Consider the following 72,089-nt stretch of genomic DNA (forward strand, 5'->3'; position numbering starts at 1 on the left):
TTAAAGGTTTAGCCTGGATTGGTAACCTTACATGTATACATACCCTGACCAAGCTATTTTTCTATGTTGTCAATGGTTTAGCCAGGAGGGTAACCTAACACACGTATTTATGTACCTGACTAGCTCAAACGAGCATTAAATAATTTCACACTTGTGTATTGATTTCTTTTACAAAGTTCCATCGAAAAATTAAAAGATGTAAAGTATATTATTAACGTGAACAAAATACGAATTCTGACTATATGTATGATCGTTATTTAATGATCTAGTATTATTGAATTTTGTCATGATAGGTATATTAGTTTGAATGGTTATTTGCTATTATCTATTAAATGAATAAGGTAAGTTATTGAATTGAATTGTATAAGCTTACTAAGTATTGTAAATACTTACTCCTATTATTATGTTCTATAGATTTTGGATAATCGGGGCGTGTTGATCGGATCAACGAAGCTCACACCTACCATTTTCTAACATTGGTAGATTTTGAAGTCTTGAATTGTGGCTACTTGTGACATGTATATAGGATATTTACTTTGCAAATGTTGTACATGTTTTCGTACTTAATTTGTAAGTGTATGTATGTGTAAAGTTGGTATATGTATTGCATATTTGGTAACTTGGTAATGTGTAGATATAAGTTATGTTTGAATGGTATTTTTGGAAGATTATATGATAATAATTTTGGTGTATTTAATGATAGTTATAAGGCTAGAATGGATGAATTGATTGGTTGATAAATATTGTTTTATATGTGGTGCCAATGAGGGCATATTGGTTAGGCACCTAGGTTGGATGTTTTGGTATGTTTTAAGCTTGTTTAAGTGTGTTTTGAAGGAATGTGAATGGTTGATAATGGTTTGGCTTGGAACCTAAGGAATGTGTATTTTTTTGGCTCATTTTGGAAGTCATTTTAGGTGCAGATGGGTTATCACACGACCGTGTGCCATACATGGTCACACCACACGGCCATGTGGCCTATTTAATTTTGGTGTAGGTTTATTCCACACAATCTGCGACAAGACCGTGTGACCCTATTTCGATTTATACACGGTTCGACAACACAATCGTGTAACCCTATTTTCGAATTGTACACGGTTTGGTCACATGACCATGTCCTTGAGCCACAATGTCTAGGCTATGTTACACGGCCATGTGACCCTTGTTTTCAATTTTTCTACATTTTTTTATTTTAAATTAATCCTTGATTATTTCTAAACTGATTTTTAGGTTCTGTAAACTCGATATAAGGCATGTTATTGTATACATGCTATAAATGAGGATTGTCTATGAATATTTGATATTTAATTTAATAATTGGATGGTTTAATGTTGTTATTTGGTTCATTATGTGTCGTAACACTCTGTAACCTTAATCCAGCAACAGAGGTGGGTTAGAGAACCAACTCAATCGTTCGAATTTTTTGAAGTCGACTAGGTGTAGTAGCCATCTTATGTGTACCAAATTTTGAGATTTATCAAACATTAGAATAACCCCCGATTAACCTCAGGATGAATGCTCGAGTGTATTTTTCTTTGACAACGTCGATTGCGTCCTTAGGAAGTTCTTTGGAATTATTTTCCAAGCACTTCATATATATCTGACCACCTTGAAACTTGTTCAACACCTTCCCCAAAAATGTATCTCAAAGTCCTCTTTACTGGGAACAATAGTTGACCCCGTAACGATTGGCCCATCCACAAGTAAACCGAGTTGTAAAGCTACATCCTCGAGTGTGATTGTAGACTCATAGCATGGAAGATGAAATGTGTGTGTCTCGAGTTTTCATATTTCCACCAATGCCCTAATAAGTGTAGGATCCAATTTGTAGCTCTCGAGCATATGGGATGCATGTAAGAATCCTGCATCTTGTAAATAACCACGAATTTCAGTGTCTAAGCTCTTTGACAAATTATGTATGAACCCCTCAGAAACATGATCATCCGCTTATTTATATCTACAAAATAAAATATTTTAAAATATTTTAAAATTTTAAAAACTTAAAATTAACTTAACTGGAAACAACAAAATTTAAAATTTCTCCTTACCATTATCGCTTGAGCGGTAGAAATGTGTTTGTCGTCGAAACAAATCAGAGAGCTTTCCGTTCGTGAAAATTTAATCGAAATGAATAATATACAAAATAACAAAATAAAAATATAACTTTTTAAACAAGTGTTTTGGAAAATTTTAAACAAAATTTGAGAGAATTGAGAGAGTTGAGAGAGTTTAGAGAAAATAGAGAGTTGGATTTGAGTGAAAAGAATGAATGTCTGGTATTTATAAGAAAAAAAATTACTGTTGGCCCTTAAAAAATTTTACCGATAGCAACGTTTAAAAAGCCATTGGAAATTGACTGTTGAAGGAAAGCGTGTCCGGCTTGATGCGCTTTCATACTCTCCCTCTCCAAAAACGACCTATCTGGCCAATTAAAAAAAAGGCATATTTATCTAATTTAACCAGATAAAATTGTAAATATCTTAAACTTCTAATTAAAATATAATTTTTAACCCCCATTTCACTAAAAAGATAAGTGCCAACCATCCAACATATCATACAATTGCCAAGTTGCCATTTCAAACCTCAAACATTTCATAATTAACCCAATTACTAATAAAATCGATGAAATTCAACATTTACAGTTTCTACTATTTAATCCTTATACCTTAATTAGTCATTAAATCTTCGAAATTACTTATTCAAAATCTAATTCACTAATTCAATAACTCTGTAAATATTTTTAATAAATATTTATGAGATCAATTTATCGAAATGAGGTCCTGAAACCTCAATTTCCACAATTACTGACTTTTGAATTGATACACTTGTATCTTAACAAACTTTCCACATAACTAAAATTATTACACCAAAATTTAGTATAATACTATAATAACCTTGTAAATACTATTAAATAATATTTACTGACTCAATCATTGAAATATGGGATTCTGAAACTGTCGTTTCCGACACCAATAGCCTTTGGGCCATTATAGAAAACCTCAACGGCAGCAACTAGGGTTTTTAGGAGGAAAGGAGAAAGAAAGAAAAAGAAAAAAGAGAGAGAGAGAGAATGGGAAATAAATAAAAAAGGGTAAAAGGAAAATAAATTATTTTTATTTTTTTGCTAATATAACATGTTGACCTAGTAATGCACATCAACAACGATTGGATGACTAGAGTGTCGCTAATGACCACATTAGCAATTTCACTAGAAACGATCAAAGAGCCAATTTGATTAATTTTATTAGTTCAGTGGCCCATTTGAGTTGCAAAAGGTTTGCAATGACTCAGTTAATTTTTTTTGCAAAAGAGTTCAAGAACTTTATCATATACCAAAAAAACCAACCTTGAAAAATATAAAGAATTTATAAAAATATTATAATAAAATATGGTTTTAAGCAATATTATAATTTTCTATCACATAATATAATTATACGTAAAGGAAATACAATAATTTAACATGTCCCACTACTGTACTAATTAATCCTATATTTTATAAGCCGGCTTAAAATTTTTCTGTTATGTAAGGTGAATAGGTTTTTGGTGTCCCTCGCCCCATAATTATCGTAAAATTTATTTGTTTTTATAAATGAATATATTTAAAAGTTAATAATCCATAGAAATTTACTGAAATAAGTGACAATGTTTTACGAAGTTTAAAATTTTCATCATTAAAAAAAATCATGAATGTTATATACATTATTTATACAATTTATTAAGTCTTAATTGAGTTAGTGATTGAAAAGTATGGAATTAAAATTCGAAAGTATTTTAATTTTTTTATTTTAAAATATACATAATACGAAACCAACTCGATTATAATATAATTATAATAGAATTTGAACACACACCAATTAATTTATTAAAATTTTAATTTTATCACTCGACTAAAATTTTATTTTAATATACAATTTATTATCTACATTAACTATACAATTAATTTTAAACTATATATTTAATTATTTATTGTATGTTAAATACATGCGCCTATGACAAAATTTCATTTTAGGAAAAAAGGTGAATATGTTTTTGAAAACCAAATTGTTATTTGTGTTAGCCTGCTCTTTCGTGTTCAAAATGAATATTGTAATATTTAATCCAAATACTTTGGAATTTTTATTTTTAGTTTAATCTTATTATGAGCTTTATCCCAATAGGTTTGAAGTCAACTATAAAACTCAAACTTATCTTTTATCTAATCGAATGAATTAAGTTATTTGAAATTTATCTTCAATTAATTTTAAAAATAAAAAAATTTATCAAACTTGGAAATTTTGAATTAAATTCCAACTCTTTTTCTTTTTTACTACTATAACTAGTCTCATTTATGTTCAATCAGAGAGCTATTACTGTTTCATCATGTTTACCTTTCTTATTTTAACTAGAATATCGGTTACTTAATTATGTCTATTTAATTAAGAATATTATAATTTCATTATTAATGTGTTCACTCCACTTTTTTAATTGGTATAATAATAATTTTAGTTTTTAATTTTTATATATATTATCAATTTAACCCTAATTTTATGTAAAAATTACAAAAAAAAACTTAAAATTATTTTTTTACATAAAAATTGTTTAATATAAAAATTTAAGTTATTTCAAACACATATTTAACAAGCCATAAAATCATGAAGACAAATAAAAAATAAAACCCTATGAGTATTAAATTATATATTAAGTGTAGTATCATATTTTAATTCGAATTAAACCTTAAAAAATTACCTTTAAATATTTACTAAATGTATATATTAAATTAAAAAATACCATAAATATAATATTTAAAAAAGTGTTAAAATCGAATAACAAGACATTTAAATGGTTAGAAGTGAGTACAAATATTATAAATAAAATGCAATGCAATGTATAAATTATCAAGTACAAGAAGGAGAAGGGAAATTAAATTAAAAAACGTGGTTTTTATCAAACGGTAGTTAGGCCAACCATGTAACTCAAAACGACGTATCACCCGGGTGAAGTCAGGTCCCCTAATGTAAGCACCGGGGCGCACTTTAGCCTGAAGCGCTCCACCGAAGACTTAAAATTACGAGAAAACCCTCCAAAAATCTCATATACCCGAACGTTAAAACCGTGATTGGCATTCGCAAAGAAGGAACCAATCCTCAACGGGAAATCAAATGTATATATATATAAAAACTCTCTCCGTTGGGTTTTTGAAAGATTGAGCTTGGCCAGTGTGTTTTTTATGCGATCAATGGTGTGTTCTGGTGATAGAGACATGGCGATGGGAACCGACAGATCGTATCCTCTTCACAATTTCAATCTCCCATGTTTGAAGTGGGGGAATCAGAGGTATCTAAGGTGTATGAAACTTGGTGATGCTTCTGCCGCCGCCACCGCCACCGACGAATCTTCCTCCGCCTCCGTTGCTGATCGTCATCGTCGTCGTCGCTTTCAGAGACGCCGATCTCCCCCGTCGAAATTTGAGGGCTTGATGGTTGGTGGGATGAGGCGGCAAGAATCGGCGTCGTCTCCGACCAACGATTATGGGAGGGAGCAACGCTTGATGATTCCGAAGGGAGAGACCGCGGAGGGGATCGAGGCTGTTAGGGAGAAGATTATGAAGGATCTTAAAACGGCGGCGGATAAGATCAAAGATGCAATTTTTAGGGACAAAGTCTCCGACGGTGATGAGATGGTGGTCGATGAGAATGAATTCAAAGAGCCTAAACAGAAATGGAAAGACAAAGAAAAAGAGAAGGAAGAATCGCCGACGGTGGAGGTGGAGGTGGAGACGAGGTCGTGGAATCTCAGGACGAGGCGTGCGGCGTGCAAAGCTCCGATTGATGGTGGAGAAACGAACAGCAACCACAGTTCTCCGACGAAGAATGAGGTGATCAACTCATCCAGAGTAAGAGTAAGAGGACCGTCGGTAGCGTCGGCGACGGCGGCAGACGAGAACAAAAGAGCACGACCGAAATTCTCGGTGCCGCTGTCGAAGAAAGAGATCGAGGAGGATTTCATGGTGATGGTTGGGCGTCTTCCTCGAAAACGGCCAAAGAAACGCGCACGTTATGTTCAAAGGGAATTGGATGTAAGTTTTAATATTTCTCTTTCACTTGTATTTTTTTTCCGGTAATGATTACCCGATTGTTTTCGGTTTACTTCAATAACCACTGGTTTTTGCTTTATGGGTGCAGTCGTTGTTCCCGGGCTTACAACTGAGGGAGGTGAGGGTGGATTCTTACAAGGTTCCAGAGGTGATTGAAAACGGCAATGTAAGTTGAATTGAGATCTAAAAACTCTCACCTTATTTTACCTCTGGTTCCCACAATTTGTGTGCAACCAAAGAAATGAAATTTAATTGTGGTGCAGAGATGGTAAAGTGTGGGCATGGATTGTTTGTGTAAGCTGACATATGGTAAATTGCTGACCGTAACTAGTGTTAGAGTATCTCAAATGGGAATATTTCATATAAATGTTGAATTTCCCAGCAACATTGTGCTGTAGTTTCAGTTGTTCTTCTTCATTCATTTTTATCTTTTCTCAAAAGCTGTATAAAGAAATGTATTCACCAAGTTTCCATCTGTGATGCTTTGCTATTTGGAGAAGAAAAAAGATCGAATTTGGTGCGATTTTGTGGAATTAGAATCGAATGAGTTTAGACAAGTCGACCTTCAAAATCAAAGTTGAGCTTCAAATTTACCTTTACCTATTAAATTACGATTTGTTTTGTATTAACTTTAATAATCCTTAGTTGAGCTTCAAAGTTGAGCTTATCTGATTGAATTAGAAGTATTATTTTGATCAAAATAATTTAGAGAAATTATAAAAAATAATTTAGTTTTTTTTACTTTTTAAGTAAAAAAAAAAACTTGAGTAAGCTACATAAATAAATTTTAACTTTATTAATTAATTAAAAGTTTATTTTAATATAAACTCTTGATTAAGTTGGGAGAATGAGTTAATTAAGCATAACTCAATTAAGGAAATTGTAATGATAAAATTTGAAGTGAGTTAACTTTACTATATTATATACGTATATTATTTATTATATGTTCCTCTAGTGTTAACTCTTTTAAACTATTTTATATTTTCCTGGATAATATGGAAATGACTAGTAATATTTTCCTACTGATACTAAAGTCAAAATGTTACTTCAAAGCCTCATGAAAAGAGAAGGAAAGAAAACAATAAATGACTAAGGTCATTTTAAAGTAAATTCTGTATTTTATATTTTAATTTTTAGATAAAAAATTGCAACATATCTCAGTATTTTATTTACTTATATTTATTATCATTATCTTAATTTTGCTTGTACAGTCTAAAAGCTTTAATTATTTTCCCTTAGAATATATTATAGTTAGATTTATTTTTATCCTAAACTTCATAATATTATTAATTTCACTACTTATATCTTCAGATTAGATTCTAAATTAATTTTTATTTCGAAAGAGTTAATCGAATTTTAAAAGTATCATTATTTTATTAATCAAAATTTTCTATTAATTTAGTGTTGAATGTTAGGTTGAATCGATGCAACATACTAAAATATTTGGCCGAATTTTAAATACGTATCTCGAATAGTGTTAAAGAAAATCCTTCTAAATTTTAATGGAATTATTTAAAATTATTCATACAATAAATATACACATGTTTTAAAATGTTCCGAGTTTTAATATGGAAATTGATGTCATATTGATGAAAAAATTTAATTAAAATATTTTAAAGTTTATGAACTAATTTAAAATTTGAACTATAATTTTAGTTTGATATAAATCCTAATAAATATATATATTTTCTCCAATTCTACTACTTTTTATATTTAAAAAATTAAAACATTTTTATGATGACTTTTTTTTATTTCACTTTAAAATAATACTTTTATATTTGAATAACTCATTCTTTCTTTTAAGAAAAAACAATCTATACAGTTTATATAAAAACTATATATGCCACGCGTCAATGATATTTTTTTTCTACATTGTAAAAAATGATTAAATTATAGTTTAGGTCCTTCTATTATGTCTAAATCTAAAATTTAATCTTTATACTTTAATTTCTAAAATAATTTACCCCTATATTTTTATAATATTATTAATTATTCCAAATAGTTAACATAGTTAACTTTTCGATTATTTTTTATGCAATTATGTATAATTTGAATGCCCTAAGAATCTTAGAGACTGATACATGACTTCTTTTTAGGTTTGCGTTATGTTTTTTATATTATAATGCATGGTAAAAATTATCCCTTAATTATCATAAAAAATTATTTTAAATATTAAAATAAGTTTACAATTTATACTCCCACGTACAAAGTTGGATAATTTTGATCACTCCCTTTAAAATTTTAAACGAAAATTTGACGTGGAACGGAATTTTCTTAAATAAAAAATATTATTTTAAAAAGTACCCTAATAGTTTTGGTTTCTTTGTTTCATCACCATTTATTTGTCACAGGGTTAGGATTTTAGTCTGAAAAACCGCGCGATTTTAGGCGATTTCTTTGCTTCAAATTTGTCTGTGTCAACTTAACTTTCGAAATATGAGAATTCTCACAAAAATTCTCTAAGGCACCAAAATATAACAGAAACAACTCAAAGCGAATGAGTAACGAAAGAATTGAAAAACCACAAAAAAATAATGCACACAAAGTGTTTGAATAAACGTTCTCAAATATATTCTTTAACTAAGTGAAGTGATTGCAAATGAAGAGAGAGTGCTTTATTTATAATTGAGTTCCCCTAGATTAAACAATATATATTAAATTACATCACTAGCTAATTTTAGTTCTGATCTACAATAGAAGAGTTCTAAAGGATTCAAACTCTATACATCTTTATCTTTTAAGATTTACAATAGTAATCTTAATAAAAATACAAGTTACTGGAATGTTTACAATTTAATGAAGATACAAGTAAAGTTGAGTCTCTTCCAAGTAATAGGTCAATTCTGTTAAACTAAATAACCCCAATAAACAAGAAAAATCATCAAAGTATGCCTTAGTCCCAAGCTGCTTTGCGCAGGCCTTATCACCATCCTTCATCATCTCTTCAACCACCATATCACCCCATTTTTTTTTTGTTTAAAATTTGACAAATAGTCATCTTTGCAGAGTAAATTGGTTGTGGGACTTGAGGTTCTATGCTAGCCAAATGAGATTGGTGATTGAAACTTTAAAGGAATTGAAGGGGTTATTTCATATTTACCCACTTGCTTTTAATAAATTTAAAAATTTCATCTAAATTACAATTTAATTTCAACGCGTAAAAATTTTTTTATATTCATCTTTATTGACTACCTTGCTCTATGACAATATAGATCAAAATCAAATTGGGTTCCATCCAAAATCTATTTAATAAAAAAATTTGAAGGTATAAAATAGTTTAAACTCTAAAACGAAGCTTACAAAAATACTGGAGGAGAAGATTGAGCATGACAAATTGAATTGATTTGAGTCTCGTTTACATAGAAAACGAGGTTTATTATATCATACAAACAAGATCCACCTCGCCAAATCACCTACTTCCCTAAACTAGATTTGTTTAGACCAGTCTACAAGAATAGCAGTGCAGACTTCGCCCATTTGACCTGCTCACATCAATTCACTTTTCATTACACTTAAGCAAGATTCTTTCTCATAGCCCTAAGACCAGCCTTCTACCATAGGGTAATCATGTTAGGATTTGTGCTTTAGTACACTAATTTCGTAATTTTTGAACTAATTTAATAAATAAATTTTCATATAAGTAATTAATCATATTTTTTTATAGTTGTCTTTAATGATTTTTGCATAACAAGTAAAATGCATAATCAAATTATTCACTTATTGATTACTTAATATTTTAGTAAATATTAACTTGCATCAAAAGGAAATGATTATAATGAGAAAAAATAAATTATATTAATAGGTAATCTAAATTGTCTGTTGTCCAAAGGAATCAAACTAAATAAATGACTTTAGAGGACGATTATATTATCTATAAGTACAATTATGGAGATAGTTTATCTTGGCTATCGGAGCTATTGACTCCTAAAAATAGAAACATAGGTGTCATTGGTTGGGTCTACAATACTTTAGACTGGACCAAAGTAGAATTTATTCTTGATCTATTTATTAATTTATTCACTTGTGACATGCATATTGTGACTTACCTCAATCTTAAGTAAGTGATTGATCTTGTACGCAAAACTCATTTACTTTAATATATTGAAAACATGTGCTCTCATGGTAGTGAGTGAAAGTATATTAAGTGTATGACTTTTGTATGACATGACTTCACTTACAATAGTGAAATTCATAGTTCGGATAAACCTTTCAATGGCATTGCATGAACTATGAAAATGGAATGTGACAATGGGTTATTTGTTTGGGATGAATGAATATCACTACTGTTTGCAAATATTGTTCATTTTCATTACAGAAGATGCTATTCTGACCATGAGATAAAATCGATCAAATTAGGTGAATAGATTTAATCTAAAGGAATTATGGATATCTTTTGAGGGTAACACACATGTGACAAGGTCATTGGACAAAATCATAATCTATGTTGCTTATGTAATATTTTTTTAACCTTAAGACACGATCACTTAAATAAGTGAGGATTGGAAATATGAACTTATGAGTAGGTGTTTGTCCTTTTCAAGAGGTGTAAAGTTGACAAAATAGGCTTGAGCCCAAAAGGTCGCCCGTGCCTATCTAAGTTTGTAACAGATTCAAGTTCGAAAAAGCCCGAGTCTAAGAAATCCCGAGCCCATAATATACTCAAGCTCAAGACGATTTGACCCAAACTCGAGATAAATTTAACTCAAAGTCCAAAAAGCTCAACTTTATAACTGAACAGCCATAATAAACATTAATAATTAATATAATTTTATGATATTAGTTAAAATATATATAAATGGTAATTCTTTAATTTTTTGAAAATATATTCATAACCATCGCATATTTATATTAAAATTTTATTAATAGGAAAAGTAACTAATAATATTTTTATGTTAATTTATAAAGGGAAATAAATTTTTATATATATGAATTTAATATAAAATATTTTTAATACTATAATGTATAATAAATATATAGAATTAATAGTTATTAAAATCTATAAAATTAAACTTTAATGATAATATAATAATATATTATATAACTATTATCAAAATCGATTAGTTAACCTAACCTTAAATCAATATATTAAATTAGTATATCACTAATACATAAAATAATCATTTAATATATGTACTATTAATAATATAATATAATAATAACTATTAAAAGAAAACATATATAACTATTATTATAAATATAGATTATAATAAAGGATATAATATTACATAATATTATAATGTTTAATTATTGATGCGTAATATAAATTATTAATATATTATATGATATAATGTAGTAGGAGGACTAACTTTTAAATGTATAAAAAGTGTAAGGACTTAGAGCATATTTCAACTAATATAATAATTGTAGCACCCTGAACCCGGCCCAGACGTTATGATTGGATCCGACATGCCACATCGAAGCGTTCAAAACATTTTATATTGTTGATCCAGAAAAAACTTACTTAGTGTTTTAAAAGATAATTTCATTATAGGTTAAAGTGAATGGAAGCTGTGCACCAAGTAGGAAACCGGAAAAGAGGTGGTGAGTCCATCGGACTGCTTAAGTACCAAGCTCCCTTCGGATCCAATCCTAGACATGCATACCGCCATTGCCACACCTTAACGTCATAGATATTTCTAGGAAACCGATTTGATTAAGTCATTTTTAGGAAAAGTGATTAATCTTGGAAAATACTTTCATTGCGGAAGCTTTGCTTGTTGTCGTGTTATTTTGAAATCAATTGTTGTTTTTGAAAACGCGCCCTAAAGCTATCCAATTTCAACAGTTAAAATAAGTAATACCTATCTTAGTAATACATATTAAAACCATCAAAAATAATTAAGCGGCCTTATTACATTTAAAAACCCAAAACTTCAAACGTAAATAAAAGGATGTCCAGTTCACCAGAAGAAAATCAAACTTTCAGAACAGGTGGCCACTCCGAATTCCCTCACAGCTCCAAGCCCACTATGGTTGGGGATTACCTGCGTGGATGAAAATAAAAGGGGTGAGTTTGGGGAAACTCAGTGTGTAAATTAACCCAACCATAGCCTATATCAGCTTAAACCACATAAATAGAATAAGTTGGCCTTAGCCCAGAACAGAATTCAAAATAAAGCCCATAGGCCCATAACAGAACAGAACAGATATTACATGTTTATGCAGAAACCCAACCATATCCAACCGTATACACCCCCGTACCAACCTTACACCGTGTGGGGAGACAACTCGACCCACCCAACCGCTACACACCACAGAATTTGCAGCATGGCTACCAGAACAGATAATGTGACAGAGTCACCAGATACAGATAATCATGGCAGAGCCACCAGAACAGATATATGTGGCAGAGCCACCAGATCAGATATTTGTAGCATAGCCACCAGAACGCTTCCTCCATAATATAACCCATGTCCCCATGCAACAGATATATAATCATGGCATACATCATACAGAATCAGATCGTCATGCTTTTCAGTCAAAATTAACCCTAAGGGTATAACGGTAATTTTGCACCTAAGGGTATAACAGTAATTTTCCATACATAGGGGTATTATAGTAATTTAGCTACTTTTAGGGTTTTCATGCATATCCTAACTATTTACGTACTATCAGAACACTTACCGCACATACTTACTGAATTGGGCCCGTTGGCCCATGAACCCGATCTTTGGCCCATTAAGCCCAAATTATCAAAATGTACGAAATCACGCGTACTGCAGTTTATTACTTTAGATTACCAAATATACAAACCCAACTATCTTACGAGCATTCGCACACTCGCAAATTCCCAAAATACTGACTTTTCGGCATTTCGGCTTTTTGGCTTTTGCCAATCTAGTCCATGAGAGGGTGTCAGTTACACACCTGTTTGCGATGATATGCTGACGAGATCCACACACGAACCGCCTACAATTGGATTACTAACACGTTAATCTAACTATTCAAATACGAACTACGTATTAACCCCTTACAATATTCGGCCAACCACACCTATAGATCATAGTAAGCTTATAAGAAATCAATAAGCAACTCATTAACAAATTTTTGTCAATGTTTACCACATAATCATAATTTCACTGCAAGCTGTCTTTCTGAGCAACAGTCACTAAATTATTTATAACTGGAGCTACGAAACTCCAAATCAAGTGCTGTTAATTTTCCCTGAAAATAGACTCATATATCTTTTATCCATAAAATTTTCAGAATTTTTGGTATGGCCAATCAATACCAGATTTTTCTTAAAGTTTCCCATGTTTCACTGTTTGACTAATCTGACCACTCTTCATTATGAATCAATTTTCTCATTGTACAGAATTCAAAATATGTTCTTGTTTATTTCATTAGAAACTAGACTCAATAAGCTTTAATTACATAATTTATTCAGATTCTAACTCATCTCCCACAATTTATGGTGATTTTCCAAAGTCACGTTACTGTTGCTGTCCCAAGCAGATTTATTACCAAATCACTCTTTCATACACCTATCTTGCATGCATGTTATTTAAACATGTATATCACCAATCAATCATCACATATCTATGATTTTTACTTAAGCATAATCTCCATTTCATCATTTTAAAGCACAACATGTTAGCCGATTTTTCCCTTTAGCATCTAAGGTACATGCATGCTCATTTGTTTGGCTCAACTTCACATATCTTCCATTTTTCATCAAAAGAACATGAAACAACAACCATTTCCTTCATTTTAATTCATGACCAAATGCTCACAACACAACCAAAAATCAAAATATACTTCAAGAGTTAAGGTAGAATCAAGAAAAACTCATGAACCTCAAAATAGAAGCAAGGTACCAAGAACTTACCTTCAATTTTCCTCCTCCTAATGACCGAATACTCAAGAGCTTTCTCCTCTCCTTTCTCTTCTCTAACTTTCAGCTATGATGAACAAAGATGGACAAAACTTTGTTCTTTTCACCCCTTTTTCTTTTAATAAAACTTCATATTTCATCCACTTAATTCTTTAATACAAAAGACATGAAATTCTTATCATGAAACATTTACCTAACCCATTATCATGAAACATTTACCTAACCCATTATCATGGAACATTTACCTAACATATTATCAATTTGTATCAATTTGTACCATAAATTATGGATATCAAGTGCACATTTTGTCTACAACAACATGATGGCTGGCCACTTCATGTAAAATGGGAGGTTTGTCATGCAAATCCTCCTATTTTGCACTCTTATTTATTTGGCCACTTCAATTTAGCCTATAGTATTTTCAAACATTTTCACATAGGTCCTATTTCATAATTTCACCCCCTTTTTCTTATGGAACAAAAATTAACTAAAATTACCGGGTTCTATCTTAAGCTTGGGCCTTCTAGAGGCCCACTAACATAATTAAACCTATGCCAACATTCACAGGATTCCCGAAAATTGGGGCGTTACAATAATAAACAATAATACATAATAATAGTAATAGTAATATATAATGTACTACTACTATTATATATATATTATTACAATATAGATTATAATAAAAGATATAACATCAATAGTTATGTATAATTTAGTATATTAAAATATACATTTATAATTATAACTAGCAATGCATAAAATATTATTAATAATTTAAAATCTTAATAATATATTATTTTTTAAATTAGATTTTGAATTGGGTTTTAACTTTTACAAATTATATTTGGGTAATGAGTTTAATTTCTTTTTATTTTGGACTTGAGATTTTGGTATAATTAGTTTATTTTGAGTTTGGGAAATAATGAATATATTATTTGAGTTTGAGCTTAGTATAATATATTTGTGTTCTGAAACAAAAATTTTAGAGTATGAGTATTAGGCTTATAAATTTAATAAGGAAAATAAAAATTTATTCAATTGCCAATAAAATATAATAAATAATAAAATATATTTTCGTTATTTCATATAATATCATAAAATAATAAGTTTTACATTTCATATAATATCATAAAATAATAAGTTTTACATATAATAAGCACTTTGATATTTTTTTATATAAAATAACATTATTAAATATATATAATTTATGATTTTTATAAAGCAAATTTGAATTGTGTTGTTATTGTATAAAAATAAAATGAATTATTACATTCATAATTAAAATATTTATAACTTATAAAATTCAAAACTATCTAAATTCATTAGAGCCCACTTGACTCGATCCGAGCCCGAAAAATTTGAGCCCGAAAATGCCTGAACTAAAGAAAATCCAAGTCCATAACATATCTGAACCCAATAAAATACAAGCATGAGAAAACTTGAACTAGTTCGAGCCTGAAAAACCCGAGTACGAAGTAAATCCGATTCAAACCCGCACGTTTACAAACTCTAAGGAGAAGATGAAGTTGTATGGGATAATAATCTTAATGGAAAATATGTATAAAATCAAATCTGCATGCCGACTCTTATATAACGTATCTAGGGACGCTTTCAGGCACTTTAAACAAAATATTTCTGCTTATCCTAGGAGACAATTGCTAACTACAAGCACCAAACCTCAAATTTCAATTTTTGATGTTAACAATCAGGAATGGACAATGATTTTAGCAATAAAGAAGAGCATGATGAGGAGGAACACATTTGAAAGTGCATCAACTGTCCTTGGTAAGAAAGACAATCAATTTGTATCGTGGAATAAGTTACAAACGGCTTCACCAATTGCAAGCTCGCCTCATGGTACTGCCTAATGTTCTTTTCTGTTAAATAATTATCATATAATTCATTTGCAAGACAAAGGTGTTTAAACAACTGGTTCGGTTAATACTTGAATGGAAGTACCACTAATCGAATAAATTGAAATTTTGAAACCGTTAACCGAATTAATTTTTTTTTTGAAAGCTATTAGTTGACTGGATTAATTTCGGTTATTTTGGGTGGTTAACCAAAATTCGTACATGTTTTTTTGTTGGAACATTTTCAATATATATAGTGTTCTAGTAGTTGCAAATGAAAAGTTATAAGTAACTAAAAGTTGTCACTTGATTATTAACAAATAGTTATAATTATTCAAGTAAACATCTATTGAATAATTATGTATTGCTAAATATATGACTATCCATTTGGGTAGTTATGTCCCTATGAAGAGACATGAGACCTCCTATAAATAGGAGTGAAATTTCATTTGCATGATACACCTAAAAACATAAAAACAAAGTTTCTTTCTATTTCTCCAACCATCTTTTATATTTCTAGATTGTTCTATAAAGAATTATTACAAAAATTCTTTATAGAAATTGATATCCTTGCTATGTTCTGCTTAGTGCTTAGTAGATGTTTCCGTCAGTGCAAAGCATAGATAGCCATTGGGCTTCATTGTATCATTGAGGTTTATTTTCTAATAATTCTTTTGCACACCACAATATAGGTGGGGCGAATAGAACCTTAAAGAAAGTGGTATTAACACATGCCTTGAAGCCTTTGTTAATTTCTCATATTTTTATCCCCGCGCACTAACAATTTTAAGGTTCTAATTTCCCAATTTATGAGAAATTAAAGAAGGCTTGACTGTTTACTACGCATTCACATGCCACTACAAGCATGGTATTATGAGGTGGATATCAGCAAATGTGGTTGCATGAAGGTTAGTGATCTTGTCAAATTTATTGTTTTACTCTTATTGCATAAATTAGATTTCAATTTTTATGTGTTTATTGAATGCATTATGCAAAATATATGGGTGTATCATGTATCAATTACTTGAAAAAGGAAAAATCATATGCTAGTTCATTATATGCATGACTTTTTAAGATACATAATTATGATTGTTATAAATTATATATATATTATATATCATGCAAGAAAAAAAGAAAGAAATAAAAAAGACGGATGGAATGAAAATGCACAATTGGGAAAAGTTCTATTAATGGATTGAAGCAATACTTTTGTTTTGAATGGTGATGACATTATTCAAACATTAGTTGAATAAACTTCTATGCAATGGAAGCATTATGACCATTTGAGAAAACTTTCCTAAGCCAAAAGTTATGTTATTGAATCTAACAATTACTTTTAAAAAGTTGGGTTGAAATGATTTCTTAAAACCAAAAAGTGCAACTTAAAAAGAAATATTTTTAAAGAGTCACTTATGCACCTCTAATTGTATTATAAATAAACAATAAGTTTGGGCAATTGAAATTTAATTCACTCCATTCAATTTGTGATTGAAATTTTTAGTACAAAAGTATTCTTTCTTTTTTAGGATATATATTTAGTTTGAGATATGATATTATTTATTTATTTAAATCATGATATTAGTAACTAGCATTTGGATGATACTGATGAGACATCATTTTCATTATTAAAAATGAAAGTTTATAGATGATCATATAGTATAAATAATTGTGGTTGTTTTTGTTAAATAACCATAAGCTAAATGGGTTTTATATATGATTGCACATTTTTTATTCTATATTATAAAGTTTGGACTAGAAATGGTTCTGACTAGAAATGAAATAAGTTATATGCATATGCATGGTTAATTTTTCTAGTCAATATAGAATAGTGGAAAACATTGACTTATATAATAAGATCACTATTCTGATATGAAATCTTCTAGTGAGAATATATAATGCGATAATCATATATTTGAAATTGAGATCATACTGTGCATATTTAAGATAGTGCATGTGGTTTTTTATATATGACTTGATATGATCTATAATCTCATGGTTTTATAAAATTTTGAGATGTAAATTTTAAAATTTACTTTGGAAGCCATGAATCAAAGATCTCGTAAGTAAGAAAATAACAATATGAATGTTATTTGACCCATTTAGGTGATGGACATGGCTTTGATCATAGTCAAAAAGTATTTGATAATGTCCATGGCGATGAATGAATAAATTTGTGCTTTTAAAGTCACTTGATTGGACAATTGATGATCCTTTAATTTGACTATATATGTGACACCATTGTATATATATGGTGTGTAATGACTCGATTTCTAGTGGTGTCGAAAATGACGATATCAAAATCTCATTTCCATAAAACGAGTTCATAAATATGAATATCTAATATTTATGAGGTTAATATAGAGTGTATTAAAGTTTAGTCCAATAATTTTGTTGAATTGCTAGTTTATTAATGTACATGGACTAAATTGTAAAAGTTTATTATTATAGATTTTTAATTGATCAAAGGACCAATTGAGTAATAAAACCAGTTTTAAATGGCTAAGCAGTGGTGGAGGATTAAGAATTCCATTAACTTTTCTTAATCAAGCTTAGAATCTAAGTAAATATGCTTTAATTAATTAATCAGGCTTAATTAAAAATAAAACAAATTACATAAGGAAGTCATAAGTGGATTGTTGTCATCATTTACCTTTCTTCTTTCGTCCAAACTAAAGAAAAAAAAAAGAGAAAAGAAATAGGGTTTGACCTTCAAAGCTTTCGGTTATTAAATTCTAAGGTAATTCAAGTCATTTTCTTGTAATTTTTATGTTTTTGAGGGCATGGGAGCTTGATTTAGGTAGATCATGTGTCAATTTGTAAATATGTTAAAGTCTTAGGAAGTTACCGCTTTTTATTTCTTGAATTTTTAGATGTTAAATTGATAGGTTTTAAGCTTAATTGTGAAAAATGACTAAATTGTAAAGGTAATTAATAGTTTTGTACATTAGGGAAAAACTGAATAAAATGTAAAATTAAAGGTAGAAATGAGAAATATAAGGTCCTTAATGAATAATAGTGAAAACATATTTAAATTTAGAGCTTTAAATTGAAAGCTAGGTTAGTCCTAGTTTTAAGGACTATTTAAATAAATTGTAAAATATGTGTGGCTTTGTAATTGATTGTGATTTGAGTTGGAATTTAATATTATGTAAATTGATTGTGATTTGAGTTGGAATTTAATATTATGTAATTTTGGATTATTATTCGTAGCTAAAGAAGATGTGGGAATGTCGAAAGGGAGAGGAAAGTCGAGAATAGACGATGAGTAACTCTAGTGTTCGATTTGTATTTCTATAATTTGAATTACTTGAACTGCTGCATATTTGTATCATTTTGCATGGATTGAGGTAAGTTAAATATGATTGATCGAATTGTATTGGTATGAATTTGATTGATTATCGAGATAAAGGACTAAATCGAATACATTTGAAAATAGTATGACTTGATGAAAATGTAAAATTGGCTTTGAATTATGATGACTCATATTATTATGCTATATGTATATATTGGTGAATTGCTTGATGAATTGCAAATATAAAATGCAAAATTGAACTATACTGAGAATTGGATAATTGGTTACCTTATTAACTATTCGGGAAAAGTTGGATATAGTTGACATGCCATAGGATGATCCGATGAAGCACTGGGTGTCGATGAGTGTTGGGCACAATCTATTTACTTTAGATTACCCGATAAGGCACAGGGTGCCAAATTTGGTGTGTCGATTGAATTCATGTATCCGTTTGAGTCCGAGTCAAGTTAATGAGGACATAAAATGTAAAGTTGATAACAGTATATCAATTGAATTGATATTGAAATTTATGCTTAAAAGAAGAGTTATAATATATGAATTTTGATAGTATACGAAAGATCATGAGAACCAAATATACAAGTCTAAAGGACTGATATGAAAATGTGACAAATTAATCGATTCGATTCGAAAATTTGTATGAAAATGTGATACATTCTTAAATTAGTTAACTGATTATGTATAGGTTGAATTATATGGCATAAGCGGTACACTTATCATGATACTTTGTTTTTAATATGAATGGCATATTAGTTGAATGTTATAATTGATTTAACTTGCATTTTGCTTCTTAAATTATAGAAATACCACTGAGCTTTATTGCTCAGCGTATGGTTTGTTTTCTCCATTTGTAGGTACAGTAGATTCTTAGTAGTTCGAGCAGAGTTCCAGCATACAGTAATCGATTCCCGGCTCAACAAATTTCGTATACATTTTGTTGTAAACAGGTTGGCATGTACCTAGCTGAGTCACCTTGGTATATTACTATACTTATATGATTTTGTGAATAGAATTTGACAATGAAATTGATCTTTTGGATGTATAGTATGTATATTAGTCAAATGAATTGGTATGAGATGTGAATGTTAAGATATAAAAGATATGCATGAATAGATATATAAGTATATAGAAGTAAGCATATAAGACATAGGTGAATTATGTGGGGTAATTTTGTTTACATGTATGATGGCATTGGTAAATGGTTGTAGTATGTGAAATAACATTGATATGATGCAAATACTAAATAGTTATGTTGCTTTGGTTGCTAGAATTTAGTTTGGAAAATTGTAGGCTTTAACTAAAAAGAAAAGTGTAAAAATAGTATGTAACATCTCGACGTCAAAAGTCTGTCTCCGTGACAAGAAATGACTTGTAATGCCACGGTGACAAGAGGAACCCGGTCGTCTTGACGAGGCAAACATAGTAAGTAGTGTCACGACATCGAGTGGTCTAACTTTGTGATGTGACAAAAAATTTGGCGATGTCACAACGTGGAAATGTTGATGTCATGACGTTAACTCAGCATTTTTAAACCTTTACAATTTGATCCTTTTTTGACCTCGAGTTAATATTTTAGCTTTTGTAAGATTGTATAAGACCTAAATATGTTTGTATATTGAATTGAATGCATGTTTCAACTGAATTTAATCATTTAGTGATATAAATTGACTGTGACCAATTGTATTTGCTTCGGCAACGAATGTGGCACCTTTTAGCTTAGACCCGACGATCGGGTCGAGTATGGGGTGTTACATGGTGTGTTAAGAAAAATAATGTTATTTGAATATGAATGCCAAAAAAAAATTATATTCATGTATTGACTTTGAAAGAAAGCTATAACAAATAGCAAATATGTTGTCTAGTTTCACTAAGAGATTTGAAGCCTCTTTACAACAACATACTTGGTGAAAAAGAAATGATGTATGGTTTCATATATTTGGTGATCGTGAAAATAATTTCTTTGAAGAAATAAATAAAATAGCCAAATATGAAATTATCATGATAAGAAAAGATAATGTGATCATTCTAATTTGATGATAATAGAAAGGATATCCTCGATAGCATTCTGTTGCAAAAAAATGGGTAATTAAACATAGTGGGGATGTTGGACTTGTGAATTTTTAAGACAAAAATAAATATAAAGTTTCACCATATGGTATAGATAATTAACATAGCTATGTTGAAATTTTGGAAACTTAGGGATGATGTACAAACCTATAATATTTAAGTCACCCATGATGGAAACTTAAACTCAACGCTTAGTATAATGTCAAACCTTGAGTTTAGTGAGACAAAGTACATCATCAATATGTAACTGCTAGCACTGCAAAATAATATATAATATATCATTTCAAGGTAAAAAGTGCTAGGTACCCGTAATGATAATGAAATGATGAGAGTATTATACTCTTAATAGACCCATAACATAAATATGTTAAAGTGTTATAATTACAGTGTGGCCACTTCTAAGAGCTCAAAGGTTTGGCTTTAACAACACTCATAAAAAGAGGTTATAGACACATGGCCATAATATTGTCCCTGGATACTGTGCATTGACTAGTGTTGAAATCATTGTGTGAGATGTGTTCGGTTAATCAAATGGAACAGTTGGTTCAAAGCATCATCTACCATTCAATTTTGATTAAACTTTAATATATTTTTACTAAGTGAAGGTTCAATCATAAGACACCTTCATTTAAACAATTGATTTCCAAGATCATCAAAATCTAGAATATTTTGAAAATGGGGGGAGATTGTTGGAACATTTTCAAAATATATATAGTGTTCTAGTAGTTGCAAATGAAAAGTTCTAAGTAACTAAAAGTTGTCACTTGATTATTAACAAACAATTATAATTATTCAAGTAGACATCTATTGAATAATTTTGTATTGCTAAATATATGACTATCCATTTGAGTAGTTATGTCCCTAAGAAGAGACATAAGACCTCCTATAAATAGGAGTGAAATTTCATTTGTATGATACACCTAAAAACATAGAAACAAAGTTTTTTTCTATTTCTCCAACCATATTTTCTATTTCTAGATCGTTATATAAAGAATTATTGCAAAAATTCATTATAGAAATTGATATCCTTGCTATGTTCCACTTAGTACTTAGTGGATTGTTTCCGTCGTACAAAACATAAACAGTCATTGGGCTTCATTGTATCATTGAGGTTCATTTTCTAGTAATTCTTTCCCACACCATAATATAGGTGGGGGCGAATAGAACCTTAAATAAAGTGGCATTGATACACGTCTTGAAGCCGTCGCTAATTTTTCATAAGTTTCTTTTTATCCCTACACGCCAATATTTTTTTTATTCAAATAAGTTTAAATCATTAGAAAAACTATACAATGTTCTTTTTCTTTATTATTATTTGTCATTTTGATTGTACTTGACATCTTATTTTTATTTGTATTATTGATTTAAATAATGAAAACACCACTAAGCTTTGTTGCTCAGCACACGATTTATTTGTCATTTTGATTGTACTCGACATCTTATTTGTACACATGTGTTGTAGATCTTAAAGTGTCAAAGTGATTGGCGGCATCGAGAATCAAATATGGACCCAACAAGTTTCTACATTTTTGTTATGTTAGTAGTAAATGACATGTACCAAACCTTTGAGTTGTCTTTAGATTTATGTTGCCATTTTGGTACTTAACATTGGAATGTTAACCTTGAATATAATTATAAGTGTTGAAAGTACATACGTGATGCTATAAATAGAATTTAGAATGTAGCATGTATGCCAATTATATGGTAGAGATGTTGAATTTAGTATGAATGTGAATATGCATATAATCATATGTTTTAAAATGTTAAATGAACTAAAGAAGGTAGTTTGAGATTTGAATTAATGCCTAAAATGTACAATATTGAGTTTTTGGTCACTTAAGCCACCTAAGCTTTGTAATTGGCAGGTTTGAGGTGAATAAAGCAAAATTTGGGAAAAATTTCCCAAAAGGTCGCGACACTATCTTATTGGCGTCGCGACATTGAGCTTTTGATTTCATAGTTGACCCTCTCTATTTCCAAAGTTGTGACGTTCCCCTGTTGAAGTCGCCACATCAACATCATGTCTTTAAAGTTGCGATTCACCTTAGTTAAAGCTGCAATGTCATGCTTCTGCGCTCGATGTCATGACATGCCTCCTTCATGGTCCCGACATCACCTTTGTATTTTGAAAATTTTATGTTTTCGTCATTCGTGTATCATCAGTGTTTCAAAGAAGATTTTGTAAGCTTGTTTATAACCCATGTTTGATTAAACAATGCATTTAATTAATTTTGGAACCTAATGGCTAGTATGATTTATTTATTAGATATGTAAATGAAAATCATAGTTGCTTTGACAAAGAATGTGCCATCTCACATTCGGATCCGATGATTAGGTCTGGTGAGAGGTGTTACAATGAAGACCTAATCTTTCATACTACAAACAAAACCTAAGTTCTTAGCTCCTTTACAGTTCCATATTAACACTAGCATTTGATTCAGCAGTTAAGGGTTTGCTAGCATCTTAAGGAATCTTCCTCTCTGTATATCTCTCATTAGACTTGGTTTCAATTCTACTTTTTCTTGCATCGAATCCATCTCTTGTAGCAACAACAAACTTGTATCAAGCCTGAAGTGAAGTACCACTAGATCTAGAACCAGCTTTATACTAAAATTTGGATGCTTCTTGAGTGAATCTCTAGATTCTCACCATTGTAATTTTCAACCAATACTTTGATTATCCATCTTGAGTCTTTTAGGTTCCAAATGACTTGCCTTGGGGTTAGGAATCCTATTGAGATCAACTTGAGATATATAGTAATAGGTTGTGGTAATATTAATGTACAAGGGGGAGCACCAAAGTACAATTTCTTGCTACGTGACTTGAAGTCCCTATTTTTCAGTGGGACGAATGACTAAACTTTCTCTTATCTAGTTTTACCTCATTGCTTGTCTCCTTACTAAAGTCGACCCTAGCATAATCATTGTTGTTGTAAAAGAATTATGGCTCAAAAGATAGCGAGTTTTCTGTTAGGGTGATATTTCCCTTATTTGTGATAGTAACAACCTCCTTTTGAGGTATCCCACACCTCTCTTTGCCAATGCTCAAGCTCATTTTTTGTGAAGAACCTAGTTTGGGAGGGGGAACGATTAATAATCATTGTTACTTTTGTTATATTCTCTTTGGTTCATAGGCTTTGTAGTGTCGAAACCATTTTTTATTTTAGAAAAAAACGAGGATCGACTTTTAAAACAAAGTGTGGAGTCACCACCAATCCTTTTGTTTAGGTGTGATTGGATCACCTAATAAAACATTTTATTCCATTTAAATCAATCTTGGCCTACGTATATTTTAAAAAACGGGTTCGGGAGCCGGTTACGTAGGAGGAAGGATTAGCACCCTCACTACGCCCAAAAATTGGTACCAAATTGATTAAGTACTGTCCTTATGTCTAAGATTTAAAAAAGTTCTTGAAATATGGTTTCTTTTAAAACATCTGAGTGGTTCAAATTGGTCATCATTGTTTCAAAGGAATATAGCATCACATCCAGCACGATAGGACACGATCCTTTATACCTTTGAAAACACGATTAATTTTTGAATTCCAAAAGCTCATACGTTGAAAATTACAAAAGGATGTTCAATTATTTAGTCCAACGGGAAATCGAAACCCAGCACAGTAGGTCATACGTTGACAATTACAAAAGGATGTTCAATTATTTAGTCCAACGGGAAATCGAAACCCAGCACAGTAGGGCACGATTTCCCGAATTTCTAAATATTGAATATTGCCTTATTTTAGAATTTTTTTTAAATAAACAATTGTAAACCAGCTCAAAACACATTTATTTGACTTGAAATAAAATGGAATAGTTAATTTTAAAAAGTTGAAAATCACAAAGCAACATTTGTAAACAACAAGAGAAATAATAAACATGAGATAATACGTACAACTAAAGTACAAAACTTGGTGTATGAAGATAATATAACTTTATTTAACCAACTAACAAAACCAACAATTACATAAAACAAATCCAAGAAAAATATAACCAAATTTTCAAACATGAACGAAGAACAATTGTTATGATAATACAAAAAAAAACGAATAAATAACATGCAACTATAATATATGGAATGATATAAAACAATCAATACCAAATGTACAAAACAAAATTGAAATTAGAAGTCAATATGATACAAAACAATTTTAAGAAAGTGATGAATTGATGAACAAATAGCATATGATAGAATTTGAAATATTTTACATAAGGACTAGGGATATGTATATAAGTGAATAATGCACACAAAAATTTGAAATAAATCATCAAATAAAAAAATATAGAATAAATAATATATAAAATTTAACATATAAATGAATTTTAAAATAAGTATTATAAGAAGAACTTTGAAAAGAATGCTATACAAAATAATTTAAACCCAAAATTTATCAATAAGATATAATATAAATTATATTCATAAAAATAGTAATGATGTCAATATAAAATTTTAAACCAATGATGTACATGTTAGAAAGTTTTAAGATAAATATAACCGTATAAAAATATATAGAAGAATGTATATGAACTACTATTTATATAATAAAGAATTAATGATCATATAAGATAATTCGAAACAAGATTGATTTATCCACAATAATTAATATACATGAAATAAAAATCCTAGTACAAACAATGCATATATAATAGGATAATAATATAGGAAAATATTTGAAACAAACAAAATATGTAATACCAAAATTGGATTTAAAAGAAACAAATAATATATATATAAGTAAAATTTTAAAGAAAAATTATATGAACATGTTCAAAAGAGGATTCAAATAAGTAATTTGACATAAAATATGTATATGTATATATAAATATCAATGTATGAGAATGAATATTATATAAATCTTTTAAACATAAAATTACATAGAGAAAATTTTAAAATGATAATTTATATAGTAAAACAATTCAACAATATATAAAAGAAAATTAAAAAAAAACTAAAACAAAATGGAATAAAAAATAGTTCAAAATAATATGTTAAAATAATAGGTTTTTTAAAAAAAAATTACATAAATAACTAAATAAATAAATCCAAAAGAATATAACACATAAAATAAATTTAATTGAAATAAAAACAAATTTGGAAGGATAATTTATAAATAGAAAAATCATTAAAACTGAGCTGAGGATTGAAATAGTATGCGCACAAATGATTCAGGATCAAAACGGAAAATACAACAAATCTCAAAACGCTGTGTTTAGGCGCAAATTAAATTGCAATAACGCGCAAATCTCAAGGACAAATTAAAAAAACAAAGAAGAAACAAATAATGCCTAATTGAATAACCATGCGAAAGGGAAGGATCAATTGCGCAAATGTTCCCTTTAAGCAGAAAGCGCGGATCCTCCTAGGTAACCGGATCGGGTCGGATCGGGCATAGTCAACACGGTATCGTTTTGGAGCCATTGAGAATGGCTCAAAACGCCTTTTTTACTCCTTTATAAAGGCTAAAAACAAGCCAAATTCGGCTAAACCAAACCCCAGCATCTCCTTTTTGATTTCCCCTTAACAGAATCCCAATCTCCTTTCCTAAGCACCGATCTGCCCCTATCAACAGTGACCAACAGATTCGGGCTTCAAGGGACGACAATCTCGACCGCGAGATTCTTTCTACGCTCCGATTTCAACGAAAAAGATGAAATCTCTTAGCACATTTGCAAGGTAATTCTCTTGTTTTCTCTTTGTTTTCAAATGCATATAAACTCTAATGAAAGACTAATGGAATCGAAAGAGAAAAGAAAAATTAAAAATATTTGAATCCAAAATCACCTTTTCAATTTTGATTGCTTTTTTCAATATCCGTATCTTCGACCCTCTACAAATTACATTCGGTCTTTATTTATAGTCGAATAAAGAAAAATAAGAAAAAACAGAAAATAAAAGAAATTCCCTAGATCTTTCTATTATTTTTCGCTGCCCATTTGCTGTAGATTTGCTTTGTTGTTGCACCCTTCTTGCTGTGGCTTGTGGTTTGTTAATTTGTTATAGGTACAGAAGGAGCCAGTTGGAGGTGGTGACGTACGTGGGATGTACGGAGGAAAAGGTCTGCTCGTGGTGAGGCTGTTTGTAGGAGCTGCAGTACAGGCTTCCAGAAGCTTCAACCTACTTGGACCCTACGAGCTTACGCCGGAGTCCAGCTGCTGGGGCTTGGAGGCTATTGCGGGGTGAGGAAACTTCAGAAACCCTTAAGGTTTCTGAAAGAATTTAGACATCGGGCCCTTTTGGGTTAATTTTTATTTGGGCCAAAGGTTTAGATTTGGGCTATTATTTTTGGGCTTTTGTACTTAGGCTAATCAGGCCTTGCTTATTCAGGTCTGACCCTGCATTGATCTGGACCTATTTAGGTTTTGGGGTTTATTGGGCTATAAATGTAAATAGACTGGGACTATTAAAACAATTGGTTTTATTTATTTTGTTTTTTTTTTTTTTTGGTTTTTGTATAGGCCCGGGCGAAATGGGCCTATTTCATGGAGCATTCAAAGATGATTTAGGATTCACAGAAAGAGATATATTGCAACACCTGGTTTTCAATTAACCCGAAATTAAGAATGAATAAGGGACTAAATTAGAGATCGCAAGTTGGCCTATATTGAAAGAAACGGGAAAGCTGGAAACTAAATTGGACATGGTTTAGATCTAATTCTGGTTCAGTTAGGATGGAACCTATTAGTTCCTTAATGGGAGACATCATAACTAGCAATGTTCTCATAAGGTTGGTGATAGCGCGAGAAGGGTTATAAATAGTTAGGAGATGGCTCCCAGGTATGATTTTTTCTTTCTGAGTTAGTTTCTTTTTCTCTTCATCATTTTTTTTGATAGCCTGAAAAAGGATTAACCATGGAAGGTTCAGCATGGAGCAAACTTCAAAAGGATGGAAATGGAAAAGTAGGGAAACCAACAAGCGGGTAAGGTTCTTAACCCTTTTATGTGCGTAGAATGAAGTTATAAAACTTTAGAACTATTTTAAAAGTAGTAACGCTTAGCTACCAAGAGAATGGAAGCTCTGGTATTCGAGAAGGCTAAGCTATGGAAACAATAAGGATTCAGGTGAGTTCTAGACATAAAATAAATCGACTTAATTAAAGTATTTCCAAATCGTAGAATTTACTTCTAATTCAAATAAAGTTCAATCGAGCTTTTATTAAGCTAGCGGAGGGACTAATCAGACATATACAATTAGGCTCTAGTAATTACAATTATGTCTAGAAGCATCTTTCCGATAATTTGCAATTACTTAATCATAGAGTCAGTCCACATTGAAAATGTAACACCCCTTACCCGTATTCATCGCCGGAATAGGGTAGGAGGCATTACCGGAGTTTACTGAATTAATTTTTCGTTAATACGAGTTAAATACTATTTATTTACTAAAACATGTCATGGTGTCCTTTAGATGGGCCTCCAAAGCCCAAAACATACTTCGAGACCAAACTAGAATTAAATCGAAACCATAGGGAATTTTTTGCAAAATCCCAAAGTTTTTTTTTTGCTCAATATAACCCCTTTATAAATATCTAACCTTCCCTGCAATTTTTAAAACCGAGACCAATCCAGCCAACCAATTCATTTCAATCAATTTAATACAAATTATACTTCTATTATAATTATACTATTTAACATACTCATCATTCTTTACTTTAATGTATATTCATTAAATAAGTCTTAATATTTATATAATCACCAAGCCTTATACATGCCATATAAATCAAAAAGGAAATTTACAAAAGCTACCGGAGATAATCTGGATAGTGTGATCCTCTGTGTTGATCCGATCCTCCGTATACTTTCACGTCAATCTACAAGAGACTTTGAATACACTCAAATAAGCTTATAAAAGCTTAGTAAGTTCATAGGCATAAAACATAAATCTTACCAAATATTTATAAACTTATACTATATACACAATTATTAAGTTCACCTGTCAATCACAGTCATTGGTGAGTTCCCTATATAAACTCACTACCAATTATCCATTTCCATTAATTCCTTTGGGCCCATTTGTCATATATCATTCTTTAACCAAATTAGGGAATGGTAAAGGAAAATTGAGTACTTCACTTTCACTTTGTCATAGTATAACTATGGTCTTGCATATGATCACTTATCACTTTTTAAAATCATAGTCCTGCCACGGTCTTACACTAATCACATTTATCACTTGTCACTGATCAGATAAGTGTAGCTAAAGCTACCACTTATCACTTATCACTTGTCACTGATCAGATAAGAGTAGCTAAGCTACCACTTATCATTTGTCACTTATCACTGATCAGATAAGTGTAGCTGAGGCTACCACTTATCACTTATCACTTGTCACTGATCAGAAGTACTCAAATCCGACATTCCACTCAATTTGATCATTTATTCGACTTTCAGGTTGTTATTTTATTTTCTATTCATCAATAAATATATTTCATCATACATTATATAATTCATAAATTTAACATATAATCATTAAACTTCAACCATATGAACTTACCTGGGTTGATTTGTAAAATTTGTGAAAATTCAGGGACTAATCAGCTACTTTTTCTTTTCCTCGACTTGCTTCAGGTTCTTGATCTATCATTGTAAAATCATTCATTTATCAATATTGACTTCATCTTCAACCCGCTTATAAGTAATATCATCTATAATTTAATTGTTTACTTATGTATATTCCAATGTTGTCCATCTGTGTTATAGTTACTAAATTATTTTTATCTTTAGCTACAGAACTCCAAATTAGGATCCGCTAATTTTATCTAAAACTAGACTCATATATCTTCTTATCATAAAATTTTTAGAATTTTTGGTTTAGCCAATAAGTACAGTTTATTCTTTAAAGTCACCCCTGTTCTGCTATCTGACAATTCCGACCCTTCTTCACTAAAAATTAATTATCTCTTCGTACAGAATTCGGATGATGTCCATGTTTGTTTCTATTGAAAATAGACTCAATAAGAAATCTGTACATATAAAGAATGACTTCTAATTATTTTTTTACAATTTATTATGAATTTTTAAAGTAAGAATAGAGGATCCAGAAATCACTCTGGCCCTGTTTCACAAGGTTTCAAATATATCATAAAGTATAATTTATATGCCTCTTTTTTTTATCCATATGAAAATAGACTCATTAAGCTTAAATTTCATAACTTGCTCATCATTTAATTCCATTTATACTATTTTTAGTGATTTTTCAAAGTTAGACTACTGCTCCTGTCCAAAACTGTTTTAGTGCAAATGTTGATTTCGATTTTTGCCCCAAATTTCACAGTTCATACAATTCAGTCATTGCTCAATTAATCCCTCAATGAAGCTAATTATTCCCAATTAATGCTTTACCTTAACATTATAAGTTATTTCACAATTATTTAAATTCAGAATTTCCACATAAAACCCTAACTTCAAACTTTTTCACCTTTAGATCCCAAACATTCACTTTCTATTCAATTCTTTCAATAAAATCAGCATATAAACAATTTAAAACTCTAATTCCATGCTAAATCATCATATAATTCCAGCACATATTCATATCAACTTTCAATTTCTTTCATAGAATCAAAAACTAATGAATTCAACAAGTGGACCTAGTTGTAAAAGTCATAAAAACACAAAAATTTCAAGAAATAATCAAGAATTGAACTTACTTGCAGTAAAAATATGAAAAACCAGCTTAAGAAAACCCTTATATGGTGGTTTTTTCTGATGAGAATGCAGAAAAATAATGAGAATTCTAGATAATTCCACTTTAGTCCTAGTTTATTAAGTAAAATTTTGCAATATTCCAATTTTGCCCTTAATTCATCAATTTTCCTGCTGATTTCATGCACCTTGCCGTCCAGCCCAAATAGGCCTGGGGTCTATTTGCCTTTTAAACCCTCTTTCTTTTATCATTTAAGCTATTTAATCATTTCCCATAATTTTACATTTGTTACAATTTAATCCTTTTTATTCAATTAACTATCGAAACTTTAAAATTTCTTGACGAAACTTTAATACTAACTTATTAACACTCCATAAATATTTATAAAAATATTTATGGCTCGTTTTAAAAATTTTCAAATTCTCGATATCTCGTTTCCGATTCTAATTTAATTTTTTTTTCAAGTACACTATTCGCTATTTCAAAAATTTTCCTAACTTCACACTTAACTTATATTCACTAAATTATTAATATTTTCTACTCATTTGTCGGATTTAGTGATCTCGAATCACTATTCTGACACCACTGAAAATTCAGGCTATTACAGAAAACTACTTATTGTATACTCTTTACGAAAGCAATTCATCGAACTACTTTGTCCAATGACATTGTCATGTGTATGTTATCCTCATATGAGATCCTTGATTCCTTTGAATTAAATCCGTTTACTCAATATAATCATATGTTATCTCATTGTAACCATTGTGTCTTCTTAATGATTAATATGACCACTGTCAACAAATGATTGTGATAAATTTCTCGTTCGAAAACGAGTAACCCGTGGTCATGTTTCATATTTATCAATCTACACAATGCCAATGGGAGAATATCGTTAACTCTTTAATTGAGCTATGAATTCCACTGTTGCTAGTAAAGTCATGCCATACACAAGTCATGTACCCAACGTACCAACTATCGGCTTGATCATCTTTAGAGCATAAGCCTCCACTTATTTCAAAGCACATGAGTTACATATGCATGGTCTAATTGAGCTATGAATTCCATTGTTGCTAGTAAAGTCATGCCATACAAAAGTCATGTACCCAATGTACTAACTATCGGCTTGATCATCTTTAGAGCATAAGCCTCCACTTATTTCAAAGCACATGAGTTACATACGCATGGTCAGTGACTAACTCAGGATTTAGGTAAATCACACCATGAATGTAACAAGTGAATTAATTCACAAACGGATTCAGAATTAATTCATCTTGGGTCCGGTCCAATATATCATTCTGCCAATGAATACATCTATATCTTTACCCGTAGAGTCAACTGCTCCGATAACCAAGATTAGGCATCTCCTTAATTAAAATTGTAGACAACATAATATCATTTTTAGTATTTGAATCAAATGCTTTCTTTGTTTTTTTTACGGGATTACAGACTCATTTAGATTATCTATTGAAGTAAGATGTCTTTCTTACAATGTAAACATTCTTACAATGCCACTTATCATCAGTTTGAACTTAAACAATCAATGAGCTAATTTTTGCTTGTTACAATGTCACTATGCATGCAAAATATGAAAGATAGAATTACAAAAGATATAACAGTGAAATGTCAAATTTATTTATTCATCGTTCAAATACATAGAAAACAATTACATGTTTACTACAATATGTGAACATTTCCGAACAATCTTCCACTTTCCCTAGTAAAGTAAATGTGTCATGTTTCACATTCCCATATCTTCAACGTGTTTGTTAAAACCCCTAGTTTTGTTAAAATTCCTAGTTATAAGAATTTTAGTAAATGGATCTGCAATGTTATCTTTAGAAGCTACTTTCACCACATCTACAATTCCTTCAGTTACTGCCTCTCGTATCAAGTGACTTCTCATTTCGTCCTCTTGTAACTTCTTATTTCATTGGTATTAGCTATTGCAACACTGTTATCACAATACAATGTTATAGCTTTTTCTATACCAAGACTTCAAGATCGATTAAGAACTTTCGAAGCCATATTGCTTCTTTAATTGTCTCAGAAGTAGCGACATACTCGGCCTCCATCGTAGAGTCAGTAGTGCAAGTTTGTTTTACACTTCTCTATACTATGGCTCTATGGCCTAGAATAAATACATTTCCTGATGTCGATTTTCTCGAATCTTTACAGGTTTGGAAGTTCGAGTCTCTGTTTTCAATAGGAGTAAGGTTCTCTCTAAAATACACAAGCATATAATCCCTTATTCTTTTAAGATACTTTAATATATGCTTTACAACTTGCCAATGCTTGAGACCATGATTTGCCTGATATCGATTAATCATTCCTATTACAAAACAGATATCTAGACATGTGCAAAGCATCGCATGATAAGGTTTTCAACTATCGACGCATATGAAATCTTACTCATATGCTCTCTTTCTTTTGCTGTCTTAGGACAATCATCTAGAAAAAGATGAAAATCTGATGCAATCAATTGAGTGCCTGGCTTTGCATTTATCATTGCAAAATGTTCCGATTCTTTAAAATTATTTTTTTTTATTATAAAATTAAAGAAGATTATACCTTTAAATATTTGAGAATCCCAAATATTTTAAGTGTTTATTATTAAGAAGGATTTCTTATCTCACCGGAATCTCAAACATCGATTTTTATTCTTGATTCTCACGCAATATGGAAACGGAAGTTTGCCTGAAGTTGCTTGAATTTGAAGCCCACGGAATGAACCACACGGTGTATTGAAATTATTGGCGGCAACCTGCAGCCCTGATCCAGAAAATTGATATTTTAATTCATTCTTTACAAACTTTTTATATACTAAAATATCTTGTTAGTGATTGTTTTTATTGTCATATCACTATACTATATAATTAAACTAATAGAAATATGTTGATTAATACAGGCAGATTCAAGACTGTTTTTATTGACAAATTGACTTTTAAATTATATTTTTTTCAGAAAAATACTTAAATTATAAATTTTGTCATAATTTAATCAAATATAATATTACTTAATAAAATATCGTGTTTTTATCAAAACTTATCATAAAAGACTTTAATCTTTTACTTCAAACAATTAAATAGGAATCAAGATATAATTTAGTGATAAATCAAATGTAAAAAATTAGAAATTAATTTACTAATAGATTCTTTTATCTAAAACATTAAAATATGCAATAAGTCTCTCTACTTTTTAAAATTTAAAATTTAATCTTTGTACTTTTATTACCATGAATTTACTCGCTTTTCTTTTTAGACTTTAAAATTCAATTCTAACTATTAACAAATCTATTTTTTGTTAAATTTATTGGTGTAATATTTTGAAATAAAAAATATACTCATTTGATGGCCATATAATTAAAAAAAACGACACTTTAATTAACCTGAATTTAACAAAAAAATTTAATAGTGTCCATAGTTGAATCTAGATTTTGAAATCTAAAAATAGAGAGACTAGATTTCTAGAAATAAAAGTATAGAGACTAAATTTTAAAATTTAAAAGAGCACATAGACTTATGACATATTATTACATATTAAAATCTAGCCTAAATAATCAAGGCTTATATCTCAAAAAAAGCCCTTAGAAAATGCAAAAATAATTAATTAAGTCTCTATATTAAGTTCCCACTCAATTAAGCTTGTTAATTAAAACAATCAATTAACCCCCTCCATGTTGACCGTCAAAATAAATTAATGTACCAATTAGACGATGACATGTGGTAACTTTTTGTTTAATCTGATATTTTTCTCATAAAAACTAAAAAATTAGAAAAAAATATAAAAATATAAGATCATTAAATATTAAAAATATGAAAATAGATATAATTTTATAAAAATATAAAAAATCTAATAAATTATAAAAAGTTATAAAAATATAAAATTAGTAAAACATATTCAAAATATTTAAAATTTTATAAAAACGTATTAAAATTCTATAAAATGATTAAAATGATTAAAATTGATATAAACTTATGAAAATTATTAAAAAAAGTCATAAAAACTTGAACTACACCAGATCTATTAGTTGGACTGGTTAGATTGAAATCATCAAGGGTATTGATTTAGAAAAAGTTGCTAGACTAGTTGACTTAGGAATCGGATGATTGAACCAATTTTTTTAATATTTTATTTAATTGAACTAGATAGATTAGTTGAACTGGCAGGCTGACGGCCTAATCGATTTGACCATTGGTCCTAATCTGAAAACATTGGTTAGAATATTTCATTCAGACATATGCTAATAATTGTATAATGAAATTTTGGTTTGATAAAAATTTAAAAAAAATAAAAAATCGGTTCAATCACCTGTTTCTCAAGTCAACTGGTCTAATGGCTTTTTTCGGATTGATACCCTTATCGATTTTGAGCTAAGCGGTCCAATTCAAGTTTTTATGATTTTTTTTTGTAATTTTTATAAGTTTATATTAATTTTAATATTTCTTTACAATTATTATTTAAGATTTTTAATATGTTTTTTAAAATCTTTTTGAATAAGTTCAATTAATTTTATAATTTATTAGATTTTTTATATTTTTATAATATTTTTAATAGTTAATTTAAATATTTTTAATATTTAGTTTATATATTTTTAATATTTTTTTATTTTATTATTGTTTAATTTTTTTATAGAAAAATATTAAATTAAATCAGAAACTGTAATATGTGATATCTGATTGGAATGTCAAAAACTATTATCAGAGACGCTGAATTAATTATTTTAATTAACGAAAGTGATTTAATTAGATGTAAATTTAATACATCAACTTAATTAATTTTTTTTTTATTTTGTTAAGAGCTTTTTTTCACGTACAAACTAATAAAACTCAAAATTATTACCGACTACCGGTGGTCTTAAAAAAGAACAAAAATTGAAGTGAAAAATGAATGTATAAATAAATAAAAAAAAGAAGTGAGGAACCCTATTCCATCTCCATATATAAATTTGTCTGTATTTTGAATAAAGCATCGCAGATTTTTCTCAGATTGAGATTCCTTAGAATCTCACCCATCCCTTTAACGCCCTGGCCTAATTTCCGTTTGCTGGTTAGGGTTTATATCACGATTTATCCGTTCCTTTTCTCAGAAAGCCGGCCCACCTCCTTCCTTCACACCTGCATAATCCAAATCCTCAGAAAAAGAACAACAAATCGAAGAAAATGGTGGTCAAAGGCGAAGAATCTGACAGAATCTTAGAGCTCTTCTTAAAGATTGGTTTAGACGAACGAACTGCTCGCAACACCATCGCTAACAACAAGGTCACTGCTAATCTCACTGCCGTCGTTCACGAGGTATGCTTCTGAATCTACTCTCTCTCTCTCTCTTTTTATTTTCTAAAAAAAGTTGAACTATTAATTTTTCATTTCAATCTGTTTTCTTTAGGCTGCTTTGGCTAACGGATGTGACCGTGCAATTGGAAATCTTTTATATACGGTAAGTTGATCCTTTTGTTGGTTGATTTCTCTGTTTTTATTTGTAGTGCTCATAAAAATGAAAAATGGAGATGATCTTTGCTGTATGCATTTATCACATAGGTTGCCACGAAGTACCCTGCGAATGCACTCGTACATCGTCCAAAGTTACTTGAATATGTTGTCTCTTCCAAGGTTTGGAACATAATTTGTGTATTCAGTGGTTTTAATTCACGGGTTATTATTATCACTAAGACAGTTGAGTTTTTGTAGATTAAGACTCCGGCACAGTTAGAAGCTGCATTTTCATTTCTCTCGAATGTTGCATCGGAGGAGTTTAAGAGGAATGAATTTGAAGAAGCATGCGGAGTAGGTATGTCATAAAATCGTTCATCTTATGATTGATAATGCTAGATGCAATTGATATTGTTTACTAATATTTTCCGGTGGTATTTCTCTCAACAGAGCCGTTAGTTTTAGCTTGAGTTTTCTCTAATGCCCTACAGTATAGATATTGGTTACTTCATTGGATGTTTGAACAGGAGTCGAAGTTTCTCTGGAGGAACTTACACAGACTGTCAATGAAATTTTTGAAGAGTATAAGGCTGTAATTTTGGAACGACGTTACCGAACAAATGGTTTGTTTTCTCTCTATCTCCCTCCCTCTCTATATACATATAAACATACTAGAGGAACATATATGTGAGTTTATATATTTATATGTTTTTCAGTCTTCCTCTTCCTATGTTGTTCCTTTTGTTCTTATAAACATGCACAACTGCACACATATATGAGGATCCTAAATTACTAGATAAACAGACACCTAGAGAAACATGCAGGCATTGAATGTGCATGTATAAGGATGTGCAAACTTTATGCACTATGATGGACAGTGTGATTATAGGAGCTTATAACATGAACAGACTGTTATGCCTTCATTTATCTTTTTGAAACCAGCTGTCTAGTTTGTTCTAATCTCTCTGTTGTGGTGTATGCTGTCTGCGATTTTTGCACCTTTCCTATCATGTACATGCATTGTAGTATACTTTTCTAATTCTTTTCATAATTTACCGGCAAATCTAGTTGGTGAATTGTTTGGGAGCATTAGGAAGAAGCATCCTTGGGCGGATCCAAAGATGGCTAAGGTGATTTTCTATACTTTCAACTGCCTGAAGGGCTATTAATTAATATAAAAACTCTCTGATTCTGCTCTCTTCTTCTCTAACAGCAACTTGTAGATGCAAAAATGTATGAGTTACTTGGTGAGAGGACAGCAGCAGATGATGAGAAGCCTTCTAAAAAGAAGGAAAAGAAAGAGAAACCTGCTAAAGTTGAAGTGAGCATCACAGCCTGTTTTTCATATATTACATGGGAGTTTTCTGTGATATAATTTTTCTTGACACCAGTTCGTATTACACTTGTGTAGAAAGCTGTTGTTGATGAGACTCCTGCACAGCCATCTGAAGAAGAACTTAATCCATTTTCAATATTTCCTGCTCCAGAAGACAATATAAAGGTATATAGCTAAATTTGTCTTGCAGAGTTTCTCTTCTTCCCTTGCCTTCTATTAATCAAAGATTCAGGAACAACATTATTTACCTCAGTACCATTGTTGCTACAATCTATATTTGTTGTCTGTAGTTCTGGCTGTATATAATTGCACTACTTGTGTTTATTGGTCCGGCAATGATTAACAAAACTGGAAAATTGCAAAAATAAAGGGTAAAGATGTCGTAAGATAGCAACTAGGTTAGAGTTAAGGCCATTTTCTGATAAGAATTCTAATGGAAATAGAGAAAAGAAATGTATTCCTCAACTTGGCACCTAGAGTTCCTTGGGAAGAGTTTTATTACTCCAAAGAAATCTAATTCGAGTCACATCTAAGTTGGAATTGTAGAAAACCCCAATCCTCAAACCGGGGTTCCTTAGGAGTCTTGGCATAAGGTTGATTGCATAAGGCAATTGCAAGAGAACTAATGCTTTAATTTTCTTATAATAATTCGATGTTTTCCAACAGAAAGAGTATTTATTTATTTAGACTCCCTAATTCTAAAAGAAATAGAACTGGAAAATTGAAGAAAACAAAGGGAAAAGAAGATGAGAACTGAAGCAATATTTTACATGGCCTATATTTTCCTTTTAATTGGAAAATCAGTGGACTGCTCCATAAATTGTAACTTTCTTGTGGATATTAGGTGCACACAGAAGTATCTTTTAGCAATGGTTCTGTGCTAAGATGTTACAATACGAGGGAAAGGCTTGACAATCACTTGAAGGTCACCGTGGGAAGAGTTTTTACTCGTTTCCCTCCCGAACCAAATGGGTATCTACACATTGGACATGCAAAAGTAAGTTCTATTTAGAATTCATTCAGAAGGGTACAGACATTCTATTGATAATTTACAATGATTATTCTAATGATATAACTATTTCTCAGGCGATGTTTGTTGACTTTGGCCTTGCGAAAGAGAGGGGTGGATGTTGCTACCTCAGGTGAGAATTGCTCTTTGTGCTATCATCCAAAGTTTTTTTAACTTATTTTTTCTTTGTTAATACATCTTGATAATCAATGGAGCTCTGTATTTTATTCTAATGTGTTCTGGCAACTCAAACGGATTAATGATATGTCTAGCTGCATACTTTTCTAATCTTATCTTGGTTACTTTTAGATATGATGATACAAATCCTGAAGCTGAAAAGAAAGAATACATTAATCACATTGAAGAAATTGTCCAGTGGATGGGCTGGGAACCATTCAAGGTATAACATTTCTCAACAGTATAAGCTGAGTGTTCTAGTAAAAGATTTGGTTGACGATGTTTGCATTGGATTTTTTGCAGATAACTTACACTAGTGACTATTTCCAAGAATTGTATGAATTAGCAGTGGAGCTGATACGAAGGGGTCATGCATATGTTGATCACCAGGTTCTTATACATGATATTATCCATAACATGGAACAACAAATGCATGCTACTTTCTTGTTTTTACTTTGACATTTAATTGTTGCTTTCATGCAATGCCCGATTGACCTAACCAGCACTAGTTCTATTGGTGTTAGACCCCTGAAGAGATAAAGGAGTATAGGGAAAAGAAGATGAACAGCCCTTGGAGAGATAGACCAATTGCTGAGTCATTAAAACTCTTTGATGACATGAAGAGAGGTCTGATAGAAGAGGGCAAAGCAACACTTAGGATGAAGCAAGATATGCAGAGTGATAACTTCAATATGTATGACCTCATTGCTTATCGTATCAAGGCAAGTATGTATCTTATTGATGTTCAGTTAATGATGAGTCTGTTTCCATCTGCCATTGTTTTTTGACATCCTCTTTCTCTATTTCCAGTTTACTCCTCACCCTCATGCTGGGGATCAGTGGTGCATTTATCCGAGCTATGATTATGCTCATTGCATTGTGGACTCTCTTGAAAATATCACACATTCAGTATGTTTTCTTTAACTATTCTATTTAATTTTGCAACTTTCAAGGACAACATTGGGTAATTTGCCTTTTAGTTTAAACCAGTGCATCTACTGAAATCATGAATATGCTAGATGTATGTGATATGTGTGATACAGGATTTCTTTGTCTAATTCTTTTTGTTTAAGGTTGTACTGTTTTGGACCTAAATTTCTTGCTTCATGGATAGATTTTTGCTTTGTGGACCTAATTTCTCAAATAGAAGATATATATATTTTCTTTTATTGAACTAACTGAACAAAAATTAAAATTTCAAAAGTAGCTTCTAGGGCATGGGAGATCTATGCTTTCTTGCTGCCTTTGCTGACAAATAGATTGAGTTCTTTATACTGTGTCCTGTTAGTTATTTAAAGTGCCAATTCATTCTTAAAGATATTTAAAGTGCTGTTTTATTCTTTTGTGTAGCTGTGTACACTTGAATTTGAGACGAGGCGTGCTTCTTACTATTGGCTGCTACATGTATTGGACCTTTACCAGCCATATGTGTGGGAATACTCACGACTGAATGTTACAAACACTGTGATGTCTAAACGGAAGGTGAAAAAAATAATATTTTTGCATCAAAAGTTCCTGTTTGTGTCACGGAGTTGATCGAGTTATATGTCTAATATTCATCTACTATGATGTGATTTAGTTAAACTACATCGTGACAAACAAATATGTTGATGGTTGGGATGATCCCCGTCTCATGACATTAGCTGGTTTACGACGTAGGGGTGTGACTTCAACTGCAATAAATTCTTTTGTTCGAGGAATTGGAATCACTAGAAGGTTGAATATACACACATTCTCATCTCATGAACTTTGATGTGTAGTTATGTTATAGTACACTATAAGTACATGCAACAAAGACGAATGTGGCTTTTCATTTGCTGAGCCTTATGTTTTAACAACTTGTGCCGCAGTGATTGTAGCATGATTCGTTTGGATCGCCTTGAGTATCACATAAGAGAAGAATTAAACAAGACAGCACCTCGTGTATTGGTTGTGCTGCATCCTCTTAAGGTCATCATCTAGTCTGGATTCATTCTTCAAAAACCATATTTTCTACTGTCTGCCTCATCTCTCTCTCCTTTTTCCAGGTTGTCATAACCAACCTCGAATCTGGTTCTGTTTTGGATCTTGATGCAAAGAAATGGCCTGATGCTCGAACAGATGACACATCTGCCTTTTACAAGGTGGGGATAAATAAAAATGACATGTTTTTGGATTGTTTTAAATTTGAATTATCTGTATGGAGTATTGTCCGATCATGTATCTCAATTCAATTACAAAAACAGATATCAACTTCAAATAGCAATATTCTCCAATTTTTTTTTTTTTTGTTATTCTAGTCTGTGATCATAACCACTTGTTCTACTCTAATTTTAGGTGCCCTTTTCAAATGTTGTATATATTGAGCGCTCAGATTTCCGGATGAAAGATTCTAAAGATTACTATGGATTGGCTCCTGGCAAGTCAGCACTGCTAAGGTATGCATGTGTACAGAATCCCCCTCCACACCCCAACCACTTGCACATCGACGCATGTTAACTTCGTGTAGTAAATTTTAGTTAATGGTTTGCATGATTCTATTTTGCAGATATGCATTCCCAATAAAGTGTACAGATGTAATATTGGCAGATGATAAAGAAACTGTGCTTGAGATTCGAGCTGAATACGATCCTTCCAAAAAAAGCAAGCCGAAGGTTCTTATTTGTTTATTTCTTGAAGTAGTTCTGGAGTCTTCTGATAACTACTAGTTGTTTGAATCATATTCTTTAAGGTTCGTGCAATGCAATATATACTTTTTTCTACTCCGTATTTAGTCCCATGTCCTTTTCAAAACTTTTGCACAGGGGGTTCTCCACTGGGTTGCTGAACCGTCCCCGGGTTCTGATCCATTGAAGATTGAAGTCCGATTGTTTGACAAACTCTTTAATTCTGAGGTTGGCAGTTATTATTTCTTAGTGATTTGGAATTGTTTCTTGCTTTCTGCCAGTTGTATTATGAAATCTTACGACTTGAATTATTTCATCAGAATCCTGCTGAACTTGATAATTGGCTCACTGATCTCAGCCCGAATTCCAAAGTGGTGGTACCTAATGCATATGCAGTGCCATCACTTGGTAAGGCTGCTGTAGGGGATACATTTCAGTTCGAAAGGCTAGGTAGGTTGAACAATACCATCAATATAGTATCTGAGAATAGATTATGATGATTATGATACGAGTTATTGGTTCTTATACCGTCAATATGGTATTGAGTTATAAATCTTCCCTCTGTTGTGCTTGGTCTTCATTGTAGTATACTTATTTTGATTTGTAATTTCAGGCTATTTCACAGTTGATAAGGACTCGACTGCCGAGAAGCTTGTCTTTAATCGTACGGTTACCCTTAAGGATACTTACAGTAAGGGTGGGAAATAGGTAGTGGCCCCTTGAACCACGCACATCAAGAATGCAGTTATGAACACACACTCGTTATACAGTTTGCTGTTTTAATGAATTCGACATGGTTTTGATAGGTTTATTAGTCGTCTTCTTTAAATAGAATTCTACGATATGTGAAATTTATTTTATTTTGATAGACTGTATTGGGAAGTTGAATTTTAAATGAACTAGACAAATGCATTGAAACAACTCTTGTTGAAATTTAATTTTTTCAATGCAGAGAAGTCTCCGTTGACTGTGTTTATTTCAACATTTGATTGAAAGATAGAATGATGTATTTTCTTAATGTTAAGGATTAAAATAAAAATATAAAAAACTCATTATTTTATAAATTGAGTGCGCTTATTAAAATATTACTAATATAATAGTGTTAAGAAGGAAAGCTTAATTGCATGTGGCATCTATTTAAAGATTCTTTTTGGTGGGATTCTTTAAATTAAGGGTTGAAATTAAAAGGAAGAAGAAATGATCATTGATGATGTACGTTGGAGTTTTATGGATAATTATGTTATTTTTGTTCTACCAATTCAACCGGTTCCATCTACAAGCAAGGGATTTTTCAGCCAAGCTTTAAACGAAAGTAATACCATTCTCTCTCTATTGCAGTAGACTAACTGAAGCTGTTGAACCCATTGAGAACGAGAACAAAATTACGAACTTTAGGTGTGGCCATTTGGTAATCTTTGAAGACAGATTAATCTAGATTTTGGTTTAAAGTACTGGGGAAAAGTTTAAAATTGTTGTCAAGTAACTTAATCAGTAAGTACGGTGATTTCTGAAACTCTGTATGATTAAATCTGAAAAATTGTACTTATAAATAGGAAATTGTTTAAGAATGGTTGAATGTTGAGGGCAACACACAGATGATACAGTTAAATGAAGAATCAAAACAAGGAATGCCAAATATTTATGGGAAGAGACAGGTTCATGAATTTTTTGATTTTAACGTTACTGAATTAACAGCAGAGGAAGTTAAAGCAATGGAATTCAATAGCTTAGATGATGCTCAATCGTTTTATCTAAGCTATGCTCATATCATTGGTTTTTGTGTTAGTCTTGGAGGAACAAAGACAAATCCCAAAACTTGGGATGTTATTGCTAAGTATTTATACCGTAATAAAGAAGGGGAGTGGTCGGATAATCACAACAACAATAATATAAGGATTCGAGAACCAAAAAATATAACTCGAACTGGATGTGAAGCGAAGATGCGAGTGGTGTTTAAGAAGTTTAAAAGCAAATGGGTTGTTACGAGCTCTGTGAAAAAGCATAATCATGAATTTCGTGAAGTTCCCCTTGGTGCAAGGGTTGAAGCTTTGGCGATGAGACGAGCCACAATCCAACCTTCCTAGATGATGTCGTTATTCGCTGACCGAGTTTGGTGATATGATAAAATGAGCTTCAGGAAAAATGATCTTATTAACTTGCTACAAGTGGAGTTGATGAAAGCAGTTGAACACGGAGAGGCAAATGCTGCTTTAGAATATTTTGGGGCAAAAAGAACAAATGATCCGAGTTTGTACATGAGATGAGGACAACCGGCTTCAAAATATTTTTTGGGCTGACTCCTGCAAGAGGATTGATTATGCGTACTTCAGAGATGTTGCGTTCGACACGACATACAAGAATAATGGATACAATCTCACGCTATTGGTATTTGTTGGAGTTAACAGTCATCACTAGATAATAACATTTGCATTTGCAATATTTTCAAATGAGAAGCATAATAGTTTTGTTTGGGTGCTGAATGAGTTTGTATGATGTATGAGATCAAAGATGTCTGTGCTGGTGGTTACGTATAGGAACTGGGCAATGCATTTGGCGCTGAAAATGATTATGCCAGAAGTTAACCATTGACTTTGCATCTGACACACAAAGGAATGTTCTGTCTCATATCCACAAAGCTGAAATTCTAGGTCATTTAAAAAATGCATGTACTCATGCTGGACGGAAGAAGAATTTGACAGAGTGGAAGAACATGGTTGAGACACATAACCTACAAAATCATTCATGGATTGTTGAGAAATATAACACAAGATGTCTGTAGGTGCAAGCTTTTCTGACAAGTAAATTTTTTGGTCGTATGAAAACATCTAAATGCAAAGGGCGCAACTCATAGTACTTGAAGAAGTATATAAAGAGAAATGTGGATCGTTTCTTAGGTTTTTATATTCAATCGATAATGTTGTACCTAGCATGCGGAGGTTGGAATAGGAGGCAAAGTGAGCCTGTGACTACAAGCTTCATACAACCAATTGAGAAACATGCTGCAGAAGTTTATACAATAAATTCTTTTAAGCGATTCTGGAAAGAGTTGAGGAGGCAGGATACTATAATACAAAAGAGAATGCAATAGAAATGGACCAAAATAGGAGAATGTATAGGCTGATACAGTATTTTCATCTTGAGAAGGAAACAAAGTTGTGTTACGATTCATCAGATGGAACAATGAGTTGTTCATGTACAATGTTTGAAATTGAAGGGTTTCCTTGCCGACATTCTATATTTGTGACGAAGATTGAGCATATGAAGTTAATACCGGAGTCCTGCATGATGAACTGATGAACCAAGAATGCCAGATATGCTAGCATGCCATCCATCTATTCTGGTATCGACAGTGATGTAATCGAGAAATTGTGTCAAGGATCATTAATTTCCTTTTTTTAATCGTGTTTTGTATCTTGCCTCAAAAAGTCAAGTAGAGTTTGAGTGACTCGTAAGATTTTTGTCTAAGATGGGAACAAATTTGTATGCTTCCTCAAAATGAAATTAACAAATGCTCTTAAGATTTTTGGTTTCATGCAATTAGGTCGCAAGACATACAAAGTTAATAACCAAAATTTAGCTTCAGGGATTCAAAGTCTCAAGACATGTAAGTTAGTAGCTTAAATGGTACAGCTATACAAAGTATTTGTGAAAAATAAAATAAAATAAAATAAATAAAATAAATAAAATAAAGAACACACAAATTTTACATGAAAACCTTTTCGGGAAAAAACTACGGGCAGAGGAGAAGAAAATTCACTATGTCGAAAAAATTTGACTCAAATACAAGAGGAATAGACTATGTCTATTTATAGGCTTGCAAAGCCATATTCTAGTAGGATTGAAACACCTTATCCTAATCAATATAAAATAGATGGAGTTTAATAAGGTTTAAAAACCTTATTCTAAAATAAAATAAAAGAAGTCTAGTTCTATATGGATTTTACTTTTATTTTATTTTCCATCGTTTTTTATTTAAATAAGAATTGGGTCACTTAATTCTAACAATCTCTACCTTGACACAAATTCTCAATGAACAAGTTCTTCATCGCGAACTTTTAATAAACAAGTTCTCCACCTCTTCCATAAAACCCCTTCAAGGTTTAACTTCAACAATGAACACCAACCAAGTCTAAGCAATGCTCAAACTTGGTTATACGAAGTGACTTAGTCATCATATCTGCAGGATTTTCATGAGTACTAATTTTGCTCACAACAATATCACCACGAGCAATAATATCACGAACAAAATGATACCGAATATCAATGTGTTTTGTTCTCTCATGAAACATTTGATCTTTTGTAAGAAAGATGGCACTCTGACTGTCACAAAATACTGTGCTGATTTGAAGGTCTTCATTGAGTTCACTAAATAGTCCCTTCAACCAAATAGCTTATTTACAAGCCTCAGTAATCGCCATGTACTCAGCTTCAGTGGTAGACAAAGCGACTGTAGTTTGCAAAGTGGCTTTCCAACTAATTGCACAACCTCCGATTGTAAAGACGTAACCTGTGAGAGATCTTCTTCTATCAAGGTCTCCAGCAAAATCAGCATCAACATACCCTATAACTTCATCTTTAGTTCTTCCAAACTGTAAGCAAATATCAGTAGTGCCTCGTAAGTATCTTAAAATCCACTGAACTGCTTTCCAATGTTCTTTACCGGGATTTGCCATATATCTGCTAACTGCACTGACTGCATATGATAAATCTGGACGTGAACAAACCATAGCATACATGAGAGATCCCACTGCACTAGAGTATGGAACATGTGACATGTACTCAATCTCATCATCTGATTGAGGAGACAAGGCCGATGAAAGTCTGAAATGGGCTGCTAAAGGAGTACTAACAGGCTTAGCACTCTGCATATTGAACCTGCAAAGAACTTTCTTAATGTACCATTTCTGACTTAGGTACAATTTACTTACTTTTCTATCTCTGAGAATCTCCATACCAAGTATCTTCTTTGCTGGTCCTAAATCTTTCATCTCAAATTCTTCACTTAGTTGGGCTTTAACCTTTTTTATCTCTCCTTTATCTTTTGCTGCTATCAACATGTCATCAACATAAAGAAGTAGATACACAAAAGAACCATCACCGTTTCTCTTAAAGTAAACACAACTGTCTAAACTACTTCTTTTGAAATCATGAGAAGTCATAAAGGAATTAAACCTCTTGTACCACTGTCTTGGTGACTGTTTCAAACCGTAAAGGGGCTTTCTCAGCAAGCAAACATAGTCCTCTATTTCTGAGACTATAAAACCCCCTGGTTGTTGCATGTAAATATCTTCCTCAAGTTCTCCATGCAGAAATGCAGTTTTTACATCTAACTGCTTAAGCTCCAAATCATGCATGGCCACAATACCAAGCAAAGCTCGAATCGAACTATACTTAACAACTGGAGAGAACACATCTGTGAAGTCCACTCCTGGAATTTGACTGTAACCCTTTGCAACAAGCCTTGCTTTATATCTGGGTTCTTCAACTCCTAGAGTCCCTTCTTTCTTTTTAAATACCCATTTACAACGAACAACCTTTTTACCTTTAAGAAGTTTCACAAGGTCCCATGTTCTATTTTTGTGGAGTGATTCCATCTCTTCTTGCATAGCAAACATCCACTTTTCTGTGTCTTCACAGCTAACCGCCTCAGAATAATTAGATGGCTCTTGATTCGCATCTATATCTTCAGCCACATTTAAAGCATAAGCAACTAGATCAACCTCTGCATACTTCTTTGGAGGTTTAATTTCTCTTCTAGTTCTGTTTTTGGCGATAGAGTATTGTGGTGAAGAAGCAACTCTATTCTCATTTTTTGTTCTGGCTTGAGGAGTTGACTCTGTATTAATCTGATGCTCCACCTGATTTTGATTTTCTTTATTGGAAGTCTTTAAGAGATAAGTTAGGTAGCATAGCAGTTTCATCAAAAACAACATCTCTGCTAATCACAACTTTTCTATTTTCAGGACACCATAACTTATACCCTTTTACACCAGCTTTATAACCAAGAAAAATGCATTTAATAGATCTCGGTTCCAATTTTCCATTATCAACATGAGCATACGTAGGACACCCAAAAATCTTTAAATGAGAATAATTAGCAGGATTACCAGACCATACCTCTTGTGGAGTCTTTTTCTCAATGGCAACGGATGGAGATCGGTTGATAAAAAAACATGCAGTAGAGGCCGCTTCTGCCCAAAATGCCTTCGGTAAGTTGGCATTTGACAACATACATCGAACCTTCTCCATGATCGTTCTGTTCATTCGTTCTGCAACGCCGTTTTGCTGTGGAGTATGACGAACTGTCAAGTGTTTCATGATCCCTTCTGACTTGCGCAATCTATTAAACTCATCAGAACAAAACTCTAAGCCATTGTTTGTGCGAATGTATTTTATCTGTTTTCCCTTCTGTTTTTCAATCATAATTTTCCAAGACTTAAATGCGGAAAACACATCACTTTTCTGCTTCAGGAAAAACGCCCAAACTTTTCTAGAAAAATCATCAATAAAGGTTAGCATATAATTAGCTCCACCTCTCGAAGGCACTCTGGATGGCCCCCACAGATCAGAATGAATATACTCCAACGTTCCCTTCGTGTTATGGATTCCTCTAGTGAATTGAACTCTCTTTTACTTCCCAAAAATACAGTGCTTACAGAAATTCAGTTTGCAAATTCCTTGCCCATTAAGAAGTCCTCTTTTGCTTAATTCTGTCATGCCATTCTCACTCATATGCCCTAGGCGCATATGCCAAAGTTTAGTAACATCATCATCTGACAAGGAAGAGGAAGCGACAGCTGCATCACCAGTAACAGTAGAACCCTGTAAAACATATAACTTGGCAATCTTTCTCTGCCCTTTCATCACAACAAGGGACCCTTTGGAAATCTTTAAAACCCCACTTTCAGCTGTGTATCTGTACCATTTTGAATCAAGAGTACTCAACAAAATTAAATTTCTTTTCAATTCTGGAACATGCCGCACGTCACTAAGTGTTCTGACAACTCCATCAAACATCTTAACTTTAATTGTTCCAACACCTGCGATTTTACACGAAGCATTATTTCCCATCAAAACAACACCTTCAGATACTGTTTCGTAAGTTGTAAACCAATCCCGGTTGGGACTCATGTGGAATGTGCAGCCTGAATCAAGTATCCACTCCTCGCTTACTTTAGAATCATTAACAGAAGCGACTAGAAGTTCACCATCGCTGTAGTATTCTACAACATCAGCTTCACCGAAATTTTCTGGTTGTTTTCCCTTTTGATTCGCAGCCTCCCTTTTAATCTTATTTTGTAGCTTATAGCACTCAAATTTAATGTGCCCTTTCTTCTTGCAGAAGTTACAAGTTTTACCTCTATTTGAAGACTTTGATCTACCCTTAGATTTACCACGAGGATTCCGTTCCTGTGTCCTACCACGATCATCATCAGTATTCCGATCTTGTCTCCCACGAATAATGAGACCCTCTCTCTGAGAGTCGGGTTTAACCACAAGATGCTTCATCTTATCATACGAGGTTAAAGAATCATAAACCTCATCAACTGTGAGAGACTCACAGCTATATAAAATCGTGTCTCTAAAGGTTGAATAAGACGGGGGCAACGAACAAAGTAGAATCAACCCTAGATCTTCCTTATCATACTGAACCTCCATGGCCTCCAAGTTTGAGAGAATTTCTTTAAACACTGTTAAGTGTTCGTGTACAGAGGCACCTTCCTCCAAACGATGAGCATAAAGACGCTGCTTTATATGCAACTTGCTTGTTAGAGTTTTCGACATACATATTTGTTCTAGCCTCTTCCATAATGTAGCGGCAATTTTCTCTTTCATCACATCCTGTAAAATTTTGTTGGACAAATGCAGATGTAATTGTGTTAATGCCTTTCGATCCTTATGCTTCTTCTCTTCATCTGTTAATGTCGAAGGCATCTTATCTATCCCTAGCAGGGCATCCTCCAGATCCATCTGTGCAAGAACTGCTTGCATCTTAATTTGCCACAACGCAAATCTGGTATTGCGATCCAACAGCGGAATTTCATACTTCAAAGACGCCATTACCGTGATCGAGATGAATAACCCGGAAGCTCTGATACCAATTTGTGAAAAATAAAATAAAATAAAATAAATAAAATAAAGAACACACAAATTTTACGTGAAAACCCTTTCGGGAAAAAACCACGGGCAGAGGAGAAGAAAATTCACTATGTCGAAAAAATTTGACTCAAATACAAGAGGAATAGACTATGTCTATTTATAGGCTTGCAAAGCCATATTCTAGTAGGATTGAAACACCTTATCCTAATTAATATAAAATAGATGGAGTTTAATAAGGTTTAAAAATCTTATTATAAAATAAAATAAAAGAAGTCTAGTTCTATATGAATTTTACTTTTATTTTATTTTCCATCGTATTTTATTTAAATAAGAATTTAGGTCACTTAATTTTAAAAGTAATTAATAGCTTACAAGTTCTATTGCACTCCAAAAGTTGGTATTTTTAAATCATGTGATGCTCGAGAATCCCTTTCATGTATTTGTTTGTTTTAATACCCGAGGAAAGGTGTGATATAATTTAAAAAAAAAAGTGTTTAAAGCCTTGAAAAAGTTTGAAATTTGTTTGATGAGATTCTTCAAAGTGGAGTAAATATGATTTTGATAAAAAAGAAAAATTATAAAGCAAGCAGTTTGTTAATATGAGTTCACATATGTTTGATGGTGATGGATTGGTTATATTGTCATTCCACTCTAGTTGACTATATAATAACAGATAAAATGCAGAAATCAATTATGGCACGATTTTCATGAGCTAAATAAGTTGAACAAAATAATTAATTAATTGGGTTGCCGTCTAGCAAATAACAACGCAGAGCAGGCACATGGATTTCAACTCCGATGCCTAGACATCTATATTCATTTTCTACAAACAAATCTTTCCTTGACTTCGTAGGAAATGCCGGTGTTCAACCGCGGGTGGTATTAGATTGTAACCCTCAAAATTTTATCTAAATTTGAATTTTAAAATTTTAAAAATGAAACCCAGAAAAAGAAAACTCTCATGGCTGGGCCATTTGTTGCTGACTCATCCATCCCATCCCTCCCAACAAAAGCCTCCTTCCTTTTTCTAACGTGTCCCCAATATTCTCTACCACATTGTTATTTATGTATTCCGCCATCATAACCTTACCACCTTCACAAACTTCCATTTCTTATCTCCAAAACTCTAGGTATAATTCTAAGTATTCAACATCTTTTTTTAACACAATCCATGGAAGTTCCAGTTATCAACAGAATAAGCGATTTTGAAACGGCCGGCACAACCCCTCTAAACTACCCACCTTTCAATTCCCCACATCATTTGCTTTCTGGGATTCAGAAAATCTATGAAACCCATAGCTTTTTTAAGTTGGGAGCTTTGATTCTTGCCCTAATAGCTTCGCTATCTACCATTATCAATAAACTCAAGACTTTCATCATCGGATTCCGGCGACACCATTCTTTACCATCCCAACCTCTTCTATATGATACAGATTTCGACACTGACACTGATTCCTCGTCGGACGACGAACCAGAATATGAGGAACTGTCGTTTACTTCCAGGACCTGGCGACAAGTTGACGAGGTTTTTCGAGTTAGAGAGTCTGAATCCGGTCATCTTGTCGGCGACGAGTGGCGAAAGAGTTATTTTACCATTCCAAATAGGCGAAGCAGTGAGGAGCTAAGCAGAGGGAAAAGCGTAGTGAAACTATGGGACAATCTAAAGTTCGGGTTTGGTGTCGAAAGCAAGGACGCTTTAAACGTGTACGACGCTAACAAAGGAACGAATGCCGCTTCCATTTTCGGCGGCAAGGACGGCTTTCAAGCGATTTCTGCACCGTTGTCATCGCCCGCGGTCATCATTTCTGCTGGTGTTGACTCGTTATCTGGACGAGCTGCTGTAGGCGCGTGGGTACTCGCCTTCGTTGTAGGGTACCGGCTATTGTAGCAGAATGGAGGCCGCAACAATCAGTGGAGAAAATCGCAGCGATCAATGCGGACGGCGTCGAGAAGGTTTACATAAGGGGTGATGTCACGGGGAAGTTGGCGACAGTGGGTGATCTGAGGATGGTGATGTCGCCGTTAAGGAACTTAACGAAATGTGAGTGTGATATTTGGTAGGATGCTGACTCCGGCATCGTCTCCGAAGAGCGGGTTGACGATTCAACCTGACTGTGTTAACGCGTTTATTTATTTAGAAACGATGAGACTGCTTATACGTGAAAATTCTTAGTCTGGACGAAATTTGTAAATTATCCTCATTTTCATTAATAAATTATAATACTATTTATTTGATTAAAATATGCACTAAACCTTTGAAAAAAGTGTTGTATAAAATATAGACATCACATTATTTTTATATATCTTTCATTAATTATTTAATGTTATTTTAATATCTTTTTTTTCTATGTGGATGACACATCATTTTAATAAATTTTTAACTTAAACCTTCAATCTTGAATCTTAAATTTTAAAATCTTTGATCTTATACACTGAAACCCTATAACCATGCATCTTGCAGGGTTTAAGGTTTCAAAATTTTAATTTTTAGGGTTTAAGATCTAGAACTTGTGTTAAAATATTACTAAAATAATGTATTAGTGACATGAAAAAAATGCTGAAATGATATTAAATAATTTGTAAGAGATAAATAATAAAGTGATATCTCTGTTTCAATCAATCATTTCCCTTAAATCTTTATATTATTTGTGTATTTAAAATTTAGTTTCTTTATTTTTATTTCAAGGAATATAATCAATTTACTTTTTGAATTTAAAAGTATAAATTTATTTTTATATAATTTTGTTTGTTTTATTATTTTAAATCTTTTAGAAACTATCAAACTTTCCCCTACAACTTTGTATTACAAAATGAGTTTTAATAAGATTTTCTAAAGATTACAAAGTTAAGTAGGAAATACAAGATAATTATTATAAAAACTGGGCAAAGTTTATTTACTTGAAGAACAAAGATGTGTAAAAAATTGTTTGGAATTTAAGTTGATGAAGAGGAGTTAATATTTGCGTGACTCAACCTCTATCCAGCATGACTTAAATTCAAAAATTGGAGTTGATAAAATGACTTATCTTCCTGTGATAAACCGGATAAAATATTGCACTTTTAAGCTACCCAAAATCAAAAGTTTGGGAATATTTTTAAGAGATTATACTTATAAAATAGGTATTTGTTATTTGTTTACAATTATCTCTCTAAACATAACAGATTACCAAAAAGATTATTCAGTAAATTCATTGCAAAAGTAAATTTGTTTAATTCACTATTTTCTACCCCTTTTGCTAAATTACAACATATGTTTTCATAAAAAGGTAAATCAATCTGACTTTTTTATATTTCAAAATGTTAAACTAGTGAATTTAAAAGATAAATGTTAATAATTGAATATAAATTTTAAAATATGAAAAAGTACAATTATATTCCGTATAGGGAGTTGGAGTATAACATAACCCATTTATTATTAGTAATAAACATTAAGACATTGATTATTTTAATCGTATTTATAAAATAAAAAAAATTTAAGTAAGCTTTTATGGAAATTATTTTATACACATTTAATTGAGTTTAAATGTGGTTTAATGTGTGACACATACTCATTTAAGATATAGTAAAAATATAAAACTTTAAGCATTAAAAAAGTAAGACGTGCGCGTGCCAGTATTAAAAAAACTAGTGAAATTAAATTATTTTACTTACATGATATCAAATATTAACTCAATTTTAATTTCTAACATTAAAAGTAAACTTATATATTAGTATATGATGTCTATTTTACTGTTAAGATTGGGGGTTGTAATTTATTTATTTATCTTCTGTAAAATTTTTTGATGTTTAAATTGAGACTTAATTAAATTTAAAATCATGTCAAAGATACAACTCTAGACAAAGTGCAAAACTCTCCTAATATTATATTTTTTATTCACAAAACTTGAATCTCGATTACGAAATATCAAACTTCAAGTTTCTTTCTCGATTCTCTTTGAAGTTGAGGTTTATAAATTATTATTGTAAATATTCGTATTTTTTTAATTGTAATTTTGTTTTTCTATTTGATTTCTTTTTATATTTTTGTTTGTAGCATCATAAACTCATTACAAGTTTGGCTGGATTTCACAAATTTAAACAAAGATAAAGGAAGGAGACTACCATTCTCTTTGGCAAATTTGTAAGATTTTTTTTTTTTTTGGTCATGTTTTTAGTTCTCTATTTTTCATGACCCGCTCAACTCAATAAAATGATAAATAAGCTTAAACTTCATGACATATATATTTTTTAATAATTTTAAAAATTTTATACAAAAATAAATATACTAAAAAACATTATTTCAAAGGATGTTTCTTTGATATTGACAATTTTAGCTTTATAAAGTAGAAGGTGTATATATGTAAATTATCTTACAAAACTTGTAACGTAGTGGATGTATATATATAGTAAGTTTGTAGGTGTATATATACACACATAAAAATATAAATATTTATATCTTGCAAACTTGTAATGGAGTGGAACTGCTATTATGTTTCTTATTGGAAGCAAAATAAAATATATAAATTTAAACTAACATATTTATATATGTGATTATATGTTGCGTGAATTTATTGTTCATGAAAAAAATAAAAATTAGACTCTTTTCTTAGAAATAAAGAAGCCGATACTACAAAAATAGTATACCACCCAAATCTCCTAAGCTTGAGCATTAAAATTGTACTCAATCTCCTCTAGAATCTGTCTATTGATGTTAAAGATGTTAATTATCCTCTTATAGAACATAATCTGGGGTTACATCGACCAATGTGGGAATATCCAATTAATCAACGAGATGAAGTTTGACAAGCTTACTTGAGAGCATATTCGTATCAAATTCATCTCTCTAATTATCCATAATCACTAGGAAAACATCCTATGCATTTTCAATATTCTTGGTTTACTGATTTTCTTCTTAGCTTGAGTATTCTCAAACTAAGGATGTTGCATATTGTTTTCCATGTTACCTTTTTCACATGAAACCCGTCAGGCAACCCAGTTGGGACGTGTTCACTATTAAAGGATTTACAAGTTGGGAAAAAGTTAATTCTGGGAAGAACTTTGCATTTCATAATCACATTGGAGATGATCCTTGTTCACCACATAATGATGCCATGAAGTTTTGTGCGGATTTGATAAAATAATTTGAGCATATTGATAAAGTAATGCATCAATAAAGTTCACAACGAATTTTGAATAATATGTTATGAGTTAAGACTTTTATAGATGATTTCCGATGGCTTGCATTTCAAGCTTGTGATTTTAGAGGTCATGATGAGACACTTGATGTAACACCCCCTAACCCTTATCTGTCACGGAATAGGGGTATGGAGTATTACCTGACTTTTCAGATCAAATACGAATATTAGATAATTATCCACACATAAACATCATAATTCAATCATAATGTCCCTATAATGAGCCATCGAGGCCCAAAATACGTGTTAGAAACAAATCGGGACTTAATCGGGTAGTTCGGAAATTTTTTGTGAAATTTCAAAATTTTTCTTAGATGCAGGGCACATATGCCCGTGTGGCTAAGGGACACGCCCATGCCGCAGGTCATGTCCGACCTCGTGCAACTCTCTGACTTAGGTCACATGGCCAACCACACGCCCATGTGCTAGGCTGTGTGCCTTACATGGTTGAGACACACGCCCGTGTCTCTGCCTGTGTGAAAATACCTGAGCATTTTGTTTGAAATTTTAAAGTTGCAGGGGACATACGGCCGAACCACACGCCCATGTGATAGCCATATGTCTCCCACGGTCTAGTCACACATTCGTGTGCCTAGCCGTGTGGACTCACAATGAACTTTATACATCAAGTTTACTAACCCTGCAATCTTGAACAACAAACATTTCAAAAACCAATCGTTAAACCAATCCAAAACATATTTAAATACGTCTAAAACATGTCCAAACAATCAACCTAATGACCTAACCAATGTACTTTCATAGGTACTTTACATATATTATCAAAACAATCTATTAAAACACCATACAAACCAATTCTAAGTTTATACCAATTTTTAACCAAAATATACCATTTGATAACTTTAAACATAACACATATGTTCATATATATATATTCAATCAAATTCATATTATAACATTATTTGCAATCATTTCCTAAAATGGCCTACACAAAACAACCTAGGTACATGCCATTACCAAAAAGAAATATATTTCACCATGTTTGGGTTTCAAGATCGTTGTGGATGCTGAATCGACATTCAACTTTAACACCTAACCTGCGCACGGAAAACAAACCGTATGGTAAGTATGAACTCAATGGTATTTCTATAATCCGAATGCTTAAAGGTAAATTAATATAACATATACATTTAAATCACACAATAACCATAGTTATTCAATTAATCTTACCATAACAAATATCATTCAAATAATCAATTTCATAAATATATCATTTTTGGCATTTCCAATTCTCATCACTTGCTATTCAAATAACTTTTCTCAATATGATACACAATTCATTTTCATTCCACATTCAATGTTTTTAGCTCCATTCATAGTATCTTTTTCCTCTATTTTTCCCTATTAACATGATTCGGACCCTGAGAGATACACGGATCCAACCAAAACACACCAATTTGGCACCCAGTGCCTTATCGGATAATTCAAAGCAGTAAGTTGATACCCAGTGTCTCATCGGCCATGCCGAAGTAAATTGGTACCCAGTATCTCATCGAATTTATCCGAAGTAATAATTTGACACTCAGTGTCTTATCGGCTCGAAGTCGAAGTATTCCTGAACACTTCCAATCCTATGGCATGCCATCTATATCTGATTCAGCCCGATACCATTAATAGGGTTTTCAAATCACTTTTCAATTTCAATCAACATTCATATCATTTCAAATAATCACATATACTCATAAGATTAATTTAAATTAAATCAATATCTAAATATCATATACTCAATTCAACTACTTACCATGAACATTTAATCAAATCATAACGAATAATAATTACTAAATTCGGATTATAAAAATACAAACCGTAATTTCCGAGCTACTCCTTGTTAACTTTATCTTTTCTTTTCTTAGCCGAGGTCTCCTGCATAACTTTAGCGACGAAATTGAAACAATTGAAATTCATCAATACATTATAATTTCATATTGAATATTTCAATTTGTACTCAACTTTTGCCTAAATTCCAATTTAGTCCCTAAACCAAGACTAACTTTATTTCTCTAAAACTAATTTCATATTTTCATTCAATTTCTATTTTAGACTAAATTTAATTCTCTAATTTCACTTAAATCCCTAAATTTCAAAATTTTCTCAATTTAGTCCCTATAACTCAAAACTTATACTTTATTTTACAATTCAATCCCTTTTTCATTTCTAACTTAATATTCTATCAATTTAGTCCCAAATACTCAAATTATTCAACATGAGCACTATCTAAAAATTCAATATTTTTTAAAATTTCAACATAGATTATGTAATATTTAATACTAGAACTCAAAAACAGAAAAAAAAAACAAGAAAAGGGACTAAATTAGACTTACCAATTAAGCTTTGAACTTGAAACCCTACTTTTTATTTTTCTTTCTCCCTTTTTCTTTCTTTCTTTCCCCTGGTTTCGTTTTCTTCTTGTTCTTTCTTTTTCTTTTATTTCTTTATTTGTTTGTTTTATTTTTAATTTATTATTATAATAATATAATATATTATAATATTTAAACTTAAATATTATGTATTATGTATATTATTATATATAATATTATTACACATGTAAATTACCATTACCATACAATTGTCAATTTATGGTTTATTTGCTTAATTAGTCTATTTACTTTTTCTTTAATATATAATTAAACTTTCACCCTATATTCAATTTAATCCTTATACCTAATTACCCTTAATTTAAGCTAATTTACCTAGTCAAAACCTAATTAACCACACAATTAACTTCGTAAATATTTTTAATAAATATTTATGAATTTGTTTTACGAAAACGGAGACCCAAAAATACACTTTCTGATTACCCGTGGTCATTACACTTGATTAAAAAAAATTACGGTAATTTTATTAAGTTGATTCAACTTTTAGCTTCCTATAATGGAGATGTTAAAAATGTTGTGTTGGAAAATGCTCCTAAAACCACTAAATATGTCTCTTCTTCAATTTAAAAGAAGATTTTGCATGTTCTTGTTAATAAAGTGCGTAAAAAGATTCGTGAAGATATTGGAGACTCAAAATTTTACATCAGTGTTGATAAAGCTTGTGATGAATCGAAAAGAGAACAAATGGCTCTTGTTTTGAGATTTGTTAATAGAGATGGCTTTATTAGGGAGCATTTATTTGACCCTGTTCATGTTAGAGATACATCATCATTAACTCTTAAGAATGAAATATGTGATGTTCTCTCTCGTCATAGTCTTTATATTTAGAATATTCTTGATGAAGTATGTGTGAGGAATGGAAAACATTATTTCTTAATGGTTGTCTTTTAGCTTCTTATGTGCATTGTTTAGCTCATTGATTACATTGGCTCTTGTTATTGCATTTAGAGACGTACATTCTATTCACGAGATTTTTAATAATTTGAGGAGATAAAAGTGAGGCTAGATTTAACTTTTGAGGAGGAGCTAGTACAGATTCTGGGTCGAGAGGTAAAGGTCTTGATAAGGAAGACTATTCTTTTGGTTAAGGTTCTGTGGTGGAATCATGGTGTTGAGGAAGCTGCTTGGGAACCGGAGGACTCGATTCGATAGCAATACCCATATCTATTTGAGTTAGGTAAATTTTGAGGCTGAAATTTCTTTAAGGAGGGTAGAGATATAACGACCCAAAATTCTTGTTTTTAAATTGTTAAAACATGTCAAGTGAATTGATTTAGTTAAGTGGTTGAGTGATGTGTTTATGTGTGTGTAACACCTAAACTCGACCTAGGAGTTTAGTTCGAATTCAGGATGCTACATTGGTCACCGAAGTGATCGTGAGAAAAATCTACAAAACTAGTTGACCTTAATTTCGTTTCCAAAACCATTCATATCTTTACGAACCAAAACATTTAATCTTTTAAAATCCATTGAATAAGGTTATCGTTAAGTCTGATAAATAACCAGAATAAATGTATGAATGAAAATTTGAAGCGGAAACTGTACCACAGTCTTATAAAACCTTACAGCTCAAAAATAGTATAATCAAAATATAATTTAGAAAGTATAACCAAATTAAGCTTTTGAAACCATGACCGTTTAAGACCTCTGCATACCGAGTTCAGCGTCAAAATTCAGAAGGGTACCTGAAAGGGAAATAGAAGAGGGGGTGAGCTGCTCGAGCTCAGTGTGAGATCAAAACCGTCTAACTACAGAATCAGATACAAAAAGCCAGAAAATAGTTCAAAAGTAGAACATACTTACAGCACTATACAAATCCATATGGTAGGCTCAAAACAGAAGTTCTGACAGTTATTAAAATTCGAGCCATAACAACTCACTAACAGTCACAAGTACTATCAGTCAGACAAAACATTCAGAGTTCACGAAGTGCACCAGACATAGGTACTTTTCAGTCAATCAGTGCAGTCAGACCAATGCGTATGAATGCTGTTCAGTTATAAAACCCACCCATCCAGCGAACACACCTCTCCGATCCCCATCACTCCAAATAAGAGCTATTTGAGCTCATCCAACCAATTACGCCACATAGGACTGTAAAGCCCATCCAACCTTGCACTCCAATAATGTCCATAACCCTCTGGGTATTGGGGCTAATAGTAAGCTGTATGGTGCCATGCGGTAAACCACTGTACAGACATGCAGTATGAGCTGCCAAATCAGATAGTGGGAATATGCAGTGAAGCTGACGTAAATGTGGTACAGTGCAATATGGTAATCTGCTATCAACATAGTCCATGACCCTCAGGGTGTTGGGATAGCCCACGACCCTTTGGGTATTAGGGCATTCAGCAAGCAAATAAACTACCAGCTCAGTTTTCCTTCTCTTCAAAATCCCACCCAAAAACATTATATGCATATGTATGTGTGCAAATAGATGAACAAAATCAGAGTACAAGGTTATAGACAGTCATTCGGAGACAGAACTCACATACAGTCAGTCAGAATCAGAAAGGTGAATACTTACCTACCCAATTAAGATTCAACAGAAATGTAACCTCGCAGAACAGTGACGCCTAATCAGACAATCAGACAGAACGATATTGCACACACACACCCCATCAATCGGGTTCAGAATCAAACATGTTACGTAACCAATTAAAATGTTACCTAAACTAAAGTTAGAACAGAGACATAATTAGCCTTACTAAAGCTTAGCCAAGGGATGAAACACATAGAGTCACAATTTCAATTAAATTGACCTAAAATCAATATTTGATGAGATGGGGCCACATGCTCGTCTGCCCCAGCCGTGTGGGACAATCCAAGTCATTTGGGGGTCTAAATACCCGGGTGAAGAGATGCACACGGCTGTGTGACAGAGATACACACCTTGTGAAGTAAGGACACAACCATGTGAACAAACCGTGTAACTCAAGTACAGGGCAGACACGGCCATATGAGGATCTCACACGCCCGTGTGTGCCGAAACACATAATCGTATGGGATCCCTAAATCCCCAAATCAGTCACACGGCCGTGTAACACCAAAGCTTAGAATCCCTCATTCCTAAACCCACACGACCATGTGCCGAAGGGACACGGCTATGTGAAAATCGACAAAAATCCCCAAATCAGCCACACGGCAGTGTGGCACCCAATTCAGCCTGCAAAACCTAACGCCCGATTTCACATGGCTGTGTGAGTTAACACACGCCCGTGTGGCTGCCTGAATGGTCACCAAACCACCCTTAAACAGCCCCGAAAATATTGCTTTAGCCACCAATTACGTCCCCAACCTTAGCAACATCAAAAATATATCAAAAAATGGAGTATCGCACTTCCTTTCAGCCATCAAAACTCCAAAACCAAGGAGTTAAAGCACTATTTCAAAAAGTCGAAACAATTACTTACAAAACAAAAGAAAAGTAGTCAAGGTTTGAATCCCACACCTATTTCGACGATGAAGGAAATGACAGTTGAGTAGAAATCCCCGATGCCAAAAACCAAAACGATCTTTGAGTAATTTTATCAAAAGCGAAAAGAAAAGCAAAAAGAGAAGAGACATAGCAGAACGTGAAAACGAAAAAAAACGAAAAATAAAAATAAACTTATATCCTAAACACATAATTTAATAATTTTAAAAGATTATAATTATTAACTAAATAAAAAACAAAACAAAATAAAATAAAAAATAAAAAATAAAAAGGCTTTCCAAAAAATGCGCACCCCAAGACTAGAACCTAAAACCTCGGGGTACACTGACACTCATCCAACCACTAGACAAACAGGCCTATTCTGTCACTAAATTGCATGACTAAACACATATGTACAACCTCCTCATTGTCCCTATGCTCAAATCCTAAAACTTCTAGGCCCAAAATTCGGGGCGTTATAGTGTGCAAAGTTCTAAGTTCGAAACCTTTCCCTTGAATTTTTGTTACAACCCCTATTTTTGAATATCTGGCTTATATATTATTTTAGCTCAACTATTGACAAGAATGAGCTTGTTGGTTTAGTGGTAAGACCTTAGCTTACTTAGAGGTCCCGTGTTCGAATTTTGTGCGTGCGAGTGGAATAAATTTTTGTTTAGAATCTTCCGTTGCCGTCCATACTTGTCAGAGTTTCAATCAAATTTAACTGCTGAGTAATTTGATAGGTGGTTAGTTAGTAGTTTAGATAGGATTTTATGTGATTTATTTTTTTTAAAAAAATCAAAATTTCCCCAAAATTCTTCCAACTGCCGTCCCACTTTTCCATTCTTCTCTCTTACGTTCCAAGTTTCTTCCCCAGTTCCTTTTACATTAGTTTTTCCTTTTCTCTTTTCTTTTCTTTTTGTTCTTCTATTCTTTTCCTTTCTACCATTTTTTTTGCCTTTTTGTGCTACTGTCTTTTGTGCGATCATTTGCATGGTGTTTCAATAGAGTTGATCGTAATTAAATCTTAGTGTAAGTATCATTTTTTTATGATAAGGTTTTTAGTTTTCCTTGCGCACAATTGGTGTTTTAGTGTGCTATGAACCTTGCTTGTTAATTGTGTTGGTTTTCTAGGTGAAGATTGTGTAACACCCCTAACCCGTATCCGTCGCCGGAATAGGGTTACAAGATGTTACCGAAGTTTATAGAATTATTACACATAATTTCAAAAATTTTCCTATGTTCATAACAAAACTGTCCACCTGATTCATAGTCATTAAATTATTTATATATTGAGCTACAGAACTCCAAATTGAGAACCGCTAATTTTTCCTGAAACTAGACTCACATATCTTCTTACCATAAAATTTTCAGAATTTTTGGTCCAGCCAATAAGTACAGTTTATTCTTTAAATTCACCCTTATTTCACTGTCCAACAGTCCTGACCCCTATTCACAAAAAAAATTATTATCTCTTAGTAAAAGATTCGAATGATGTTTTTGTTTATTTATTTTGAAAATAGACTCATCAAGGATTCTAAGAATATAAATTATAACTCATAATTATTTTTGTATAATTTTTAATGATTTTATCAAATCAGAACAAGGGATTTCAAAATCATCCTGACTCTATCTTACACAAATTCAAATATCTCTTAATATGAAATTCTTTTGCTTACAAAGTTTTCTTTATATGAAACTAGACTAAATAGGATTTAATTCCATATTTAATTCAACCTCTAATTCAACTTAGAAAATTTTTGGTGGATTTTCAAAATCAGACTACAGCTATTATGTAAGACTGTTTTAGTGCAAAATATTAATGACTAAGTTTATAACATCTTTATTTCCTTTCACTACAATATTTCCTATCACTCCCTTTTATTTTCCTTCACTATCATATTATGAACATAGTTCCTCATGTAAGAAAACTCTACTTTAACATCACAAATACCTATTACATAATATCACATATCCTTAATTAATATACCATATGGCACATCAATATGCATATTTTTCCTTACCATACTTATATTATTTCATCCATGTGTGTATGAGAACCATTTATAACCTTATGAACTCATATGTTTATATATATATCATTGCTAGCCATACCAATGGCTAACTTCCAAACATTGTGTAATATTTATTATTTCACTAATTTAGCTATACATGCCGTTTTCAAAATAAGTAAACCATTATACCAAAATTGACAAGATGATAGTGTGATGAAGTCTCCGACCAGTCTTCCACTTCTTCCGAGCTTTCAAGCACTATAAGGCAAGGAAAATAAAACCTAATAAGCATATTTATGCTTAGTAAGTTCATATAATATGAATCAAACTTACCAATCATATTTAATATTTAAATCATATAAAAGAATAATTTCTATTCATTTTGGTTATTTGCCTATTCATAAACATTTCAATCAAACACGTTAGTAACAAACATACCAATAGGCATAGATGAGCTCATCATGCTATTGTCTCATTCCATCTCATATTTCTCATTATTTGTTTTACTATCTCATCCGTTGAATCATTAGAATTATCGATGGATTTTCTACTAGTACACACAAAGTGTACATCTTCATATTTCATCAATTCATATCCAGGATTTAGCCCTTAGGATGTTAAATCGTCAAGCACTCTCTCGAGTTACATATCAAGTAACCGTAGCAAATCAAGATTACCATTTTAGGAAAATCCTATTCACCTTGAGTTACCATAGTGAATCAAGAACAAATCCTATCCACTTTATATATTTCTAGTGAATCAGGATTAAATCCTATTCACTTTAATTTCTTTTAGTGAATTAGGAATAAATCCTATTCACTTTTAATTCTTGAGAAGGCTTTTGTCAGATTTTTCCATCCTAGCTCAATCCATTTCTGCAACACATGCAGAACCTCATATATTTCGGGAAATTTCCATTATCCATCGATCACCAATATTCAAACGGAATTTCACCCATTTATTAATTTCCAAACATGTATATTTCTTTCATTTCACATCTACAAAATTCATATATTCAATTTCATACATCATATACAATACAATACAACATTTAAATTAACATATTTACATACTCATTCAAGTTATACGAACTTACCTTGATAGCAACTTGTAATCGAAATTCTTTTAATCCGATATCTTTTCTTTTCCACGATCATTTTCCTTTTTCGATCTTTCCGGGTCTATATAAATAAATTTAACATCAATTCAACATATTTCATACTCATTTGAATTCAACTCATGTTCTAGACAAACTTACTATTTTGCCCCTAAACTATTCATAAATTCCATTTCTGTCCCTAGGCTCGTAAATTAATATCAATGCAAATTAATCCTTTATTCCAAGCCTATTTGATTTTTACATCTCACATTTACAGCACTTATATTTCATAAAATTCAGAATTTTTCTTTAAATTTCACAAGTTTACAAATTAGTCCCTTTTTACACAAAACTTTTAATTTATTCTTCAATTTAATCATTTACCTAATTCTAACTTGAAATTCTATCAATTTAACCCCTAATTCATCAATTAATTCAACATAAACCATGTCCAAAAATCTACTAACTTTCAAAATTTCAACATATACTAAGTAGTATTTTATTCTAGGATTCCAAAAACATCAAAATTATAAGAAAAGGAGCTAAATTGGCTTACCAATTGAACTTGAAACCTTAAACCCTAATTTCTCCCTTTTCTTTCTTTCCCTTTTTCTTTTCTTTCTTTCTCCCCTTTTTTTTCGTTTCTATTCTGTTCTTCCTTTTCTTTCTTTCTTTCTTTTGTTTCTTTTGTTTATTTATTTAGTTTATGTTTATTATATTTTAGTTATATTATTATATTATAATATCTATAATAAATAAATATATATGTATTACAAATGTACATATATATTTATTACACATTTACATTATTATTACCACACAATTGTCATAATTTAATTTATTTTATTTACTTCATTTAATTAATATAATATAATATAATAATATAATAATATAATAATTTTTACTTAAATTATAAGTAAATATATAATAATTACTAATATATGTATATTATTTATACACATGGAAATTATTTTTACCATACACACGTCAATTTATGGTGTAATTTCTTATTTAGTCCCTTGAATTTTCTCTATTCTATAATTCAACTTTTACCCTATGTTCAATCTAGTCCTTCCACTCAATTGCTCCTAATTTAACAAATTCACCTATCCAAAATCTAATTAACCACACAACTAACTTCGTAAATATTTATTAAAAATATTTACGAATCCAGTTTACCGGAACAGAGTCCCAAAAATGTATTTTTTTCAATTAACTACAAAATCAATAAAATTTTCTTATCAAAATTTTCATGCAACCTTTCCATCATAATATAGACCATGCCATAATTTTAAAATAAAATTTTCTTTTTAGCTCGAATTTGTGGTCACGAAACCACTGTTCCGATTTCACTGAAAATAGGCTGTTACAGATTACGAGAAGTCTAATCCTCCTGCGATCTAAATTCTATTAGAAGTTGCAGTTTCTTTAAGGGTAAGTAATCAAATGCCAAATTGGGGGCTGTTTTTGTTATTAGGGCCGAATGCTTTATTGTTTTGGCTAAAATTTTTGGAAGCAAAAGTCGTTTCCTCTCAATTAACTCTCGTTTTGTTTGCTAATTTGTTAAGTTGAATGTCGTTTTTAGGTGCTGGAATTACAGTTGTTGTGTTGACATTGAAAATTGACCAATTTTGTATCTTTTGTCCTGAAAAATAGTGAACGGCGCGAAGTTGAAAAGTATATTGTCAACACCATACAGCTGTATGAGCCACATGGCCATGTGCCAGGCTATTTGGGCCACACGAGCTGGGTCAAGTGAGCTGTATGAGCCATATTGGCTGGGCCAGGTAAGCGTGTGGGCCATACAAGCGTGTGGGCCTATTTTTAGTAAACTCTAATTAGGACCATACTTTTAAGTGGGTATCGAGGTTAGCTATTTCGTAGGGTTTGTTAGGTGATAAATATGATTCTGATACAGGAAATTTGATATTTTGATTTTGTATGTGTGACTTCTAGAAGCATGTTAGCATGTATTGATGTGTAAAGCATGTATGATATATGTGTATCTGAATGTCTGGTTAGTGGTTGCGTGTGCATTGGGTTGGGATTATGATGTGACAGAGAAAGTGATTACAATTTAATGATCTACCTTATTTGGTGGTTTTAACTACATATTTATTCTAGTGGCTTGACCATAGTTATCTGATTTTGGTGGATTACCACACTATTTCTGGCAGCTTAATTGCGTTATTTTGGAAAGTAACATACTCTCACTCATAGATGTGTGGGGTTGGATGGGTATTTATTACTCTACATGATGTGTAGAGATGGACGAAGATGGTGTGTAGCAGATAGGGGTAGGACTTGTATCTGTTTTGTATTAATTGTTACATTACATGATATGCCATGCCATCCGTATTTGATCTGATAATTATGTTGCATTGCATCATATGCCATGCTGTGTATTCTGTTAAGTATATGACTTCTGTTTGAATTGTACTATCTGTTCTGCTTTTATGGACATAGTTACAAACTAAGCTTACAATCTGCTTTTATGGACATAGTTACAAACTAAGCTTGTAAGATCACCCAAATTTCTTGACTTCTCAGATAATTAGTAAACTTAGGAGTAGACGACGCACGGGAGCTCGGATCGTCCTTCTGGTTGATAAACAAGACGATTTATATTTTTAAACTATTTTAGACTTTTTGGACTAAGTAACTATTTGGGACTTTGCTTTTCGTTTTTGAGTTGTTTTTGTTAGATTTTGTAATTATTATTTTAAAACTGAAAAGTTAAATGTTTTTTACAAACTGAGTCATGGTTTTCAAAACTTAATAACTTAGAACTTTTCACTACAAAATAAAGTAATCACTTAAATGTTTTTCTGTAATGAAATAAACAATTTTAATGAGTAATTTCCTAAAAACTGGAAAGTGATTTACCAAAATTAACATTGTCAAAACATATGTTTTTGAATTCAAAATTTGAGTTTAAAACAAGTTTATGTAATTCCTCGAGATTCAGCCATAATGTCTAGGCCGAGTGTGGGGTGTTACATTTGGTGGTGTCAAGGTTATTATTTTGGAAAACGATAATTTGGAAAAACGAATGGTCAAAAAATATTAATTTTTGCTAACCTTTTGTGTTTTTGGAAAATCTCATACTCGAAAATACTTATTTTACAGTAAAATCAGTTAATCACTTACTTAGTATAGTAGCGGAAAATTTTTAGTGTTTTAGTTTTGAAAATCGAGTTCTAATTTGATAATTTGTACGATTTTGCATTTTTACGTTTAAAATATCAAAATATGACAAAATGAACAAAAATCATAAAGCAAAGTCTAAAAATAGATTTATAGACCAGAAAAGAATTAAACATAAACCATTTTACGGTATTATCTAAAAAGTCAATTCGAGCTCCAATGCGTCGCTCAATTCTAAATTTACTGATTACCTGAGAAGTCAAATAAATTGGGTGAGCTTAAAAAGCTCAGTGTGTAACTCAACCCATACATAAAGAACAAACAACAAAATGACACAGAAGTTAGAAATTGAACAGAATACTCGGCATGGGCATACTCTGCGATACAAAATAATAATTAGATCAGATACAAATGGCATGGCATTTCATTCGATGCAACACTTAATACAAAACAAAAAGTAATCTTACCATCATCCGCTACAAACCATCTTCGTCTATCCTTGCACACCAATTAGGGTAGTAATTACCCATCCAACCCCACACACCTATAAGTGAGTTATTTCACTTTTCAGAATAGTGTAGTCAAGCTGCCTGAAATAGTACGGTAATCTGTCAGAATCACATAAGTGTGGTCAAGCCACCAGAATGGCAGTCAAGTTGCCGGAACAAATATGTGGTTAAACCACAATATAAGACAGATCATTAAATTGCCGTCACTTCCTCCGTGACATCAGAATCCAACTCTAATGCATGTGATAAAATATAGAACATACTCAGATGCACGCAGATGTGTCATGCTTAAACAAATTTCTCAGTAGTCACATTTCATATATGAAATTAATACTTCTAAATACTACAAGTATTACACATTCAAAATCAATATCACATATCTCACATACAAAAGTCATACAAATCACATTATGGAAAAGTGAAAGTCGGTGTTAAAGAAATCCTTAGAAGCCAAAAATTTCCAAAAACCAAAAATGGGGAAAGAAAGAAAGTGAGACGTGAGAGAGAGTGGGAGAGAGCAGACGGTAAGAATTGGAGAGGTTTTAAGAATATTTTTGGGAAATTTTTAAAAAAAGAATTTAGCCTTACCATTGAACCAGCATGCTCATTCTTGTCAACAGTTGAGCAAAAATAATTATAAACTAGATGTTCAAAGATAGGGGTTGGAAAAAAATAATAAAAATTCAAGGGAAGAGAATTGGACACGAAACCTTAAACACATAAATAGAACTCTTAACCACTGAACCCAGATTAAATTATTTGACAGATTCCTATAGCAATTATTCTAAAGTAGGGCTTGACCCCTTTTGGTTCAACAACTCAATTTCTACTAACTCAATTTTTGGGATGTGACAATTCTCCCTTCCTTAAAAGAATTTTGTCCCCGAAATTCCTGCTGTCACACAATTCACTTAACCAAAAAATATATAACCCCTTATTTTTAAATTGGCCACCCCACTTTCGCTGTGCAACTCTGATTTCAATGCAATCTAGACAATACTTCTCCTTAAACCTTCAATGAACATCCTATTCACTAACACGAATCATCTCAAAGGACTAACTACAAAATTATCACTAACAATTTTCTCTACCCGAGATTCTTAGATACACTACTGACAACAGACACTTGGGTACAACCACTTCTTAATAAAGAAAGGTACAATTAGAAAGGATTGTAAAAGTACCTACATTAATGCCAGAAGTGTCTCGATCCTCTCGACGCTTAGTTGTACAACCCAGTCTCTAACTCTCTTCCTAGGCTGAAGCTCGCATTTCATGAAGAGAATAACATGAACAATCTCTAACACGATGCTCAACTGACCCATATTTAAAACTCGCCTCCATTTTCCTCCAACACACACTTGGATGGCGCCTATCACAAAAAGCACAAATCGGAACCCGATCCACACCCACAACTGCCTCAACCCACTGAGGTCTACCTACTCTGGCCCGCTTCCATGGTCGTAAATTTGAGCCAGTAGAACCAGAACTCTTCTTATTCCATACTTTATTCCTTTCATTTTTCTCGCTCTCCAAGCGATTACTCTCTTCCACCATTATGGTCTCATTCGACTAAAGTTGCTCAGTCACTGACCTTTGGTCCACAGTTCCAGATTGGGCCCTGATGACCCATTGCAAATATTTGAACATATCTTGGAACCCAGCATCGTCTCCAGCTTCTTGTTTACCACCCTTAGAAACAGGTGTCTCCACAATTTTTCTAGTTTCCAGATTGGGCATGCTGCCTAGAGAAGAAGACTCGGCTTGAGCCATTCAGCTATGTCTACTACATCCTTATGCACCTTGACCATGTGTACTTATTTAACCCATCTATAGTTCAGAAGTCTAAAGTTTAACTTAGATTAATTTTAGATCCTAAGTATAAAGTTTAGCAAAAGCATTTATCTTAAAGCAGCGGATGTTTTATTCTACAGGCTCTTAACACTTAACATTTTTACTAAAGTGACTAAAGTAACTAAAGTAAGAGTAACTACAATAACTAAAGTAAAAAGTTTTTTACTTGGATTGACGTTAGAGTTTTGGATTCTTTTTACGAAATCAAACATCAAAATTAATCAAAATTCAAATTTATTTTTGTTAAAAATAATTTTCACGAAATGTACCAAAAAACCACAACCTGAGTTTTGAACTTAGCTCTGATACCACTAAATGTAACACCCTACACCCGAATTGTCACATCTTAAAACCTAGCCTATTAGTTTTGAGTTAGTAGAATCGGGTTATTAAACCGTTGGTTAAGTTAAGTATCGGACATTAGGGTCGTAAGTGAGTAATTAAAGAATTAAAGTGACATATTTGGGTTTTTGTTTTATTAGCTAGCTTAAAATGTAATTTAATTTTGAGGTCTAATTTGAAAAAAAGGGTTTTAATTGATCTAGGACTAAATGGAAAAATGGAAGAATTAGGAGTGACTAAAAGGGCAAACTGCCCTGTAACACCCCAATTACCGACCCAATCATCAAGTTCGGATAATGTGATATCACATTCATTGCCGGAGCAACAGAGAACATTCATTACAATATAAATTATAAAAAAAATAAAAATAAATCATACATTTAAACCCAAGGCTAAATCATGATTAACATACATATCAGTATATAAACTATTAGCCTATTTATTCGTTGCATTTCATGCATCCTATTTTCCAATTATATATATTAATTCACATCTAAAGCATTATAATCACATTTTAAAACTTGCATAGCATCATCAACACCAAACATATACATGGTACGAACCATTAACAACTATCATATGTGCCTATTTATAGAACATCACGAAGTATGAATTAATTCTCCAACTAAGTAGAATATAACATAAAATTCTATAGGTACATGCCAACCAGATTAACAAAAGTTTTACCAACTCGATGAATACGTGATTTTCTGTTGGATGCTGATAACAACGAGTGCACACGATTGAACCTAACTTGCGCACGGAAGACAAACAGAACGCTGAGTAATAAACTCATTAGCATTTCTATAACTAATATTATAATATAAAAGAAATTATGTAAGGACTGAAGTAAATTAAAAATCAAGGGTTCATAAGCAATTAATATGTTAAATTATATTATAAGAACATAATTCTTCCACATCATATTTATAGTATTTATAGTTGTACCGACTAGTTGTCACATATTCATCTTCAAATTTCTTGACCTGTAAACTCCAAAGTGCAATTAAACATTGAGTAATCGCTTACATTAATATAAATCATGTTTTTCAAACAAAATTGGGTTTTAAAAAAGTCTAGCTTACGAAAGCTTCGAGAACAAACAAGGATTAAATTGTAACATTTTCAAAAGAACAAGGCAATAGTGCGAAACATGGGTCACATGATCCTGTAGTGTATGATTGAGCATCAAGTATCAATTTCATGCCCAAACTCAAAACATTCCTTAATGGCGACCTTTAGGTACGCTCATAGACAAATAAAAGCTAGCCAAATTCTTCAACAATTCATCTATACATCCTATATCAAAATCAAATCTATTTCCATGCCTTAATTGGCACCTCGATACACCATTCAAATCTAATAACACAAACAATTCTATCAAACATTTCAACCCGTAACAATAAACGAGATTCAAATGATATAGAAATATACATTCTAATCGTTAAAACAACAATTCAGACCGTAACCAAGTTTAAATAATGACAACCAACATTTTCATTCATTTAACTTAGCAGCTCATAACGTTTTAAAACAAGAGAACAAATATGTTGAAATTTTAACATTCAATTCAGCTGAAACCTATACAAATGTTCAGTTTTGTAGATCTTTAAATTATGCTTTGGTCAACAACAATCTTCAACATTACAAGACATTAAATCAGCTTAATAAAATCACATTCAAACAAAATTATTAGCCCCATCAAATAGCCTAATTAACACAATATAACAGCATAACATCACAATTGGACAATGAAATCAACTCATTTGAACAACTTGATTATCTAAATAAAATAGCATAATTATAGCTCATTTCGACAGACTAAAGTTATGGCCTTTAGAAACCTTCAATCTTTACCTCCTAACATCAATGACATCATTTAACCGTCTTAAATTACAGCCTATAAGCTTTGTAGATGGTAGCATTTAAAAAAACTTAAATAGCAAATTCCAGACATCGTAAATTCACATCCTTTTTAGACATCATAAACTGAAATTTAAACCATTTAATTCCTATTATTCAAACCTCATTTATTTATGCTCAATTGAACAACATTCATAAAAAAAAACTTTTGGATAGCATAGATCACCACCAACTGAACCACCTTTTTCTGGCAAAGAAATTTAATAGTCTGCTTAAAAAAAACTGCATGCATAAGCGGCTCCCATGACAACATGCATTCCACCAAAATTTTCCTTGGATTTATACATTCAGACCAGCATGAAAGTGTAACAACAAAATTAAGAAAGAAAAATGTATAGAGGACTCACTAGCAGGGTATTTCATTCTAAACACACAAACAAACATCACGTTACATATAAATTTTCAATATTTTATACATACAATACTCGTATATATATTGTCTTATAGTTCGATAATGATATATCAAAACCAACAAAAAGCATTTAATTAATCATTCAAGATCATACAATGTACTAATTTAATTTTTTTAAGTATATAAGCTCTTGACATGTTTTGAAATAGAACAACAACAACAATTATTGAATAGACAGGGTTAAATTACAAACACATTTCGTCTATTTAAGCAGGGTAATTCAGACAATTTAGTTCCCTGCATCCTTTCAACAAATGCTTGTTTCCATAGCTTCAACCAATCATAATGGGACATTACTAAAACTGAAATTTGGAAATGTAAATCCCAAATTAAACTGTT

The 72,089-nt window shown here is 31.7% G+C and overlaps 4 protein-coding genes across 5 annotated transcripts; all 4 read left to right on the forward strand.

Annotated features, from left to right (window-relative positions):
• The first annotated feature begins 5,069 nt into the window (after window positions 1-5,069).
• LOC107959927 (uncharacterized) lies at window positions 5,070-6,596 on the forward strand. The gene is made up of 3 exons (XM_016896100.2): window positions 5,070-6,055; window positions 6,162-6,239; window positions 6,337-6,596. The coding sequence occupies exons 1-3, from the start codon at window positions 5,207-5,209 to the stop codon at window positions 6,343-6,345; spliced, it is 936 nt and encodes a 311-aa protein (XP_016751589.1). The 5' UTR covers window positions 5,070-5,206; the 3' UTR covers window positions 6,346-6,596.
• Window positions 6,597-35,629: 29,033 nt separating this feature from the next.
• On the forward strand, window positions 35,630-42,343 carry LOC107959926 (glutamine--tRNA ligase, cytoplasmic). 2 transcript variants are annotated; one of them, XM_016896099.2, is made up of 23 exons: window positions 35,630-36,065; window positions 36,157-36,207; window positions 36,309-36,380; window positions 36,459-36,558; window positions 36,728-36,823; window positions 37,269-37,330; window positions 37,414-37,521; window positions 37,612-37,701; window positions 38,381-38,533; window positions 38,623-38,678; window positions 38,855-38,945; window positions 39,026-39,112; window positions 39,247-39,444; window positions 39,533-39,631; window positions 40,073-40,204; window positions 40,302-40,438; window positions 40,573-40,672; window positions 40,750-40,845; window positions 41,039-41,139; window positions 41,250-41,355; window positions 41,506-41,595; window positions 41,688-41,817; window positions 41,981-42,343. In XM_016896099.2, the coding sequence occupies exons 1-23, from the start codon at window positions 35,934-35,936 to the stop codon at window positions 42,073-42,075; spliced, it is 2,382 nt and encodes a 793-aa protein (XP_016751588.1). In that variant the 5' UTR covers window positions 35,630-35,933; the 3' UTR covers window positions 42,076-42,343. The 2 variants fall into 2 exon arrangements, with proteins under 2 accessions (XP_016751588.1, XP_040968399.1); XM_041112465.1 differs by lacking the exons at window positions 35,630-36,065; window positions 36,157-36,207; window positions 36,309-36,380; ... (6 more) ...; window positions 38,623-38,678; window positions 38,855-38,945 and having other exon boundaries at window positions 39,247-39,448.
• Window positions 42,344-42,962: 619 nt separating this feature from the next.
• LOC107960994 (protein FAR1-RELATED SEQUENCE 5-like) lies at window positions 42,963-43,451 on the forward strand. The gene has a single exon (XM_016897238.1). It carries the CDS (start codon window positions 42,963-42,965, stop codon window positions 43,449-43,451), a length of 489 nt encoding a protein of 162 aa, XP_016752727.1.
• Window positions 43,452-50,638: 7,187 nt separating this feature from the next.
• LOC107960993 (uncharacterized) lies at window positions 50,639-51,355 on the forward strand. Its single transcript, XM_016897236.1, has one exon. The coding sequence runs from the start codon at window positions 50,639-50,641 to the stop codon at window positions 51,353-51,355; it is 717 nt and encodes a 238-aa protein (XP_016752725.1).
• Window positions 51,356-72,089: the final 20,734 nt, after the last annotated feature.

Source organism: Gossypium hirsutum, chromosome A05 (assembly GCF_007990345.1).
Source record: "Gossypium hirsutum isolate 1008001.06 chromosome A05, Gossypium_hirsutum_v2.1, whole genome shotgun sequence".
Taxonomy (NCBI): domain Eukaryota; kingdom Viridiplantae; phylum Streptophyta; class Magnoliopsida; order Malvales; family Malvaceae; genus Gossypium; species Gossypium hirsutum.

Excerpts from the sequence above, each read along its gene's own strand:
- LOC107960993 (XM_016897236.1), top strand. The coding sequence starts at position 50,639 with ATGGAAGTTCCAGTTATCAACAGAATAAGCGATTTTGAAACGGCCGGC.
- LOC107959927 (XM_016896100.2), top strand. The coding sequence starts at position 5,207 with ATGCGATCAATGGTGTGTTCTGGTGATAGAGACATGGCGATGGGAACC. Across the intron at positions 6,056-6,161 it reads ATGTTCAAAGGGAATTGGAT|TCGTTGTTCCCGGGCTTACA; the intron begins GTAAGTTTTAAT and ends TTATGGGTGCAG.
- LOC107959926 (XM_016896099.2), top strand. The coding sequence starts at position 35,934 with ATGGTGGTCAAAGGCGAAGAATCTGACAGAATCTTAGAGCTCTTCTTA. Across the intron at positions 37,522-37,611 it reads AGAAACCTGCTAAAGTTGAA|AAAGCTGTTGTTGATGAGAC; the intron begins GTGAGCATCACA and ends ACACTTGTGTAG. Across the intron at positions 40,846-41,038 it reads ACACATCTGCCTTTTACAAG|GTGCCCTTTTCAAATGTTGT; the intron begins GTGGGGATAAAT and ends CTCTAATTTTAG.
- LOC107960994 (XM_016897238.1), top strand. The coding sequence starts at position 42,963 with ATGATACAGTTAAATGAAGAATCAAAACAAGGAATGCCAAATATTTAT.